Source organism: Nerophis ophidion, linkage group LG01 (genome assembly GCF_033978795.1).
Source record: "Nerophis ophidion isolate RoL-2023_Sa linkage group LG01, RoL_Noph_v1.0, whole genome shotgun sequence".
Lineage (NCBI taxonomy): Eukaryota > Metazoa > Chordata > Actinopteri > Syngnathiformes > Syngnathidae > Nerophis > Nerophis ophidion.
In genome coordinates, this window is record NC_084611.1 from 51,959,769 (window position 1) to 52,020,716 (window position 60,948).

The 60,948-nt window shown below is 40.0% G+C and overlaps 1 protein-coding gene, 1 long non-coding RNA gene and 1 pseudogene across 2 annotated transcripts in view; 2 read left to right on the plus strand and 1 right to left on the minus strand.

The window, feature by feature from the left end:
• ptpn9b (protein tyrosine phosphatase non-receptor type 9b) overlaps positions 1-695 on the plus strand; it is a 35,303-nt gene extending 34,608 nt beyond the window's left edge. Inside the window, exon 14 of the mRNA XM_061906882.1 lies at positions 1-695. This exon is cut by the window's left edge and continues 4,469 nt beyond it. The gene's annotated coding sequence lies outside the window, so the exon portion shown is untranslated.
• A 55,178-nt stretch (positions 696-55,873) lies between these two features.
• LOC133556715 (uncharacterized) lies at positions 55,874-57,407 on the minus strand. Its single transcript, XR_009807578.1, has 2 exons — positions 57,286-57,407; positions 55,874-57,163 (listed from the first exon to the last, which is right to left on the minus strand). It is a non-coding gene; the product is annotated as an uncharacterized LOC133556715 (long non-coding RNA).
• A 3,033-nt stretch (positions 57,408-60,440) lies between these two features.
• LOC133563038 (5S ribosomal RNA) lies at positions 60,441-60,549 on the plus strand (annotated as a pseudogene).
• The last annotated feature ends 399 nt before the right edge of the window (positions 60,550-60,948 follow it).

Below are 60,948 nucleotides of genomic sequence, written 5' to 3' on the forward strand. Positions count from 1 at the left end.
AGGACAAATAGTCCAAATTAATAGGACATATAGTAGAAAGAGGATTAACTTCGTCCTGATTTACCTGACACATGAAACGTCACAAATTGGGGTGATGTATGTCCTATTTAATAGGACATATAGTCCAATTTAATAGGACTTATAGTAGAAAAAAGGGATTAACTTTGTCCTGGTGCACCTGACACATGATTGGGGCGATAGCATTTGACCTTCAGTGCTGCAGCTTAAAAGTAATGGGAGCTACAGTAGGAAGGGGGATTCATTTTGTCCCGGTTTACCTGACACATGAACCGCGACAAATTGGGTACTGCCACGAGGAATAGGACATACATTAGGAAGGGGATTCGTCAGGGTTTACCCGACACATGAAACGTGACAAATTTGGGGAGGTTTGTATCCACCATAGAACTTTGAATACCCTAAAAATGTGTTTTATGGTAAGTGCTACGTGGAGTGGTGCCCTCCCATCATTTTCGGCAGACTAACTCCTTCTCTCTTCCTCTCACGCGAGACCCGTATGAATCCCTTCCCTGCACTCCAGCGAGTGCTTCCTCTTATCATTTGACCTCAGGGTGCAATTTTGTTTTGTTCCTCAACGTTCCTGCACTGTGCATCTCCTAGATCATAAACCATACCTTTATTTTTATTTTTTTGTCCTGCTATATTTATGTCTTGGTAATAAAAAAAGAAAAAGACCCCTGGTATGTCGGTACCAACCCCGTGAGAATCCTGTGACCAGCGGAACAAATGGGATGTATTTAGTGGCCCAGGAAGTATGTTTGTTTTCATGGACCAGAGAGCTTAGAATGTTCTACAAGGGGACTTTTGCTGGCTTCATGTTTGTGACGCCCCCCAGCATGGACCTCACTTCCCTCACAGTCTCAGGAGCAGAAACTAAGGTCACGCCACGTGCGGTCTTTTGATGCGTCACCTTAGCAACAAAACCATGGTCACCATGGATGTTCTGGGGACTGAATGGTGTTGCACCCTGTATTCCTGGCTGCCACTTTAAAGCAACACCCTGTAAGCCTGGCTGCCACATTAAAGCAACACCCTGTATGCCTGGTTGCCACATTAAAGCAACACCCTGTATGCCTGGCTGCCAACATTAAAGCAACACCCTGTATGCCTGGCTGCCACATTAAAGCAACACCCTGTATGCCTGGCTGCCAACATTAAAGCAACACCCTGTATGCCTGGCTGCCAACATTAAAGCAACACTCTGTATGCCTGGCTGGCAACATTATAGCAACACCCTTTATGCCTGGCTGCCACATTAAAGAAACACCGTGTAAGCCTGGCTGCCATGTTAAAGCAACACCATGTATGCCTGGCTGCCACATTAAAGCAACACCCTGTATGCCTGGCTGCCAACATTAAAGCAACACCCTGTATGCCTGGCTGCCACATTAAAGCAACACCCTGTATGCCTGGCTGCCACATTAAAGCAACACCCTGTATGCCTGGCTGCCACATTAAAGCAACACCATGTATGCCTGGCTGCCACTTTAAAGCAACACCCTGTATGCCTGGCTGCCAACATTAAAGCAACACCCTGTATGCCTGGCTGGCAACATTATAGCAACACCCTCTATGCCTGGCTGCCACATTAAAGCAACACCCTGTATGCCTGGCTGCCAACATTAAAGCAACACCCTGTATGCCTGGCTGCCAACATTAAAGCAACACTCTGTATGCCTGGCTGGCAACATTATAGCAACACCCTCTATGCCTGGCTGCCACATTAAAGCAACACCCTGTATGCCTGGCTGCCAACATTAAAGCAACACCCTGTATGCCTGGCTGCCAACATTAAAGCAACACTCTGTATGCCTGGCTGGCAACATTATAGCAACACCCTCTATGCCTGGCTGCCACATTAAAGAAACACCGTGTAAGCCTGGCTGCCACATTAAAGCAACACCATGTATGCCTGGCTGCCACATTAAAGCAACACCCTGTATGCCTGGCTGCCAACATTAAAGCAACACCCTGTATGCCTGGCTGCCAACATTAAAGCAACACCCTGTATGCCTGGCTGCCACATTAAAGCAACACCATGTATGCCTGGCTGCCAACATTAAAGCAACACTCTGTATGCCTGGCTGGCAACATTATAGCAACACCCTCTATGCCTGGCTGCCACTTTAAAGCAACACCCTGTATGCCTGGCTGCCAACATTAAAGCAACACCCTGTATGCCTGGCTGGCAACATTATAGCAACACCCTCTATGCCTGGCTGCCACATTAAAGCAACACCCTGTATGCCTGGCTGCCAACATTAAAGCAACACCCTGTATGCCTGGCTGCCAACATTAAAGCAACACTGTATGCCTGGCTGGCAACATTATAGCAACACCCTCTATGCCTGGCTGCCACATTAAAGCAACACCCTGTATGCCTGGCTGCCAACATTAAAGCAACACCCTGTATGCCTGGCTGCCAACATTAAAGCAACACTCTGTATGCCTGGCTGGCAACATTATAGCAACACCCTCTATGCCTGGCTGCCACATTAAAGAAACACCGTGTAAGCCTGGCTGCCACATTAAAGCAACACCATGTATGCCTGGCTGCCACATTAAAGCAACACCCTGTATGCCTGGCTGCCAACATTAAAGCAACACCCTGTATGCCTGGCTGCCAACATTAAAGCAACACCCTGTATGCCTGGCTGCCACATTAAAGCAACACCATGTATGCCTGGCTGCCACTTTAAAGCAATACTCTGTATGCCTGGCTGCCACATTAAAGCACCGCGTTCACGACATGTCTCCTTTTACCTTTTTCTGGAAGCAGAGGGACAATGATGAAGCGTGTTATTAAGGAAAAACTGTCCCCTCAAACTTCAGCAGATGTTCATCAGTCAATCAATATTTACTTGCATAGCCCTAAATCAGGAATGTCTCAAAGGGCTGCACAAGCCACAAGGACATCCTCGGCTCAGATCCCTCATCAGGGTAAGGGAAAAACTCAACCCAATGGGATTCCAATGAGAAACCTTGGAGTGGACCGCAAACTATATGTAATAATGTCAAAACTATAATATTTATTAACATCAAACTATAATATTTAATACCCTATAAACTATAAGTTAACAACATACAAACTATAATATTTAATAACATAACTATAATAGTTAACGTCAAAACTATAATATTTAATAACATACACAATATAATAGTTAATAACACACAAACTATAATATTTAATAACATAACTATGTTAACATACACACTAATAGTTAATAACATACAAACTATAATAATGAATTACATACACACTATAATAGTTAATAAAATACACACTATAATAGTTAACACACATGATATTTAATAACATACACACTATAATAGTTAATAAAATACAAATAATAATAGTTAACATTAAACTCTAATAGTTAATAACATGCAAACTATAACAGTTAATAACACACAAACTATAAAAGTTAACACACAAACTATAATAGTTTATAACACACAAACTAATATTTAGTAACGTCAAAACTATAACAGTTTATAACACACAAAATATATTTAATAACATACACTATAATAGTTAATAACATATACACTATAATAATTAATAAGATACACACTATAATAGTTAATAACTATCATTGTTGATAAACTAGCTATAATAGTTAATAAAACCAACTATAACAGTTAACATACACTATAATAGTTAATAAAATACACGCTATAATAGTTAACATACAAACTATAATAACTAATAACACACTATAATAGTTAATAGCATACACACTGTAATTCTTAACATACAAACTACAATAGTTAATAACATAACTATAATTGTTAATAAACTGACTATAATAGTTAATAAAACAAACTCTAATAGTTAAAGGCCTACTGAAATGAGATTTTCTTATTCAAATGGGGATAGCAGGTACATTCTATGTGTCATACTTGATCATTTTGCGATATTGCCATATTTTTGCTGAAAGGATCTACTAGAGAACATCGACGATAAAGTTCGCAACTTTTAATAAAAAAGCCTTGCCTTTACCGGAAGTAGCAGACGATGTGCACGTGATGTCACGGGTCGTAGGGCTCCTCACATCCTCACATTGTTTATAGTCATAGCCAGCAGCAGCTAGAGCTATTTGGACCGAGAAAGCGACAATTTCCCCATTAATTTGAGCGAGGATGAAAGATTCATGGATGAGGAAATTTAGAGTGAAGGACTAGAAAAAAAATAAGAAAGGCGATTGCAGTGGGAGCGATTCAAATGTTATTAGACATTTACTAGGATAATTCTGGAAAATCCCTTATCTGCCTATTGTGTTGCTAGTGTTTTAGTGAGATTAAATAGTACCTGAAAGTCGGAGGGGTGTGGCCACTGGTGTGTTGACCGCGAGTGTCTCTGAGCGGAAGCTCCGCCGTTGTCTCCGGTAAGAGCTGACTTATTACCGAAAACTGCGGGTTGACATGTGGTCGGGATCCATGTTCGCTTGACTGCTCTGATCCATAGTAAAGCTTCATCGTCGGGAATTTTAAACAAGGAAACACCGGCTGTGTTTGTGTGGCTAAAGGCTAGAAGCTTCCCACGTCCATCTTTCTACTTTGACTTCTCCATTATTAATTGAAAAAATTGCAAAAGATTCAGCAACACAGATGTCCAGAATACTGTGTCATTATGCGATTAAAGCAGAATACTTTTAGCTTGGATCGGGCTGGAAAATAATGTCCGCTACAACGCGAGACGTCAAACTCACGCGTCATCATACCGCGACGTTTTCAACACGACACTTAGCGGGAAATTTAAAATTGCAATTTAGTAAACTAAACCGGCTGTATTGGCATGTGTTGCAATGTTAATATTTCATCATTGATATATAAACTATCAGACTGCGTGGTCGGTAGTAGTGGGTTTCAGTAGGCCTTTAATAACATACACACTATAATAGTTAATAAAATACACTGTAATAGTTAACATAAAAACTATAATAACTAATAACATACACACTATTATAGTTAATAACATACACAATATAATAGTTAATAACATACACACTGTAATTCTTAACATACAAACTCTAATAGTTAGTAACATACACACTATAATAGTTACTAAAATACAAACTATAATAGTTAAACTATAATAGTTAACATCCATCCATTTTATACCGCTTATTCCCTTTGGGGTTATGGGGGGCGAAGGTGCCTTTCTAAGTTACAATCGGGCGGAATGCGGGGTACACCCCGGACAAGTCGCCACCTCATCGCAGAATAGTTAACACGCAAACTAATATTTAATAACGTCAAAACTGTAATATTTAATAACATACAAACTATAATAGTTAACACACAAACTATAATATTTAATAACATAACTATAATAGTTAATAACATACACACTATAATAGTTAATAACATAAACTATAATTGTTAATAACATAACTAAAATTGTTAATAAAGTAACTATAATAGTTAATAAAATACACACTAATAGTTAATAACATACAAACTATAATATTTAATAACGTCAAAACTATAATATTTCATACCATACAAAGTATAATAGTTAATAACACACAAACTATAATATTTAATAACATAACTATAATAGTTAACAACATACCGGTACACACTAATAGTTAATAACATGCATCTATAATAGTTAACATAACTATAATTGTTAATAAACTAACTATAATAGTTAATAACATACAAATTATAATAGTTAATAAAATACACACTACAACAGTTAATGAAATACACACTATAATAGTTAACATACAAAATATGATAGTTAACATACAAACTATAATAGTTAATAACATACAAACTATAATAGTTAATAACACACAAACTATAATAATAGTTAATAACATGCAAACTATAATAGTTAATACCATAACTACAATTGTTGATAAACTAACTATAATAGTAAATAACACAAACTATAATAGTTAATAACATACAAACTATAATAATTAATTACTCACACACTATAAAAGTTAATAAAATACACACTATAGTAGTAAATAACATACAAACTATAATAGTTAATAACATACAAACTATAATAGTTAATAATACACAAACTATAATATTTAATAACGTCAAAACTATAATATTTAAAGGCCTACTGAAACCCACTACTACCCACCACGCAGTCTGATAGTTTATATATTAATGATGAAATCTTAACATTGCAACACATACCAATACGGCCTTCTTTACTAAATTGCAATTTTAAATTTCCCGGGAGTTTCTTCTTGAAAACGTTGCGTAATGATGACGTATACGCGTGATGTCACGGGCTGTTAGGAAATATGAGCGCTGCGCACACACACAGCTAAAAGTCATCTGCTTTAACAGCATAATTACACAGTATTTTGGACATCTGTGTTGCTGAATCTTTTAGCAATTTGTTCAATTAATATTGGAGAAGTCAAAGTAGAAAGATGGAGTTGGGAAGCTTTAGCCTTTAGCCACACAAACACACGGTGATTCCTTGTTTAAAATTCCCTGAGGTGAAACTTTACTATGGATCACAGCGAACATGGATCCCGACCAAATGTCAACCAGCAGGTTTCGGTGAGAAAAGTGTGGTAAAAAGTCGCTTCTTACCGGAGATCAGCTGAGCTTTTGCCACCCATACAGCTGCCGTCGACTTCCCTGAGACACGGGCGTCAAGACACCCGTGAACACACACTTCCGACTATCAGGTACTGTTAAACTCACTAAAACACTAGCAAATACAATAGAAAGATAAGGGATTTCCCAGAATTATCCTAGTAAATGTTTCTAAAAACATCTGAATCCGTCCCAATGCAATCACTTTTTTTTTTTTTCTAGTGCGTCGCTATCAATATCATCAAACACGAATCTTTCATGCTCGCTCAAATTAATGGGGGAATTGTAATTTTCTCGGTCCGAATTGCTCTTTTTGTTGGAGGCTCACATTAAAAACAATCTGAGGAGCCATCAACATGTTACGTCATCGTCTGGGACTTCCGGTAAACGCAGGGCTTTTCTGTTAGCACCAAAAGTTGAGAACTTTATCATGGATGTTGTCTACTAAATACTTTCAGCAAAAATATGGCAATATCGCGAAATGATCAAGTATGACACATAGAATGGACCTGCTATCCCCGTTTGTATAAGAAAATCTCATTTCAGTAGGCCTTTAATAACATACAAACTATAATAGTTAACAAACAAAACTATAATATTTAATAACTTAACTATAATTGTTAATAACAAACAAACTATAATAGTTAATGACATAACTACAATTGTTAAACTAACTATAATAGTTAATAACACATAAACTATAACAAAAGGGAATGAGCGGTAGAAAGTGAATGGATGGATAGTTAACATGTAAACTATAATAGTTAATAACACACAAACTATAAGTTAATAACATTAAAAAACTATAATAGTTAATAACACATGAACAATAATATTTAATAACATAACTATAATAGTTATAACATAACACTGTAACAGTTTATAACATCCAAACTATAATAGTTAATATCATAACTATAATTGTTAATAAACTAACTATAATAGTTAAACCATAATAGTTAGTAACATACAAACTATAATAATGAATTACATACACACTATAATAGTTCATAAGATACAAACTATAATAGTTATTAACATACACACAATTATTGTTAACATACAAACTATAATAGTTAACATACACACTATAATAGTTAATAAAATACAAACTATAACAGTGAACATATAAACTATCATAGTTTATAACATACAAACTAATAGTTAATAACATACAAACTATAATAACACACAAACTATAATGTTAATAACACAAACTATAATAGTTAATAACAGACAAACTGTAATTGTTAATAACAAACTATAATAGTTAATAACATACAAACTATAATGGTTAATAACATACACAATATCATAGTTGATAACATACAAACTAAACTAATAATATAACTAATAGTTAATAACATAAAAACTATAATAGTTAATAACATAATTCTAATACTTTATAACATAACTGTAATAGTTAATAACAACTAATAATTAATATCATACACACTATAAAAACATGTTTACTATACAAAGTAATGTCAGTGTTATTCCTATATTTGCAACAATAAAGGGGCTAACTGAAACAATTTCATACACACATGCACACTATTGAGATGTCCCCATACAAACTATTGAAACACACTCTTACACACGACTGAAACGCTCTCATACACGACTGAAATGCCTTCATATACACAACTGAAACACTCTCATACACACGACTGAAACACTCATACACACTATTGAAACACTCTCATACACACGACTCAAACGCCTTCATACACGCTATTGAAACGCTCTTATACACACAACTGAAACGTTTTCTTACACAGGACTGAAAAACTCTCAAACACACAACGGAAAGCCCTCATACACACGAATGAAATACTCTCAAACACATGAATGAAACACTTTTAAACACACAACTGAAATTCTCTCATACACACGACTGAAACACTCTCATACACACGACTGAAACACTTTCATACACACAACTGAAACTCTCATACACACAACTGAAACTCTCATACACACAACTGAAACGCTCTCATACACACTATTGGAACACTCATACACACACGACTGAAGCGCTCTCGTAAACACGACTGAAACACTTTCATACACATGACTGAAACACTTTCACACACCCATGCATACTATTAAAACACACTCATACACAGGACTGAAACGCTCTCATACACACGACTGAAACGCTCTCATACACACAACTGAAGCACTCTCATAAGCACGACGGAAACGCTCTCATACACACTATTGAAACACTCTCATACACACTATTGAAACACTCTCAAACACACGACTGAATCACTCTCATATACACAAATGAATAGCTCTTATACACACGACTGAAACACTCTCATACACACTATTGAAACACTCTCATACACACGACTGAAAAGCTCTCAAACACATGACTGAAACACTCTCATACACACAACTGAAAAGCTCTCATACACACGACTGAAACACTCTCATACACACAACTGAAGCGCTCTCATACGCACGACTGAAACACTCTCATACACACAACTAAAAAGCTCTCAAACACACGATTGAAACGCATTCATGCACGCTATTGGAACAGTCTCAAACACACGAGTGAAACACTCAAACACACAACTAAAACGCTCTCATACACACGACTGAAACGCTCTCATACACACAACTGAAGCGCTCTCATACGCACGACTGAAACGCTCTCACACACACTATTGAAACACTCCCATACACACTATTGAAACACTCTCATACACGACTGAAAAGTTCTCAAACACACGACTGAAACACTCTCATACACACAACTGAAAAGCTCTCATACACATTACTGAAACTCCTTCATACACATGACTGGAACACTTTCATCCACACAATTGAAACAATCTCAAACACAAAACTGAACCTCTCATATACACTCTACTGAGATGCTCTCCTACAGTACACACTACTGAAAGTATGAGAGGTCGGGACTTTGCCAAATAGTGTAGCCACAATGATGCAAATGGTGCATGAATGACAAAAAAATCATGAGTTGAATGAGTGGACATCCTACCTTGGCTCCGGGAGTGTTCCAAGGACCACTAACACCTGCTGTTGGCTGGAGGACACAAAAGGTCTGGAGGAGAACCATCTGCCAGGAGCAAACCTGCTGACACCATCCAGCCATAGAGAGACTGAGGGAAGGTGCACGCACGCACGCACGCACGCACGCACGCACGCACGCACGCACGCACGCACGCACACACACACACACACACACACACACACACACAACTTTCCTTCAGAAGGTATTTCCTTTGTCCATGTGATGTTAGATCACAAAAAAAATAAGAGTTGTAGAAATGATTGGAAACTCAAGACAGCCATGACATTATGTTCTTTACAAGTGTACAACTGTTTATAAATTATCCATCATTTCGGAAAATACAGTAATAATAAATACAACAATGCAAAAAAATTGAAAATGAGCAGAAGTATTTTATGTGGAGGAGTAGGAAACTCTTAATATTTGACTGTACAGTATACATTTGACTGTGAAGTATAAATTACTGCTAGCGGCTAAATGAATAAAGTCGCGTTTTTTCTGTGTCGAGTAATTATCTGAGCACTCCCCACAGGACTTCCCGGCAGAGGTGGGTAGTAACGCGCTACATTTACACCGTTACATTTACTTGAGTAACTTTTGGGATAAATTGTACTTCTACGAGTAGTTTTTATGCAACATACTTTTACTTGAGTATATTTATAGAGAAGAAACGCTACTTTTACTCCACTCCATTATTTACATTCAGCTCGCTACTCGCTACTTTTTATTACTTTTATTATTATTAAACCACTACGACATCCTCGGTAGGCCCACATAAGGGCAAGGAAAACTCACACCCAGTGGGACGTCGGTGACAATGATGACTATGAGAACCTTGGAGAGGAGGAAAGCAATGGATGTCGAGCGGGTCCAACATGATACTGTGAAAGTTCAATCCATAGTGGATCCAACACAGTCGCGAGAGTCCAGTCCAAAGCGTATCCAACACAGCAGCGAGAGTCCCGTTCACAGCGGAGCCAGCAGGAAACATATATACATATATATATGTATATATATATATATATATATATATATATATATATATATATATATATAAATACATATATATATATATATATATATATATATATATATATATATATATATATATATATATATATATATATATATATATATATGTATATATGTGTGTGTATAAATGATTTGTGTGTGTATGTATATATGAGGTAGATCACCTCGACTTGCTCATTTATTAAGTAATTGATAAACGTTGAAAAACTTATTGGGGTGTTACCATTTAGTGGTCAATTGTACGGAATATGTACTGTACTGTACAATCTAATAATACAAGTTTTAATCAATCCAATCAATCAATCAATCAAATCAATGAATGCCTACTGAGGCTATGGTGCTGTTAAGTTATTGTGGCTCAATGTGCTATTTTTTTTATTTTATTTTAATGTACTATTATTTAATATATATTATTGTTTTAGTTGCTTAAGAGATATTCCTGGCTCTGAATTTGCTCATTGCTATTTTTATGTTTTTGTGCATTATTTGTTGCCGTAATCAGGTTACTCATCAGTTACTCAGTACTTGAGTAGTTTTTTCACAACATACTTTTTACTTTTACTCAAGTAAATATTTGGGTGACTACTTCTTACTTTTACTTGAGTAATACATCTCTAAAGTAACAGTACTCTTACTTGAATACAATTTCCGGCTACTCTACCCACCTCTGCTTCCCGGGGTACACGGTCGAATGCTTTCTCCAAGTCCACAAAGCACATGTAGACTAGTTGGGCAAACTTTGGTTGGGCACGTCTTCCTATGAAGAAGCAGTGCCTGCGGAATCTGTGGTGGGCTCTCTTATTTCTGGGGCTGAGGTTGCTGAGGTAGCTATAAAGCTCCTCCGTGGCAAGGCCCCGGGGGTGGATGAGATCCGCCCGGAGTTCCTTAAGGCTCTGGATGCTGTGGGGCTGTCTTGGTTGACAACACTCTGCAGCATCGCGTGGACATCGGGGGCGGTACCTCTGGATTGGCAGACAAGGGTGGTGGTTCCTCTCTTTAAAAAGGGGAACCGGAGAGTGTGTTCCCGGTAAGGTCTATTCAGGTGTACTAGAGAGGAGGCTACGCCGGATAGTCAAACCTCGGATTCAGGAGGAACAGTGTGGTTTTCGTCCTGGTCGTGGAACTGTGGACCAGCTATATACTCTCGGCAGGGTCCTTGGGAGAGTTACGGCACAATTTGTGAATGGATCGCGAATGCTTGAGCTAACGTGTCTGCTTGCACCGGTATCTTTACCGAGGAGCTCCACAGCAACAAGACTGACTTTGAAAATGAGGAGAGGGAATCTGGCGTTTTTGATGGAGAGCTTGCCCAGGTGATCATTTCGGACACAGAAAATAAGGACTTTGATGGAATTGTGGATGAAGATTGATCAATAAATAATGTGAGTACATTGATAAATACTTCAATAAAGTGCAACCCAGCTCAGCTTTGCTCCTGCTGAATTTTTTTCTCTTTCTATCCTCTCCTGCTCCGGCCCGGCTGCACAAAAGAATAATATAAATACATTTAATAAAGTCAAAATCAAATAAGGCAACAAGAGAAGTATCCTATACTTCTCTTTTGTAAAGTAAATCTGAACAGCCGTTATGGGCATCTACATCAACTATATGATTTGCCTGAGAAGCTGGACAGGACACAAAAAAACAAAACAAAACAAAAAAACAGCGTCCATATAGCTAGCGTATGTTTTAAGGCAGATAGCGTATGTTTAACCATGCCTGCGCCCAAAAATACGCTGCGCCTTATTTATGCGTCAAATAAAAAATAGCACCCGTAACTGACACGACGCCTTTTAATACGGTGCGTCCTATAATCGCGAAAATACGGTATCGGGGCTTCGATAACGGGAACCGGTTCTCAAAAAGGGATTCCATCCATCAGTTTTCTACCGCTTGTCCCTTTTGGGGTCGCGAGGGGTGCTGGAGCCTATCTCAGCTGCATTCGGCGGAAGGCGGCGTACACCTTGGACAAGTCACCACCTCATCACAGGGCCAACAGTGGCACAAGGGTTAGTGCATGCATGTGCCTCACAATACAAAGGTCCTGAGTAGTCCTGGGTTCAATCCCGGGCTCGGGATCTTTCTGTGTGGAGTTTGCATGTTCTCCCCATGACTGTGTGGGTTCCCTTCGGGTAATCTGGCTTCCTCCAAAAACATGCACCAGGGGATAGGTTGATTGGCAACATTAAATGGGCTCTTGTGTGTGAATGTTGTCTGTCCGTAGGGATTCGAATCAATGGAATCGGTTCTTTTGTTATCGAGGCATCAGGAGAACCGGTTTTCGAACATCATCCTTAAGGCAGACCCACTTCTGGTTTTATTTCACCCAATCCTTCCCTTTAATGAGTGGGCGTTTAGGCCACTTCCTGGTTATAACTCATTGTCAATTCCCTTTTAAACTCCCTAAACAGATGAGGTTGATGACAACTACTGACCTCACCAGTATTTATACATCATCATCTTTGTTGTCTTTAAGATGCAAAAGTGCACTTTAAGTTGTGATGAGGATGCTAATACATCAGATGAAAGATAGTATTTGTTTTTTTTGAGTCAAACATGATGACATGCATCTTTTTCCGCCCTTGTGTTGTGTTATTTACACTGAATGTGCTTTACTGCTGTCAGAGTCAGGTGTGTTATTTACACTGAATGTGCTTTGCTGCTGTCATAGTCAGAGAATCCAACAGAGTCTTCTGTGCCGGTAAGTTGTGTTTTCAGCATCCCTGGGTTTGTATTAGTTGCCATGGGTGCAAATTAGTATCACCCGGGATGCTCACCTGCTGACGAGCACTAATCAGAGCTACTTATTCTCGTTTCTTGCCACGCTTGGCCGGGGTTACTTATTTACTGTAAGCAACACGGATGAAATCTGTTTTCTATGCTTTTGATTCCTGTGCTAAGTCTCGCCTTAGCTTCCCGTGCAATTGGCACACATCTTTGTTTCCTGTATGTTTGTACTTTGTATGATTTATGGACATACAATGAAATTCTGGGCAGCACGGTGGGAGAGGGGTTAGTGCGTCTGCCTCACAATACGAAGGTCCTGAGTAGTCTTGGGTTCAAACCCGGGCTCGGGATCTTTTTGTGTGGAGTTTGCATGTTCTGCATGGGTTCTCTCCGGGTACTGCGGCTTCCTCCCACCTCCAAAGACATGCACCTGGGTTGATTGGCAACACTAAGATTGGCCCTAGTGTGTGAATGTGATTGTGAATGTTGTCTATCTGTGTTGGCCCTGCCATGAAGTGGCGACTTGTCCAGGGTGTACGCCGCCTTCCGCTCAATTGTAGCTGAGATAGGCTCCAGCACCCTCCACGAACCTGAAAGGAATAAGCGGTAGAATATGAATGGGTGGGTAAACAAATTCTTACCTTCATGCTTCGTCCGGAATTCCGTCTGCATCCCGGAGAAGGACCCACACATAAACATGTGACCCGACCGTGACAGAAGGAAGCCAGCTGGAGCATGGCGAAAAATAGGAATAATGAGCTCTCTGATTAGTGCCCGGCAGCAGGTGAGCATCCCGGACACTAATCAGAGGCAGGTGATACTCAATTGCACCCATGGCAACTAAAACAAAGAACGGCGGTAGTGGAACTAAAAGAACAAAGCTAAACAAAACAAGATGCGGGTAAGAGATCATGACAAGAGGCATCAGATCTTCATGAGTTTGTTTTTTTTGTCCTTGAAGTTGTGACGTCATCTTCAGTATTTTTGATGTACCGGACAACAACAACTTGGTAAAGAACGCAAAAGACAAGGTTATTTCTGTTTTATTTTACAGCAAGCTCCTGTACAACAGTCCAATGATGACGTCTGTGCTGTGGTATTTGGTGTCAGTCCTGGCATTTTGCACCACAAGCCTAGTTTGTGCTTTTGGGATCAGCGCCGAAAATACTTCCTATTACGCACTCAAAGGATCAAGCGTCATTCTTGACTGCAAGTACACACGTCCCTCTGGCTTCTTAAACTGCATGAAAGCTTATTGGGAATTTCTGGTTCCCAAAGAAGGCGTCAAGGTATTTTTATTGATGGAAGGCTGCCAAATGTATGTTGAGCACAAACCTTTCAAGGACAGGGTTAAGTTCACTGTCCCCAACCCTTGTGATGGAGATTCTTCCATAAGGATCACCGACCTACGTATGTCAGACACGGGGAAGTACGTGTGCAACCTGAGAGAGAATGATCGATATTTTGGGAAAAACATGACGCTGACAGTCATGGAGGAGCTGAGCACACCGGTATGTGCCGTGCAAGGAGAGCCTGTGGGAGGTAATGTTGTGACGCTCCAATGCACGTCCTCACAAGGCACACCCCCGCTGAAGTACAGCTGGACAAAGACGAGTGGAAACCAGATGTTACCTCCTAACTCCACCGGAGACACCTCAGGAGGGACCTTGTTGGTCAACCGGCTCTCAGAGGACAACTGTGGAAGTTATCTCTGCACGGTGGAAAGTCTGGATGATACCAAATACTGTGAGATTCGACTTGAATGTCCATCCTCACCTCCGACCACAAGCGACGCAACCAAACACAAGGAGGTCCTACCAATGAGTCTATGGTCACCATTAGCGACGAGCAATGGAAATCAAGTTATAGCAGCGGCTGTTACTATCATTCTTTTATCTCTGGCCATTGTCTTCGCTCTCACAGTCATTTGGGTCTTGCGCAAAAGAAATGGTGGTAAGGTTGCTATAAAAACGCCATTTAGTGGCGTCCCCTTTTCCAAGTGGCCTTCCGGTGAGGGACAAGCTGTATGAAACGGAGATTACATTGTTGTGTACTAATTAGTACAATACAACTTTAAAAAACATGGTGTGTGCTGCATTGATGGTATGATAGCACAGCACACACAAAGACAGTAACTGCTCAATGCCTGATGTTTTGTCTTTGTGTTCTTTTAAGGATGAATAAAATACACTATATTGCCAAAAGTATTTGTCCACCTGCCTTACTCACATATGAACTTGAAGTGCCATCCCATTCCTGACCCATAAGGTTCAATATGTTGTTGGTCTACCTTTTGCAGCTTTTACAGCTTCAACTCTTCTGGGAAGGCTGTCCACACGGTTGCGGTTGTTGTGTTTATAGGAATTTTCCACCATTCTTCCAAAAGCGCATTGGTGAGGTCCACACACTGATGCAGAAGGCCTGGCTCTCAGTCTCTGTTATAATTCATCCCAAAGGTGTTCTATCGGGTTCAGGTCAGGACTCTGTGCAGGCCAGTCAAGTTCATCCACACCAGACTCTTGTCATCCATGTCTTTATGGACCTTGCTTTGTGCGCTGGTGCACAGTCATGTCGGAAGAGGAAGGTGCCCGCTCCAAACTGTTCCCACCAGGATGGGTGCATGGAATTGTCCAAAATGTTTTTGTATCCTGGATCATTCAAACTTCCTTTCACTGGAACTAAGGGGCCAAACCCAACTCTTTAAAAACACCTCACACCATAATTCCTCCACCAAATTCCACTCTCAGCACAATGCAGTCCGAAATGTACCGTTCTCCTGGCAACCTCCAAACCCAGACTCATCCATCAGCTTGCCCGGTGGAAAAGCGTGATTCATCACTCCAGAGAAGGCATCTCCATTGCTCTACAGTCCAGTGGTGACGTGCTTTACCACTGCATCACACACTTTGCATTGGACTTGGTGATGTATGACTTAGATGCAGCTGCTCGGCCATGGAAACCCATTCCATGAAGCTCTCTGCGTACTGTATGTGGGCTAAGTGGAAGGTCACATGAAGTTTGGAGCTCTGCAGCAACTGACTGTGCAGAAAGTCTTTGCACTTTGCGCTTCAGCATCTGCTGACCCCCCTCTGTCAGTTTACGTGGCCTACCACTTGGTGGCTGAGTTGCTGTTGTTCCCAAACTTCACTTTTCTTATAATAAAGTTGACTTTGGAATATTTAGTAGCGAGGAAATTTCACGACTGGATTTGATGCACAGGTGGCATCCTATGACAGTTCCACGCTGGAAATCACTGAGCGCGGCCCATTTCACAAATGTTTGTAGGGACAGTCTCCATGTTTGAGTGCTTGCTTCTATACACCTGTGATTAGGACACCTGTTTCTGATCATTTGGATGGGTGGCCAAATACATTTGGCAATATAGCGTAATTGTGTGTACCAGCTTTGAGGTAGACCAGGAGTGTCAAACACATGGCCCGCGAACAGGTTTTATCCAGCCCGCGAGATGAGTGCAAAGTAAAAATCACTACGTATTTAACGCCACTTTTTAGTGATAGTATACGAAATGTGGATTGTTACGTTCATGCCTTTGATTGTCAAAGATGATGCTGGTAATTTCACACGTAATATTTATACTCAAATAAATGCTTTTAAAAATTTCTACATTTCGAGTCGTACTAATAATTTCATGGGGACACATTTTATGGCCGCACATAAATATGATGAATGTGTGATTAATGAAATGGGTCCAAATTCACAAGTTGTGTTAAAAAAGATTTTCCATATGCACGGAGTAAACCACTTGTTAGTGTTGGCCCTTCGATGAAGTGGCGACTTGTACTGAGTGTGACTGGGATAGGCTCCAGCACCCCCACGATCCCGTTCCTGCATCTTGGGGACACGACCACCGCAAACATGCAACCTGTTCCCAACAGAAATGTTCAAATCAAAGCATCAAATCAAAATTCATCTATACTTGTTAAGAGACATATTATTTTATAATGTGTACGTCAAACAACAGTGATGTATTTGTATAATTTTATGTTGGGGTATGTCATTTAATAATGTACACTGACCATACGTCCTTTTTTCCCCAGACATGTTCTCTTTTGCGGGGCTGTCCGGGCGGGGTTTTTTAAATGCCTCAAATGTCTGGCACCCCATTTTTATGACTTGATGGGGTCCATTGGACCCAATTTTAAAAATTCCTAACACTGCTGTCAACAGAGGAGAAAAAAGGCTTTAATTGAATAAATATATTAGTTATAAAGCAAATTCGAGTATCGTTGGCAAATTTTCACCTAGTCCCGGCCTTGGCACGCATATATGTATCCTCTTTTTGGGATTTCAAAATATGATCAGCGTCAATTAATGAGGAGAGGCATTAATGTCTCTAGTTTTCATTCTAGTCAACTAGCGCTAGCCGATCCCGGAGTTGATCAAAGTATACTTATCAATTACGTTTCTTCAGCAATTTAAATTTAAAACAGGAGTTTCACTGCGGTTATCATTAATATCATTTATCGTTGCATCCCTCGGGTTGCCAACCATCCATCCATCTTCTTCCACTTATCCGAGGCCGGGTCGCGGGGCAGCAGCCAGTGACAAGCGGTAGAAAATGGATGGATGTTCGTACTTCAGTTGAGGAAAATTAATAAAATACATTAATACTAGGGCTGCGATGTCCCACAATTCGATTCGATTTCGATTCTTGGTGTCAAGATTCGATGATGTATACATTTTTTTCTATTCAACGCGATTCTCGATTCAAAAACAATGTTTTTCTAATTCAAAAGGATTCTGTATTCATTCAATACATATGATTTCAGCAGGATCTACGCCAGTCTGCTGACATGCTAGCAAAGTAGTATATATTTTTTTAAAGGCTTTTATAGTTGTAAAGGACAATGTTTTATCAACTGATTGCAATAATGTAAATTTGTTTTAACTATTAAACTAACCAATTCTATCTTTGTTAAAACATTGGACACAATGTGTTGTCAAGCTTATGAGATGCGATGCAAGTGTAAGCAACTGTGACATTATTGGGGACGGCGTGGCGCAGTGGAAGAGTGGCCATGCGCAACCCGAGGGTTCCTGGTTCAATCTCCACCTAGTACCAACCTCATCACGTCCGTTGTGTCCTGAGCAAGACACTTCACCCTTGCTCCTGATGCGTGCTAGTTAGCGCCTTGCATGGCAGCTCCCTCCATCAGTGTGTGAATGTGTGTGTGAATGGGTGAATGTGGAAGTAGTGTCAAAGCGCTTTGAGTACCTTGAAGGTAGAAAAGCGCTATACAAGTACAACTCATTTATCATTTATTTATTGTTCTTTTTTTTATTTTTTATAAATGTCTAATGATAATGTAAATGAGGGATTTTTAATCACTGCTATGCTCTAATTATAACTAATATTGATACTGTTGTTGATTATAATCATTTTTGTTTCACTACTTTTGGTTTGTTGTGTGTCGTGTTTGTGTCTCCTCAATTGCTCTGTTTATTGCAGTTTTGAGTGTTCCTGGGTTAGGTTTCGGTTTTGGAATTGGATTGCATTGTTATGGTATTGCTGTGTATTGTTTTGTTGGATTGATATAAAAAAAAAAATCTATTCTAAAAAAATGAGAATCGATTCTGAATCGCACAACGTAGTCGAATTGATTTTTTACCACACCCCTAATTATCACCATCCTGTAATTTGATATTGATATTTCATCTTTACTGCAAGGAGGTGGCGACTTGTCCAGAGTGTACACCGCCTTCCGCTCGATTGTAGCTGAGATAGGCACCAGCGACCCGCGCGACCCCAAAGGGAATAAGCGGTAGAAATGGATGGATGGATATTATTTCATCTTTAGCTAGATTAAGAATTAAAACCAATGGGAGCGTTTTAAAACACTGCCTCAATTCCACTTACTTGACTGATGAACATTATCACATCATTTATTCAGAAAGTATCAGAGCTGTGGACTCGAGTCACATGACTTGGACTTGAGTCAGACTCGAGTCATGAATTTGATGACTTTAGACTCGACTTGACAAAATGTAAGAAGACTTGCTACTCGACTTGGACTTTAACATCAATGACTTGTGATTTGACTTGGACTTGAACCTTTTGACTTGACATGACTTGCTACTTTCCCTGAAACCCAAAGATTAAAAAGTTATTCAGGAGCGCTCCGTATCTTTCATTTTGTACTTGTGTCTGTCTGCGTGTTGTTCCCGTCACCTTGTATGCTCTCAGTACAACAGCCAATCAAATTAGTACTGTTGTTTTGGTCCCACAGCATTCATCCAATCAAATTGCAGGAAAACCAAGGAAGAATAATTCTCAAACAACGCGCCATTGAAAAAAAATATGCCAAAGTTGGTTTCGTTCAGGCATAAAAACTACGACTTGGTCAACAAAAAACGAATTACCGTATGCAAAACATGCAGTTCGAATATGTAGATGCAACAACTCCCAATTTCGTTTGACATTTAAAGATGCACAAAGAAGGGTAAGTTTTGATTGTAAGCTAAAGTTTATTGGCTGAGTAACGTGACTTTTATTTGCTGTGTAGTTAAATGAGTGAAGCTGTAAACTCACTGCTAACGATTGAACCACAGACATCTTATAAGTAGACGCAGCATTGACCGCTACAGCCGTTGACGAGACGAGACGCGCGGCCGCCATCTTGGAGTGGTGATCCGCTCCACTCAGTGCAATTAATTTGGCAGGAGCAATGAACTGTCAGCGCATTTAATTCATTTTACCTCACTAAAAAACACAGATTTTCGTCATACGTGTAACTATGATAAAAAGACACATGTTTTGGTGTGTTTTATTATTCATAGTTTGCTTAACAGTAATAGAATATGTCTATATGCTATAAGTGACCAGACGTCCCTGACCAATACTGGGAATATAATCCCAGAGAAGGGGAAAAAAACGGTCAGCTATTTTTTAATTCAACAAACAATATGATTAGGTTATATATATATGCATATATTCTACATAAACAATGCATGAATACATTAGATATATATGTATCTTAGGGACCTATAGACGGTATCCCTGTTGCTGCAGCAGCAGAGAGTTTATTCTGTCTTGACACTTTGTATTGATACATTGTATTACATTCTTCCCTTAAATTATCATGTTTTCAGTGATTGTTTGATATGTATTTTTTATGTATGTCACTTTGGATAAATGCGTCTGCCAAATACTTAAACATAAACATATATTAACACGCCGAGTCATACCAAAGACTATAAAAATGGGACTCATTACCTCCCTGCTTGGCACTCAGCATCAATGGTTGGAATTGGGGGTTGAATCACCCAAAATGATTCCCGGGCGCTCACTGCTACCCTCACGTCCCAGGGGGTGAACAAGGGGATGGGTCAAATGCAGAAGACAGATTTCACCATACCTAGTGTGTGTGTGACAATCATTGGTACTTTAACTTTAACCTGTAAGTTTTTATATCAGCTAAAACCACCAATCTGTTTGACTGGATTCAGAATAAAACTAAATTCTGTTTTACCCAACAATGTTAGTATTTGAATATTGTTACTTGAAGACTTATTCCTGGTTAGATACATACTGTTAAGAAAGTATTGTCTTATAGTTTGCCTAAAATGAGAATGCATCATAATCATTGGCGACTGGTGAATTTTGTTTTAGGTGGGGCTGAAGGTTTGTAAACCAAATACCTGTAGGGGCGTCATCCTCCCCCAGAAGATTTCTTTGTGATTTTCACATACAAATATTGAAGATCTTTGCTCCTTCACAACTCTGTGGTAATATTCTTTTCACAAAATACAACCATCCATCCATCCATTTTCTACCGCTTATTCCCTTTGGGGTCGTGGGGGGCACTGGTGCCTATCTCAGCTACAATCAGGCGGAAGGCAATAGTACGTTAATGTTAAATCTTACTTGTGAAAAGTAATCCCCCAATTCCTATTTTCAACAGTCCGCTCATTTTAACAGAAAAACGCTGAACACCGCCCGGCATCTTTGTTTTGTACCTGTCAGCTGTCTGTTTAGGCTGCTCGCCGGCTCCTCATCACCACTTCAAGATGGCGGCCAAATTGCTCGCGTCACAGCAGCCAATGCGGCGTCTACTTATAAGATGTCTATGGTTATAACGTCATTGCAAACACGGCAATCTGTTGCATCCACTGCAGTTTGCTACCTTATTCATACTTTTTGTCAAGTGATTTTTTTTTTAAGCAGGGTTGCATGAGGTACCGACACAAAATGATACGTTAGTCAATGAATCACACACAGTAACATAACGTTAGATGGCGATCAGCAGCACCGCGTATTTTAGCCATCTATAAAAAGACAAACATAGTCAAATAAAGGTCAGTTAAAATGTACACTATATTAAGAATATGTGTACATATTGCTATTGCATAGGGCCCTGACATCTAAAAAGTACAACTCTGTTCATTGTTATTTTCATGTATTTGTTTTGTTATTCATGTGTACGCAGACATAAACACACAGTATGAGATGAGATCAACGAGATAAGGTAAGAACAGGATAAAAACTGCTGTGGAACTAGCTACAATGCAATATTCCATGGAAATACAATGTTAACACTTTTGTGCAAATAAGTACAGTTGAATTTGTTTTTCCAAATGTGTTTATTCTGTAAAGGAATGAGTTAAATGTTTAAAATGACTGGTTAATAGTGCTATTAGGAATTGCAATGTGAGCACTATTTTTTTTCCTGCAATTTCAAATGCACTTGGTTTTAATAAATAAATACAGCATTTTAAAAAGATACACAATCTGTGTAAATGTATTAGTCTGTGATTAAAATGACTTGAAAAGACTCGAAACTCAAAATGCAGGACTTGGGACTTGACTTGAGACTTTCTAGTCTTGACTTTGGACTTGACTCGGGACTTGCCTGTCTTGACTCGGGACTTGACTCGAAACTTGAGGGCAAAGACTTGAGACTTACTTGTGACTTGCAAAACAATGACTTGGTCCCACCTCTGGAAAGTATAAATAATAACAAATTATGATAGATTGTTAATGACCGCAACATGTGAGTGCAAAAAAAAATTCTCGCTCTCACACTGCTTGATGCTTAGGGACCGTCAATAATGTCTTCGAAGATGTATATCTTCTACATCAAAACACTGATTGATCTAAAAGGAGGTCAAATAAATAGTCCTATCTTTTTGATATCGTGCACGGCCATTCTTTCCTGATTTTATCATTTAATGAGATAGACTCCAGCGCCCCCCGCGACCCTGAAGGGAATAAGCGGTAGAAATTGATGGATGAATAGAAATCAATTTTTAATGTAAACCATAATTATTTGTTTTAAAAGTCTACATGTCATCATGCAACTTAGTAACCAAATCCCACTTAATAATAGGCGTGCTAAACTTTTATTTTAAAAGAGGATCAAAAACATTTTAATATTAAAAATAAATGTTTCTTTTCAATAGATTCCTGGTCACATAACCTAAAATCCCAAATTCACTTGATATTTGAAGTGTTTTTTTTTTAAATGTCATTCACACCTTTTTGTTTTAAAATTTAAGTTGAATTGGATTTTTATAAATTTGTAATATTGAAAACCATCCATCCATTTTCTACCGCTTATTCCCTTTTAGGGTCGCGGGGTGCGCTGGCGCCTATCTCAGCTACAATCGGGCGGAAGGCGGGGTACACCCTGGATAAATCGCCACCTCATCGCAGGGCCACGTTGAAAACCATGTTTTCAGTTTTAGCTCCTTCAACAACTACGACAATCCAATATAAAACCAACTTAACTCTCATTTTTATTAAAAAAACATACATATATATATATTTTTAATAAAACCCTATTTTAAAATAAAAGAGTGTGCGTTATACTCAAAGGTTGGCAGGACTATTAAGTGGAATTAAGTTACTAAGTTACATGACAGGGAGACATTGGAAAAAAAAATCTTGATATAAATGTTAGAATTATGAAATAATGGACGTGCACAATAAGGAGGTGTGACGAATTATTTACCTTTTAGAGGGGTCAGTTGTTTTGATGTAGAACAGTGGTCCCCAACCTTTTGTATCCGCGGACCGGTCAACGCTTAATATTTTGTCCCGCGGCCCGGGGGGATGAGGGGATCCTTTTTTTTTTTTTTTCTTTGTCATGAAAAAAGGCCGTTTTTGTCATGAAAAAGGGCGGTTTTTGTGGTTGGTGCACTAATTGTAAGAGTATATTGTGTTTTTTATGTTGATTTAATAAAGAAAATAATAAATTTTTATTTTTTTATTATTATTATTTTTTTAATAAAAAATTCTTCTGCGGCCCGGTGGTTGGGGACCACTGCTGTAGAAGATATACATTTTTAAGACAATAGTGATTTGTTCTATTGATAACCTCACTAACAACTTTAACGACGCCCTGCGCGAAACCATTGATAACATAGCACCGCTAAAGTTAAAAAAGGCTCCAAAAAAGTGTACCCCGTGGTTTACAGAAGAAACTAGAGCTCAGAAATTATTATGTAGAAAGCTGGAACGCAAATGGCGCACGACTAAACTTGAGGTGCACCATCAAGCATGGAGTGATGGTTTAATAACTTATAAACGCATGCTTACCTTAGCTAAAGCTAAATATTACTCAAATCTCATCCACCGTAATAAAAACGATCCTAAATTTTTGTTTAGTACGGTAGCATCGCTAACCCAACAAGGGACTCCTTCCAGTAGCTCCACCCACTCGGCAGATGACTTTATGCAATTCTTTAGTAAGAAAATTGAAGTCATTAGAAAGGAGATTAAAGACAATGCGTCCCAGCTACAACGGGGTTCTATTAACACTGACACGATTGTATATACGGCGGATACTACCCTCCAAAATACTTTCTCTCGTTTTGAGGAAATAACATTAGAGGAATTGTTACAACATGTAAATGGAATAAAACAGACAACATGTTTACTTGACCCTCTTCCTGGGAAACTGATCAAGGAGCTCTTTGTATTATTAGGTCCATCAGTGCTAAATATTATAAACTTATCACTTTCCTCGGGCACTGTTCCCCTAGCATTCAAAAAAGCGGTTATTCATCCTCTTCTTAAAAGACCTAACCTCGATCCTGACCTCATGGTAAACTACCGACCGTTGTCTCACCTTCCCTTTATTTCAAAAATCCTTGAAAAAATTGTTGCGGAGCAGTTAAATGAACACTTGGCGTCTAACAATCTATGTGAAACCTTTCAATCCGGTTTCAGGGCAAATCACTCCACGGAGACAGCCCTTGCAAAAATGACTAATGATCTATTGCTAACGATGGATTCTGATGCGTCATCTATGTTGCTGCTCCTCGATCTTAGCGCTGCTTTCGATACCGTCGATCATAATATTTTATTAGAACGTATCAAAACACGAATTGGTATGTCAGACTTAGCCCTGTCTTGGTTTAACTCTTATCTTACTGATAGGATGCAGTGTGTCTCCCATAACAATGTGACCTCGGACTACGTTAAGGTAACGTGTGGAGTTCCCCAGGGTTCGGTCCTTGGCCCTGCACTCTTCAGCATCTACATGCTGCCGCTAGGTGACATCATACGCAAATACGGTGTTAGCTTTCACTGTTATGCTGATGACACCCAACTCTACATGCCCCTAAAGCTGACCAACACGCCGGATTGTAGTCAGTTGGAGGCGTGTCTTAATGAAATTAAACAATGGATGTCCGCTAACTTTTTGCAACTCAACGCCAAAAAAACGGAAATGCTGATTATCGGTCCTGCTAGACACCGAACTCTATTTAATAATACAACTCTAACATTTGACAACCAAACAATTAAACAAGGCGACACGGTAAAGAATCTGGGTATTATCTTCGACCCAACTCTCTCCTTTGAGGCACACATTAAAAGCGTTACTAAAACGGCCTTCTTTCATCTCCGTAATATCGCTAAAATTCGCTCCATTCTGTCCACTAAAGACGCTGAGATCATTATCCATGCGTTTGTTACGTCTCGTCTCGATTACTGTAACGTATTATTTTCGGGTCTCCCCATGTCTAACATTAAAAGATTACAGTTGGTACAAAATGCGGCTGCTAGACTTTTGACAAGAACAAGAAAGTTTGATCACATTACGCCTGTACTGGCTCACCTGCACTGGCTTCCTGTGCACTTAAGATGTGACTTTAAGGTTTTACTACTTACGTATAAAATACTACACGGTCTAGCTCCATCCTATCTTGCCGATTGTATTGTACCATATGTCCCGGCAAGAAATCTGCGTTCAAAGGACTCCGGCTTATTAGTGATTCCCAAAGCCCCAAAAAAGTCTGCGGGCTATAGAGCGTTTTCCGTTCGGGCTCCAGTACTCTGGAATACCCTCCCGGTAACAGTTCGAGATGCCACCTCAGTAGAAGCATTTAAGTCTCACCTTAAAACTCATTTGTATACTCTAGCCTTTAAATAGACTCCCTTTTTAGACCAGTTGATCTGCCGTTTCTTTTCTTTTTCTTCTATGTCCCACTCTCCCTTGTGGAGGGGGTCGGGTCCGATCCGGTGGCCATGTACTGCTTGCCTGTGTATTGGCTGGGGACATCTCTGCGCTGCTGATCCGCCTCCGCTTGGGATGGTTTCCTGCTGGCTCCGCTGTGAACGGGACTCTCGCTGCTGTGTTGGATCCGCTTTGGACTGGACTCTCGCGACAGTGTTGGATCCATTGTGGATTGAACTTTCACAGTATCATGTTAGACCCGCTCGACATCCATTGCTTTCCTCCTCTCTAAGGTTCTCATAGTCATTATTGTCACCGACGTCCCACTGGGTCATTATTGTCACCGATGTCCCACTGGGTGTGAGTTTTCCTTGCCCTTATGTGGGCCTACCGAGGATGTCGTGGTGGTTTGTGCAGCCCTTTGAGACACTAGTGATTTAGGGCTATATAAGTAAACATTGATTGCTTTATGTTTAGGAACCGTCAATCAATCAATCAGTGTTGAGAGCTGCACCTACACAGCCACAACAATCCCATTAGTGTACGCATGCGCACCAGGCTCCAAGATAAATAACAATTGGGTCCCAGCCCGTCTAAGAGTTTCATTTAAAAAGGTTGGTTTAATCTTATCTTTCGGCTTACGGCCATACTACCCTGGACATGCCCGATCTTGGAAGCTCAACAGGATCGGACCTGGTTAGTACTTGGATGGGAGCAAGGGAGTAGGTTTGATTTTGAGATTGGTGGGGACACAAAAGTGCTCCAAGGCAGCACTCTGAAAGTTTACTTTTTTTTTTTTTTACATTAGCAATCATAATTTCACGTGATGCAGATGTTATAGGGTAAAGCAACTAAAATGAAAGCAAAGGAGACAACTTTGAAAATTTTACTCTTTAGTGTAGGGCTGTAGTGCAACTGTGCATCATACTGTCAATTAACATAGCCTACTGTCCATCAACAACATCAGAAATACATTCATGCAATATAACATTGTAAATAAACATAAATGAACTGTAATAATCTTTTCCCCGACTTGTGTTTAAATCACTCACAATTCTTCCCTTCATCTACTTCTTTCTATTGCTGCTTTTGCACTGTAAATATGTTACATGAAACAAAAAAAATTCAAAAAATAAAACGGAAAGGTGAAATCCGGCGATCTGAATGGCTGTTAACCGTGGTTTAAATATTGAGCACGGTTACTATTCTAAAACCTTATCACAGCGTAGGCTATCACACAGCCTCAGGCACGTATGACTGGTATGAATGGAAGTTGTTGTCATGTATCCATGACAACGGAGTGGAGTGTTGCAGTCCGTAGAAAAAGACAGCTGATGTTTTTACGATGTTAAAAAACGGACTAAAGTAGTTGAATTCACATGTTTAAGGTTAACTTTCACCTCCGGGGAGGGTTAACAATGGTAGAAGGGACTGGGCATTGACTTTCACCTGGAAAAAAAGCGGAGGAAAAGACGAGATGAAGAGCTAATTTGGAGCTAACGTCTGGATAGGTGGGACTTTTTCCACAGTGAGGAGTGACAGCGGGGACAGCCAATCACGCGTAAATTATCATGAAAGTTGAAACCAATTAGGGTGCGATATTTAGGTTAGAGGCGGGACTTCTAGCAGAGACCGACTTTTAACCCTTTCTGTGCCATAATCATTCACTAAACATTACGGGCAGCGGTTGTATTGATAGTGACTACACAGTAGCGACTGGATATTGGTAGGGACGTGTCCCTAGCATCCCTACCCAAATCTACGCCCTTGGATGGGAGACCGCTAGGGAATACCAGTTGCGGTAAGCTTTTACACTCACGCCAGAGGGCGCTGTTTCTCACTGCTTGCAAAAAAAGAAATAGTTTTTATTTCACTTTCAGTTCACTTTACTCTAACATGACTAATATTCGTCCATCTTTGGGCAGTTTTTGCCATTTTACAAAAACACATGTCATATTATAAATTCACCAGTCACGGACTTTTGAGAGCTGATGGTCCGTCAATGACATGCACCTGGGGATAGGTTGATTGGCAACACTAAATTGGCCCTAGTGTGTGAATGTGAGTGTGAATGTTGTCTGTCTATCTGTGTTGGCCCTGCGATGAGGTGGCGACTTGTCCAGGGTGTACCCTGCCTTCCGCCCGATTGTAGCTGAGATAGGCGCCAGCGCCCCACGCGACCCCGAAAGGGAATAAGCGGTAGAAAATGGATGGATGGATGGACGGTCCGTCAATGAGCTAGCGGCTGGCTACGGGGTGTTGGCCAATGACTTTGGCTGGGGGGCGGGACTTTCGGAAGACATAGGGAAGTGACGTTATCGACAGGAAGTGAGTGTTCGAGTTTTCCCGGGAAAAGCGTGAGAGACACATGAGAGCTGTTGTGTGGTTGTATTACTTCTTGTGCAATAAAGACCAGACAAAACGGAGAAGTTTTATGAGCCTACATTCCTGGGATTATTACAATTTGTACAACACCGGGGTGATATGAACCAATCAGCGTGCCTTATTCAAACATTTCCAACTTTCTAAGCCAATCAGATCCGCCTCTGTCCAACTTTCTTCAACACATTTAACATTTGGCCAATGACAGAACGCCTGGTTCACTTCCGGCCTCATTAGACTATCTTAACATTCAACCAATCACGGATGAAGATGACATTCCGCTACCTCCCAAGAAGGAAACTTCTTTTCAAAACAAAATTTTATACTTTTTTGACACTACAACGTACAAACAATATTTAATTTTCTGCAGCTGATAAGAAGAGGGGAGAGTATTATTCACCTGTTCACATTTAGTAAGGTGAAGATACACAACTACAAGAAGTGAATGCAGTAACAGTTTGGCTGTACAGACCTTCTAGCAATATAACAATATAACAATGTATCATAATTAATATACAATATGAGAGTGTGTGTTGTATTAATAAATAAATGAATTACTTAATTTAATTATAACACAACATGGCTTCACGGTGGCAGAGGGGTTAGTGGTTAGTGCGTCTGCCTCACAATCCCAGGATCGGGATCTTTCTGTGTGGAGTTTGCATGTTCTCCCCGTGAATGTGTGGGTTCCCTCCAGGTACTCCAGCTTCCTCCTACTTCCAAAGACATGCACCTGGGGATAGGTTGATGAGCAACACTAAAATTGGCCCAAGTGTGTGAATGTGAGTGTGAATGTTGTCTGTCTATCTGTGTTGGCCCTGCGATGAGGTGGAGACTTGTCCAGGATGTACACTGCCTTCCGCCCGATTGTAGCTGAGATAGGCGCCAGCGCCCCCCGCGACCTCAAAAGGGAATAAGCGGTAGAAAATGGACGGATGGATAACACAACATGAGCAAAATCATCACAGTAAATATGCAGGGATTACCTGAACTGATGTACTGTGTTAATTTGGCATTATTAAAGGAGCCAAATGTAATAATTTAACGTCGAGTCATGGCAAAAACTGCCCAAAGATGGATAAATATTAGTCATGTTGGGGTAAAGTGAACTGAAAGTGAAATGAAAATCATTTGTTTTTTTCGAGAAGTGAGAAACAGCGTCCTCTGGCGTGAGTGCAGAAACTTACATCACCTGGTATTCCCAATCGGTCTTCCATCCAAGTACTAAACGGGCCCGACCCAGTTTATCTTCCGAGATTGGACGTGTTCAGGGTAGTATGGCCGTAAGCCAAGAAACTGAGTAAAGCCAATCTTTTTAAATGAATCTTCTACAGAAGAGGTGGGAGGAAATGACTATTTATCTTAGAAACTGGTACGCATGTGTACATTAATGTACGCATGCACTTTATGATCATGCATTTCCATGATCAAAAACGAGCAGATGGAGGAATACTCCATCCATCCATCCATCCATCTTCTTCCGCTTATCCGAGGTCGGGTCGCGGGGGCAGCAGCCTAAGCAGGAAAGCCCAGATTTCCCTCACCCCAGCCACTTTGTCCAGCTCCTCCCGGGGGATCCTGAGGCGTTCCCAGGCCAGCTGGGAGACATAGTCTTTCCAACGTGTCCTGGGTCTTCCCCGTGGCCTCCTACCGGACGGACTAATGGAAGAATACTATTCTTATATTTATCTGACCCCTTTTTAGATGACTTTATCACTGTTCCCTCCACCCACACTTGAACTCCAAAATACTTTTTAATTTTCGTTTAAGCATTTTCACAGTGGCATGTCCAGGCTCTGAGATAAATAATAATTTCCTAAGAGTTCCATTTAAAAAGGTTGGTTTGACCTGGTCTTTCGGTTTACGGCCATACTACCCTGAACACGTCCCATCGCAGAAGCTAAGGAAGGTTGGTCCCGGATGGGAGACCGCCTGGGAATACCAGGTGCCGTAAGCTTTTACACTCACGCCACAGGGCGCTGTTTTTCACCTCTTGCAAAAAAAAAAATAAGTTTTTATTTCACTTTCAGTTCACTTTACCCTAACCTAACTAATATTTATCCATCTTTGGGCAGTTTTGCCATCTTACCCAGGGCCATTTTATGATGACTGGACATGAAATTATTACATATGGCTCCTTTGATGCACCTGCCTCAGATTAGTGGTCGGGAATCTCACCTGCTTCTGATCACTAATCAGGTAGCTATTTATACTGCAGCCTGGCAGTCTTGTTGGCCCCTTATGTTTGTTCCTAGTCTTGCTTGCGATTGAAGTTTTGTGCTACTCTTTAAGTTTGTTCCCCAGCGGCATGACTTCTTGCACAGCTACTAACTCACCAGTGCCTCCATGGAAATGCCCCCCTGTACCTCCAAGAACTACTCACCTCCAAATCCTCCTCACGACACTTCCACTCCAAACAGACTAACCTCCTCCAACCTCCAAAGACCAAAAAGCTACGAACTATGGGAGACCGGGCTTTCTGCTCCGCTGCTCCCAGTCTGTCGAACGCTCTCCCTGACCACCTGAGGGCAGCTCAGACTGTGAATGCTTTTAAAAAAGGCTTACATAACCTTTTAAAAAAAAGCCTTTTTATAGCTATATGCATACTAGTTCTAGTTATTAGGCCGTTCTAATTTCTATATTTTATTTATTTATTTTTAATTATGTTTTTATTATTATTTTTCTTTATTTGTGTTTTTCTATTTTTTTTTAAGACACTGATGCATTTTGAGGTTGTTTGTTCAATGTAAAGTGCTTTTTACAAATACATTATTATTATTATTTTTATTATTATTACAGCCGTTTTGCTTGAAAAAAGTTTAAAAATGTTTCCTACCTTCACACTACTCCCTGCCGTTGCTTCCTGCATCTTGGGGACACGACCACTGCAAACATGCAACCTGTTCCCAACAGAAATGTTCAAATCAAATCATCAAATCAAACTTCATCTATACTTGTTAAGAGTCATATTATTTTAGAATTTGTGTACGTCATACAACAGTGATGTATTTGTATATGTTTATGTTGGGGTATGTCATTTAATAATGTACACTGACCATACGTCGTCTGTTCCCCAGACATGTCCTCTTTTGCAGGGCTGTCCGGGCGGAGTTTCTTGTATTTTCATGTATTTTCAATGTACGTCCAGAGTTAAGAAGGGGTTAAAAACAAAACAAATTGTGATGGTGTGACACTTAACCGCATTCGTGAAGGAGGGACAGAGAGAGCGAGAGAGTTATGATAAACGCGCATGCGTCGCCAGGCTCTGCTTTTTATCGATAGATTTATCATAACATTTTTTATCATCTATAGCAGGTGTGTCAAAAGTGTGCCCCGGAGGCCATTTGTGGCCCACAGCTAATGTTTTAAAGGCCCACGGCACATTCTAAAAATACTATTAAAATACACAAAAACATAACAAAAGTGAAATAAAAAAGCTTAAAGGTGAAATGTAATTTAGAAAACATTGCAATGTTCACTAATAAAACAAAGCTGATTTTTTTTCTTTCAAACTGTCATTGCTCACAACATCATAGTGAATAAAAATTAATGTTATTATGAATTATTGACATATCCAAGGTTCTGAGTACTTCACATCAAATATTCCACTTTAAAAAATATTTTTGGAGGAAGATTGCATATTTTGTGTGTTTGCCGTAAAAAAACATAGTTTTGTTTGACAAAAAAAGGGCGGAAAAAAAACAACATAAAAAAAAACTAAAACATTTTGAAATGAGAGATGAATGTGAAGTTGATGTCGACTCCAAAGATTGAAGCGTAAAATATAAAATATATGTATGCCCTGGCACACCATTATCATCATTTCATGACCCCAGCAAAACACTTTTAACACTTTTATACTGAAATAAATACAACTTATTAAATAAAAACTACCAGCAGCGGTAAAGTTCAGATCCTTGAAGGAACGAAGAAAGTGAATGAATGTTTAGAACTGAATACATTTACATCTGCATACACATTTGTTTTCTTTTTTTAAATTTTTTTTAATGAATGAAGTAACGTTTATGACCATCTTTTTCCAAAACACTATTTAGAATGTGAGATACAACAGGACAATGCATACGTTAATCATTTGTTTTCAAAACGCTTACCAAAAAAAATGGGACCCAAAAATGTACTGTGGCACCCCAATTTTATGACTTGATAGGGTCCATTGGACCCCATTTTGAAAATTCCTAACAACACTGCTGTCAACAGAGGAGAAAAAAAGGCTGTAATTAAATAAATATATTAGTTATAAAGCAAATTCGAGTATCATTGGCAAATTTTCACCTAGTCCCGGCCTTGGCGCGCATATATGTGTCCTCTTTTTGGGATTTCAAAATATGATCAGCCTCAATTAATGAGGGGAGGCATTAATGTCTCTAGTTTTCATTCTAGTCAACTAGCGCTAGCCGATCCCGGAGTTGATCAAAGTATAGTTATCAATTACGTTTCTTCAGCAATTTAAATTTAAAACAGGAGTTTCACTGCGGTTATCATTAATATCATTTATAGTTGCATCCTCGGGTTGCCAACCATCCATCCATCTTCTTCCGCTTATCCGAGGTCGGGTCGCGGGGCAGCAACCTAAGCAGGGAAGCCCAAATTTCCCTCTCCCCAGCCACTTCGCCCAGCTCCTCCCAGCGGATCCCGAGGCGTTCCTAGGCCAGCCGGGAGACATAGTCTTCTCAACGTGTCCTGGGTCTTCCCCGTGGCCTCCTACCGGTCAGACGTGCCCGAAACACCTCCCTCGGGAGGCGTTCGGCTGGCATCCTGACCCAAAGCTCATGATAATAGGTGAGAATGGGAACGTAGATCGACCGGTAAGTTGAGAGCTTTGCCTTCCGGTTCAGTTCCCTCTTCACCACAACGGATCGATACAGCGTCTGCATTACTGAAGACGCCGCACCGATCCGCCTGTCGTTCTCACGATCCACTCTTCCCTCACTCTTGAACAAGACTCCGAGGTACTTGAACTCCTCCACTTGGGGCAAGATCTCCTCCCCTACCCGGAGATGGCACTCCACCCTCTTCCGGGAGAGAACCATGGACTCGGACTTGGAGGTGCTGATTCTCGTCCCAGTCGCTTCACACTCGGATGCGAACCCATCCAGGAGAGCTGAAGATCCTTGCCGGTTGAAGTCATCAGGACCACATCATCTGCAAAAAGCAAAGACCCAATCCTGCATCCACCAAACCGGAACCCCTCAACACCCTGACTGCGCCTAGAAATTCTGTCCTTAAAAGTTATGAACAGAATGGGTGACAAGGGGCAGCCTTGGCGGAATCCAACCCGCACTGGAAACGGGTCCGACTTCCTGCCGGCAATGCGGACCCAGCTCTGACACTGATCGTACAGGGAGCGGACCACCACAATCAGACAGTCCGATACCCCATACTCTCTGAGCACTCCCCACAGGACTTCCCGGGGTACACGGTCGAATGCCTTCTCCAAGTCCACAAAGCACATGTAGACTGGTTGGGCAAACTCTGGTTGGGCACGTCATCCTATGAGGAAGCAGTGCCTGGGAAATCTGTGGTGGGCTCTCCTATTTCTGGGGCTGAGGTCGCTGAGGTAGTCAAAAAGCTCCTCGGTGGCAAGGCCCCGGGGGTGGATGAGATCCGCCCGGAGTTCCTTAAGGCTCTGGATGCTGTGGGGCTGTCTTGGTTGACAAGACTCTGCAGCATCGCGTGGACATTGGGGGCGGTAACTCTGGATTGGCAGACCGGGGTGGTGGTTCCCCTCTTTAAAAAGGGGAACCGGAGAGTGTGTTCCAACTATCGTGGGATCACACTCCTCAGCCTTCCCGGTAAGGTTTATTCAGTTGTACTGGAGAGGAGGCTACGCTGGATAGTCGACCCCCGGATTCAGGAGGAACAGTGTGGTTTTCGTCCCGGTCGTGGAACTGTAGACCAGCTATATACTCTCGGCAGGGTTCTTGAGGGTGCATGGGAGTTTGCCCAACCAGAAACAAAAGTATGCGTTCCAAATTGAACTGTCACAGGACAAAATGTGTCCAGCATTTGTACAACTGTATATTACTCATTGCAGTTCCACTTTTGAATGAGTGAATGAATTGTATTTATAAAGCGCTTTTTCACAATTGTCTTAAAGTGTTTCACAGTGCATCCGGAGAATATTCATTGCGCTTCACTTTTTCCACATTTTGTTCTGTCACAGCCTTGTTTCAAAATGTCACGGATGTATTTTTGTGCTTAAATTCTAAATATCCATGAGGACAATGTGAAAAGGCTTTCTTTTAAAATTTGCAAATTAGTTTAAAACAATAACAACAAGTATTCAGAGCCTCTGCTCAATACTTTGTTGATGCACCTTTGGCAGCAATTACAGCCTAAAGTCTTTTTGAACACGATGCCACAAGCTTGGCACACCTATCTTTGGGCACTTTTCTTTCATTCCTTTGCAGCACCTCTCAAGCTCCATCAGGTTGGGATGGGAAATGTTGCTTTTCACCCAGGAAGTCTGTGTACATCGCTTCTGCTTCTTCCTACTCCTTTTCGGACTCCACTCAAAACCGTGATGATCTGTGAATTTGCTTGCTTGTGTTTGGATGTTGTTGTTTATCCTTTTAATTAAATACTAAGAGTTGAAGCAAACAGCCGATTGGCTTCCTAAAATCAGGTGATTAGCTGCTGGCAGCAACAAAGGACCTGTTGGAGACCTTTGCTCTGTATTCAAATGCAAAGAATGCAAGAGTGATGTGGGCAACTATCACAGTCAGGTGTTTTTACTGGAAAAAGGAGGATGTGCTGAAACATTGTCACAGGTTCAAATGTATTTCACTGACAGATCCGTGGGGTTGGTTTTACTCTCTAAAACATGAATTGCTACAAAAGTACATGTCCTGTGCCAAAGCAAACATTTGAAGTCTGTGATCCACCAGGACAAAAAGAATGGAACTTTATCACATTTACAACATTTCTCTCTGCATGTAACCCATGTACATTTAAATACCTTTTTTAGACCAGTATGTGTGTTTATTGTCAATGTGCTGTCATGACATGTCTTCTAGGCCAGTGGTTCTCAAATGGGGGTACTTGAAGGTATGCCAAGGGGTACGTGAGATTTTAAAAAATATTCTAAAAATAGCAACAATTCAAAAATCCTGTATAAATGTATTTATTGAATAATACGTCAACAAAATATAAATGTAAATTCATAAACTGTGAAAAAAAAATAAAACAATGCAATATTCAGTGTTGACAGCTACATTTTTTTTGGGACATGTTCCATAAATATTGATGTTAAAGATTTCTTCTTTTGTGAAGAAATGTTTAGAATTAAGTTCATGAATCCAGATGGATCTCTATTACAATCCCCAAAGAGGGCACTTTAAGTTGATGATTACTTCTATATGTAGAAATCTTTATTCATGATTGAATCACTTGTTTATTTTTCAACAAGTTTTTAGTTGTTTTTATATCTTTTTTTTCCCAAATAGTTCAAGAAAGACCACTACAAACAAGCAATATTTTACACTGTTATACAATTTAATCAATCAGAAACTGATGACATAGAGCTTTTACTTCTTTATCTCTTTTTTTCAACCAAAAATGCTTTGCTATGATTAGGGGGTACTTGAATTAAAAACATTTTCACAGGGGGTACATCACTGAAAAAAGTTTGAGAACCACTGTTCTAGGCCATGTTTTGTTGTACCATATTTTCCGGATTATAAATCGCTCCGGAGTATACGTTGCACCGGCCGAAAGTGCATAATAAAGAAGGAAAAAAACATATATACGTCGCACTGGAGTATAAGTCGCATTGTTGGGGGAAATTTATTTGATAAAACCCAACACCAAGAATAGACATTTGAAAGGCAATTTAGAATAAGCGGCCCATTCTTCGCAAATGTTTGTAGAAACAGTCTCCATGCCTACAGTTGTGATCAAAATTATTCAACCCCCACGCAATTTTGGTGTTTTAGCAAGTTGGACATTTATTCCATATTTTGTTTGTAGTCATATCAAATAAAGATGTGTCAAATAGACAAATGCAACTTAAATTGTAACACTGTATTTTACAAAATACCAAAAAAGGACATTTTTCTTAATATCTCATTGACAAAATGATTCACCCCCCACTAGTTACATGCATCTTTAGTACTTAGTAGAACACCCTTTGGCAGTAATTACATCCTTCAAACGTGATACGTAACCGGACACAAGCTTCTTGCAACGATCTACAGGTATTTTAGCCCATTCCTCTTGGGCAAAGGTCTCCAGTTCATTCATATTCTTGGGCTTGCGTGCTGCAACTGCCTTCTTCAAGTCCCACCACAGGTTTTCTATAGGATTTAGGTCTGGCAACTGTGAAGGCCACTCCAGAGTCTTCCAGCCCTTCTTCTGCAACCACTCTGATGTTGATTTGGAGGTATGCTTGGGATCGTTGTCCTGATGGAAGGTCCAACGTCTCCCAAGCCTCAGCTTCGTCGCTGACTTCATGACATTTGCAGCTAATATATCCTGGTAGGAAATGGAATTCATAATGCCTTGAACGCGCTGGAGATTCCCGGTACCTGAGGCAGAGAAACAGCCCCAGAGCATGATTGACCCCCCACCATGCTTAACAGTAAGAAAGGTGTTCTTCTCTTTGTAAGCTTCATTTTTTCTCCTCCAGACATAACGTTAAGCCCAAAGAGTTCCAGTTTTGTCTCATCACTCCAAAAAACAGTTTCCCAAAACCTTTGGGGTTTGTCCAGAAGATTTTTGGCATACTGGAGCCAATTTTCTTGTGCCTGGTAGTCAGAAGTGGGGTGCGCCTGGGAGTTCTGGCATGGAGGCCTTCATCTCGTAGTGCGCACCTTATTGTCTGGGACGAAACCTGCGTTCCCCTCTCTGCAATGTCCTGTTGTAGTTCCTCAGCTGTTACCCGGGGGTTTTTTTCAACACTGTACGCTTCAAATACCGAACAACTGTTATTTATGCCTCATATAATGTACACTTATTCAGCCTGTTGTTCACTATTCTTAATTTTTTTAATTGCCTTTCAAATGTCTATTCTTGGTGTTGGATTTTATCAAATAAATTTCCCCCAAAAATGCGACTTATTAAAAAAAAAAAAAAAAAAAAATACCGGACAACAGTTGCACACAGCATCCTCTTTCTACCATGCCCAGGTAGTGTTTCCACTGTGCCTTTAGCTTTAAACTTGCGAATTATGCTCCCAACTGTTTCTTTTGGAATGTGTAATGTCTTTGCTATTTTCTTATATCCATATCATTTCTTATGAAGAGAAATGACCTCCTCTCTTGACTTCTTTGACCACTCCCTGGACTTCACCATGTTGCAAATACACCATTGACCATCTACAAGAAGTTGAGCGTCACAGTCTTTTTCAATCAATTTAATTGTTGCTCGTTATGGTTCTAATCACATCTACAGGTGTTTTCAACACCTGATTGAAAAGACCTTTTTCAAATTCTGTTCTTAAGAGTTATGATCCTCAAGGGGTTGAATAATTTTGTCAATGAGATATTAAGAGAAATGACACTGTTTGGTATGTTACAAAATATAATGTTGTAATTCAAGTTGCATTTGTCTATTTAATGCATCTTTATTTGATATGACTATAAACAAAATTCGGAATAAATGTCCAACTTGCTAAAACACCAAAATTGTGTGGGGGTTGAATAATTTTGATCACAACTGTAAGTGCTAGACTTTATACACTTGTGGCCGGGCCAAGTGATTAGGACACCTGATTCTGATCATTTGGATGGGTGGCCAAATACTTTTGGCAATACAGTGTACATATTACACACATACTTGTACACACAGGCTATCATAACACTTTATACTTTTATACATTTTTCTTCAGTTTTTGCTCCATCTTTCTCTATAATCTACTTTTTAATCTAGTAAGTGTATTTCTCCGTATAAGTTGGCAGTAATGATGATAATAAAGGTAAAATATTATTATTCTTTATCATAATGGTAGGAGACCACGAGGAAGACCCAGGACACGGTGGACAGACTATGTCTCCCAGCTGAACTGGGAACGCCTCGGTGTCATGTCTTTGTGATCATGTTCTGTTTAGTTATGTTCTGTTTTGTTTTTGACTCCATCAGTTTCTGTTTTTGCGCTCCCTGGTTTGTCTTAGTTTCCATGACAACCATTAGTTTCACCTGGCTCATTTGTTTGGACTCACGCAACTGTCAATAATCACAGCACTATTTAAGCCTGTAGTTGCCAGGCAGTCAGCCTGGCAACATCACCCTCTATCATCCTCCACACACCCTTTCTCCATGCTGATGATCCATGCTCTTTTCTCGTTCACCGTAAGTTTTGTTATTCATGCCATAGTTTGCAAGTTTTGTTTTATGTCCATAGTTTATGTTGTAGTAATAGTTTTATTTCATAGCCAAGTTTTTGTACCTCCTCTGTGAGCGCCTTTCGTTTGTTCCTTTTTTTGAGTTAAGATTAAAATATGTCGTTACCTTCACATCGTGTCCGATCCAGTTGCTTTGCACCTCAGGGTAACAAACCACATCATAGTCCAAGTCATGACACTCGGGAAGAACTGGAAGAAGTAGCTGGGGGTAGGGAAGTCTGGGCTTCTCTGCTTGGGCTGCTGCCCCCGCGACCCGACTTCAGAAAAGCGGAGGAAGATGGATGGATGGTATTGTTATTAATACTTTTGAGATGATATTAATGGTGATAATAGAAATACATATATTATTATTTGTTAACATTGTTATTCCTATAGTATTATTGTTCTAATAATACCATATATATTGTATATGTTAAAATATATAAATTATTATGGTGTAATAATGACCAATGTCAGTACTGTATTATTACTGTTTACTTCACTAGTTTTTCAAATATCTACTATGCAGATAAAATAAAATATGAATAATTTCAGTCTTTTTTCTTCTTAACATGTATTCATGTTAAACAAATAATGCGGTCCCGGGTGGCAGGTACCTTGGCGTGATGACGTCAGGGCGAAGGTGGCAACACGTGACACCACCGTGGCACGGGCCGCAGGAGGAGGAGGAGGAGCCCGCAAAAGGTGTGACCTCCATCGCCCGAGTGGCTTCCGAGTCATTCAGAGGACCTGGAAGAAGACGACAGCTTCATTTTGCTTCTGTAAAAAGAGTCTAATATCTTTTAAAGTTGCACCGACATCATGAATTTGTTGTTTTTCGTCCTTCTGGCCATGCAAATGCAGAGCGTGTCTCCCGGTGAGTTGTTTTTATTCACAGCTTGGTCAGCTTCTTTGTAAAATCTTAAGTGGACTGGAGTTGTTCTGCGTTCTTGTTTTACTTTGTGTTCTTTATTCTTCTGTTGTTGTGGTCTTACTTTATCTCATTATTATTGTTGTCAACACTTTTGCTTGATTAAGTTATCTGGCTAACACAAACATTATCAAACATTATTGAGCAGGAAATTATTGAACTTAAGAGATGGTTTGATGTCAATAAATGATCATTAAACGTAAATAAAAACAAAGTTTATGATTTTTTTGTAAAAGGAAAAGGGAGGAAACGATCAAACTGTAAATAGATGGAATTGATATTGAAAGGGTTTTTGAACTTAGATTTTTAGGAGTGATACTGGCATGGACATCTCATATTGCACATGTACGGAAAAAGAGTATTTTGATATTAAATACGGTAAAATATGCGATAGATTATAGGGCAATGCGTATATTGTATTGTGCACTTTATTGCCACATATCAGCTACTGTGTGGAAGTGTGGGAGAACATCCATCCATCCATTTTCTACCGCTTATTCCCTTTTGGGGTAGCGGGGGGCGCTGGCGCCTATCTCAGCTACAATCGGGCGGAAGGCGGGGTACACCCTGGACAAGTCGCCAGCTCATCGCAGGTGTGGGAGAACACATAAGAGTAATTTAAATGCATTGTATCAACTACAGAAAAGAGCTGTAGGGATTATTCATAAAGATGATCTAGAACACATAACATACTATTTATTAATTCGGATTTATTGACACTACAGGAGCTCGTAAAGTTACAGCCATTATGTGTCATGTTTAAGGCTAAAAGTAAAACATTTTCAGCAAATTTACAAAAAATGTTTGTCATCACTTCTGAGAATGGAGAGCATAGAAGAAAAATTCATTTCCAACATCAGTGTTCAAGGACCCCTTGAAAGCAAATGTGTTTATTAGCGGTGGGGGTTCAACTATGGAATTCTCTTTACAATGAGATAAAATACATAGAAATATATTCCAATTGGAAAAAAATATATAAAGACAGAACAATAAGATCCTATGATGTTTACAGTTTGCTTGATATTATTTTTTGTCTGGTTTTGTATATTACTTTTTGTTCAGTTTGTACTTCATGAAGTTTTTGCACTCGTTTTCTTTGTGTGTTTTTTGTTTGTTTTCATTACATTTGGATGTATTTGTTTGGTATTGTATGTTTGTGAATCTGAGATATCCATTTTCTTGTTATGTTGAAGGGGGCAGGAAATATAAGATTTTCTTCATTCTGTTCCTTCTCAAGCATAGCTGTGTAGATATGGGTTTTGTTGTTAGAGTTTAATTGTCTATTGATGAAGAATGCACATCAACGAAGGAGATAAATAAAAAATTAATGAATGAACAATGTCTTTGACTCCCACTCCAGGTTATAAAATGTCACTTTAACACACTTTTTTAATGCCAACATAGTATAAATGAGTGTGTATTCATATTAGCCACATAAATAAAGTACAAACCCGTTTCCGTATGAGTTGGGAAACTGTGTTAGATGTAAATATAAACGGAATACAATGATTTGCAAATCCTTTTCAACCCATATTCAGTTGAATATGCTACAAAGACAACATATTTGATGTTAAAACTAATAAACTTTTTTATTTTTTGCAAATAATCATTAACTTTAAAATTTGATGCCAGCAACACGTGACAAAGAAGTTGGGAAAGGTGGCAATAAATACTGATAAAGTTGAGGAATGCTCATCAAACATTTATTTGGAACATCCCACAGGAGTGCAGGCTAATTGGGAACAGGTGGGTGCCATGATTGGGTATAAAAGCAGCTTCCATGAAATGCTAAGTAATTCACAAACAAGGATGGGGTAAGGGTCCCCACTTTGTAAGCAAATTGTCGAACAGGTTTAGAACATTTCTCAACAAGCTATTGCAAGGAATTTAGGGATTTTACCATCTACGGTCCTTAAAATCATCAAAAGGTTCAGAGAATCTGGAGAAATCACTGCACGTAAGCAATGATATTACGGACCTTTGATCCCTCAGGCGGTACTGCATCAAAAACCGACATCAGTGTGTAAAGGATATCACCATATATGGCTCAGGAACACTTCATAAAACCACTGTCAGTAACTACAGTTGGTCGCTACATATGTAAGTGCAAGTTAAAACTCTACTATGCAACGCGAAAGCCGAGGAACGCCGCCGGCTTCACTGGGCCAGAGGTCATCTAAGATGGACTGATGCAAAGTGGAAAAGTGTTCTGTGGTCTGACGAGTCCACATTTCAAATTATATTTGGAAACTGTGGATGTGGTGTCCTCCGGAACAAAGAGGAAAATAACTATCCGGATTGTTATAGGCGCAAAGTTCAAAAGCCAGCATCTGTGATGGTATGGGGGTGTATTAGTGCCCAAGGCATGGGTAACTTACACATCAGTGAAGGCACCATTAATGCTGAATGGTCCATAAAGGTTTTGGAGCAACATACTTATGTTGTCATCCAAGCAACGTTATCATGGACGCCCCTGCTTATTTCAGCAAAACAATGCCAAGCCATGTGTTACAACAGCATGGCTTTGTAGTAAAAGAGTGCGGATACTTTCCTGGCCCGCCTGCAATCCAGACCGGTCTCCCATCGAAAACGTGTGGCGTATTATGAAGCGTAAAACACGACAGCGGAGACCCCGGACTGTTGAACGACTGAAGCTCTACAATAAAACAAGCATGAGAAAGAATTCCACTTTCAAAGCTTCAACAATTAGTTTCCTCAGTTCCCAAACGTTTATTGAGTGTTGTTAAAAGAAAAGGTGATGTAACACAGTAGTGAACATGCCCTTTCCCAACTACTTTGGCACGTGTTGCAGTCATGAAATTATAAGTTAATTATTATTTGCAAAAAAAAATAAAGTTTATGAGTTCGAACATCAAATATCTTGTCTTTGTAGTGCATTCAATTGAATATGGGTTGAAAAGGATTTGCAAATCATTGTATTCCGTTTATTTTTACATATAACACAATTTCCCAACTCATATGGAAATGGGGTTTGTACAAGTATATAGATAGACATAACAAGCTACATATTTAATTACAGATTTGAATGTGAAAAATACACAAACTAAAAAAAAACCTCACATTTACCCTAAAATTACATATAAAACAGTTAAGATTGTTAGTATGGATGTACACTTTAAAATAACAAGCTACATATTTAATTGAAGATAATTACATCATATTACAGAGAAAAATGTTCAATTGTTGGTATGGGCATAAACCTTTATAGAACAGGCTACATATCTTTTTCAACTTGAATGTAAAATTACAAATAAATATTAAAAAAATAAGATTTACCTTAAAATTACATATAAAACTGTTAAGATTGTTAGTTTGGACATAGACTTTTATATAACAAGCTACATATGAAAGATTATTACTGTAATTTGACATGAATTTGAAAGTAATTTAAGAAAGCAGAAAATGCTATGTATAATTTGGTATTTTTTTGTAAAAAAAAAAATAGAAATAAACAGTTTGTTATTACTGGCATATTACTTCAAATAACAGGCGGATTGTTTATTTACAGATAATGTCTGCAATTCTACAGTTTTATACACTATCTAAAAAAAATAGAAAAATCACAGTACAAATTTAGAGTAATTTACCATAAAAATAGGATTTTTTCTTTTTTTTTTTTACAGTGTAGATAGTACTTTATTGATTCCTTCAGGAGAGTTCCCTCAGGAAAATTAAAATTCCAGCAGCAGTGTACAGAATTGAGATTGAATTTAATAAGTTAAAAGTAAATAATGTGGGTATAAATGGAAATAAAATAGAAAATATAACAAAATAAAAATCAACAAAAAGGATAAATATATAACAGAAAAGATAAGAATAGAGGAGAAACTAGGCAGTAGTGACCATGTTATGAAAATGTATTTCACTGTTTTTAATGGCTTTTTATTATATGTTGATGATATGAAACAGAGCTCAAAAACACTTTGTTGCTGTCGGTGTTTCATCCACCAAAGCACTTGTCTGGTATCTTGTCATAAATCTGCTCTTCACTGTCTTTTGGCGTGTCGTGAATTAAAAAGTATGGATAGAGGGAGTCATAGAAGGGTGGCTAATGATGGTGAGGGAGGTGCTCCAGTTTGGCTGTATAAAGATGCTTATTGTATTAGCCATGGCCCTCACCAGAACCCTTTAACCGGGGTACGTGCCCCAGGATAAATGAGCTGCAGGCCAGTATTGTGGGGGCTGAATGAACACCGCCCCGAGAAAACACAAATTCAAAACCAAATGAAACATTATTGCATGAGTACTGTTGAAGTCACGTAATAATGAAACAGCGACAGTGTGGCACGAATAGGAGATAAGAGGGAGTTCAGGTCTGAAGCCTTTTAAGCTAAATAACAAGTTGTTATCAAGTCTGTTAAAAATGCTCTTATGAATTTACATTTGTGTTTGTTTGTTTTCTTGCTGCTGCAGAGAAGTCAGGGTGCTGGAGGCTGGGGAGTGAGGTGTAGTTGATGAAGCAAAGTGGGAGTACGGAAACTGAAACAAGTCAGGAGTGACGACACCCACACTGTAAAAAAATGACCTTCAGCAAGCAATTGTTAAATAGCAACAGTGAAACACCCTAAATCAGGTGTGTCCAAAGTGCGGCCCGAGGGCCATTTGCGGCCCGCAACTAATTGTTTACCGGCCCGCCACACATTCTGGAAATGCTATCTACCGCCCCCCAGGGCCCTATTCGGACTTTATCAATGAATTCTCAGAGTTCGTTGCTGATCTAGTGACACACGCCGATAATATAATTATAATGGGGGACTTTAATATCCATATGAATACCCCATCGGACCCACCGTGCGTAGCGCTCCAGACTATAATTGATAGCTGTGGTCTCACACAAATAATAAATGAACCCACGCATCGCAACGGTAATACAATAGACCTAGTCCTTGTCAGGGGTATCACCGTTTCCAAAGATACGATACTCCCGTATACTAAAGTATTGTCCGATCATAACCTTATAAAATTCGAGGTACAGACGCATGTTCGGCAAACTAATAATAATAATAACTGCTATAGCAGCCGCAACATTAATACGGCCACAACGACGACTCTTGCTGACCTACTGCCCTCGGTAATGGCACCATTCCCAAAGTATGTGGGCTCGATTGATAACCTCACTAACAACTTTAACAACGCCCTGCACGAAACCATTGATAGTATAGCACCGCTGAAGTTAAAAAAGGCTCCAAAAAGGCGTACCCCGTGGTTTACAGAAGAAACTAGAGCTCAGAAATTATTATGTAGAAAGCTGGAACGCAAATGGCGCACGACTAAACTTGAGGTGCACCATCAAGCATGGAGTGATGGTTTAATAACTTATAAACGCATGCTTACCTTAGCTAAAGCTACATATTACTCAAATCTCATCCACCGTAATAAAAACAATCCTAAATTTTTGTTTAGTACGGTAGCATTGCTAACCCAACAAGGGACTCCTTCCAGTAGCTCCACCCACTCAGCTGATGACTTTATGCAATTCTTTAGTAAGAAAATTGAAGTCATTAGGAAGGACATTAAAGACAATGCGTCCCAGCTACAACTGGGTTCTATTAACACTGACACGATTGTATATACGACGGATACTGCCCTCCAAAATAGTTTCTCTTGTTTTGAGGAAATAACATTAGAGGAATTGTTACAACGTGTAAATGGAATAAAACAAACAACATGTTTACTTGACCCACTTCCTGGGAAACTGATCAAGGATCTCTTTGTATTATTATGTCCATCAGTGCTAAATATTATAAACTTATCACTTTCCTCGGGCACTGTTCCCCTAGCATTCAAAAAAGCGGTTATTCATCCTCTTCTAAAAAGACCTAATCTCGATCCTGACCTCATGGTAAACTACCGACCGGTGTCTCACCTTCCCTTTATTTCAAAAAGCCTCGAAAAAATTGTTGCGGAGCAGTTAAATGAACACTTAGCGTCTAACAATCTATGTGAAACCTTTCAATCCGGTTTCAGGGCAAATCACTCCACGGAGACAGCCCTCGCAAAAATGACAAATGCTCTATTGCTAATGATGGATTCTGATGCGTCATCTATGTTGCTGCTCCTCGATCTTAGCGCTGCTTTCGATACCGTCGATCATAATATTTTATTAGAACGTATCAAAACACGAATTGGTATGCCAGACTTAGCCATGTCTTGGTTTAACTCTTATCTTACTGATAGGATGCAGTGTGTCTCCCATAACAATGTGACCTCGGACTACGTTAAGGTAACGTGTGGAGTTCCCCAGGGTTCGGTCCTTGGACTTGCACTCTTCAGCATCTACATGCTGCCGCTAGGTGACATCATACGCAAACACGGTATTAGCTTTCACTGTTATGCTGATGACACCCAACTCTACATGCCCCTAAAGCTGACCAACACGCCGGATTGTAGTCAGCTGGAGGCGTGTCTTAATGAAATTAAACAATGGATGTGCGCTAACTTTTTGCAACTCAACGCCAAAAAAACGGAAATGCTGATTATCGGTCCTGCTAGACACCGACCTCTATTTAATGATACAACTCTAACATTTGACAACCAAACAATTAAACAAGGCGACACGGTAAAGAATCTGGGTGTTATCTTTGACCCAACTCTCTCCTTTGAGTCACACATTAAAAGCGTTACTAAAACAGCCTTCTTTCATCTCCGTAATATCGCTAAAATTCGCTCCATTCTGTCCACTAAAGACGCTGAGATCATTATCCATGCGTTTGTTACGTCTCGTCTCGACTACTGTAACGTATTATTTTTGGGTCTCCCCATGTCTAGCATTAAAAGATTACAGTTGGTACAAAATGTGGCTGCTAGACTTTTGACAAGAACAAGAAAGTTTGATCACATTACGTCTGTACTGGCTCACCTGCACTGGCTTCCTGTGCACTTAAGATGTGACTTTAAGGTTTTACTACTTACGTATAAAATACTACACGGTCTAGCTCCATCCTATCTTGCCGATTGTATTGTACCATATGTCCCGGCAAGAAATCTGCGTTCAAAAGACTCCGGCTTATTAGTGATTCCCAAAGCCCAAAAAAAGTCTGTGGGCTATAGAGTGTTTTCATTTCGGGCTCCAGTACTCTGGAATGCCCTCCCGGTAAAAGTTCGAGATGCCACCTCAGTAGAAGCATTTAAGTCTCACCTTAAAACTCATTTGTATACTCTAGCCTTTAAATAGACTCCCTTTTTCGACCAGTTGATCTGCCGTTTCTTTTCTTTTTCTTCTATGTCCCACTCTCCCTTGTGGAGGGGGTCCGGTCCGATCCGGTGACCATGTACTGCTCGCCTGTGTATCGGCTGGGACATCTCTGTGCTGCTGATCCGCCTCCGCTTGGGATGTTTTCCTGCTGGCTCCGCTGTGAACTGGACTCTCGCTGCTGTGTTGGATCCATTATGGATTGAACTTTCACAGTATCATGTTAGACCCGCTCGACATCCATTGCTTTCCTCCTCTCCAAGGTTCTCATAGTCATCATTGTTACCGACGTCCCACTGGGTGTGAGTTTTCCTTGCCCTTATGTGGGCCTACCGAGGATGTCGTAGTGGTTTGTGCAGCCCTTTGAGACACTAGTGATTTAGGGATATATAAGTAAACATTGATTGATTGATTGATATTGCAAAAATAAAAAAGAACACGTAAAAAAAGGCAAATGAGGTGAAATCTAACGAGAAAAAGTTGCAATGTTGACACAAAGCTGCCATGCAGACTGTTTTTTTTCTTTTGTCTCTTTATTTTCTTTTTTTAACATTGCTCAAAAAAAGGACAAAAAAAATCTGTTATAATTATTTTCAAGGCTCCAATTACTTCGTATTTCACTTAAAAATGTTTTCTGTTGTAAATATTGCATATATTGTGTGGTTGCCATATAAAAACATAAAAGTTTTCTTTGACAAAAGACCATACAACAAACAAAATAATAGTTCAAAAGTAAAATCGATAGATTTTGATCCTGTAACTTATGTGTTGAAAGAGAAAAACCTAATAAAAATGTACGACTTTATGAGTGGGGCACCCTTTGGATCTCAAATATATTTTTCGGTATTTTATTTATCTTTTCACTGTTATTACTCAAAAAATATGAACTAATTAAAATCAATGGTGTCCTGCATTATTGATCTTTTAGGGCTTTATTACTATATACTGCATATTTCAGTTTTACTATAAAAAAAATAAAAAGACAGAAAAGCAAAAAACCTTTTTTTTGTTACTTTATATCAACTTGAAGTTGATATAGAGATTTATTGTAAGTGTTAAATAAAAATTAAAAAAATAATAATTTGACTTATTTTTAACATTTTAATTCCTGAGACCCTTTATGGTCCCCGGGACCCTTAAAGGTAAAATACATGTAAAAAATCCATATTTTTTTTTTTGGTTTGAAAATAAAAAATATCAAAAAGGCCCCTGCACGCTTTAATTTTTCCACGTGCGGCCCTCGGTGGATAAAAGTTTGGCCAGCCCTGCCCTAAATAATTTATCCCAGCAGTGGATTCCTGCAAACCAAGAAAGAGTAGACAACCTAAATGTCACTGTAAAAAAAAAAAAAAAAGACTGTAAAATACCGGCAGCTGGTTGCCAGGATGTCACCGTGACAAATAGAGTGACAATGTATGGGACATGACGGTATGTTGACGGTGAATCCGATAATCCATTTAATGATGACTTGACATGCAATTCTTACATATGGCTCCTTTAAATGTGTTGAAGTTGTGTGGGCGTGTACACAGTTGCACTTGAAATTATTCAACCCCCATTGTAAAAGAAAAAAAAGATATTTATTTGCAATTTCTACAGATGGCCCATTATAAATACAATAATTGTTATAATTACTAGGGTGTACCCCGCCTTCCGCCCGAATGCAGCTGAGATAGGCTCCAGCACCCTCCGCGCCCCCAAAATGGACAAGCGGTAGAACATGGATGATTACAATAATAAATTAAATCTGCAAGCAGTGATGGACCGACTTCTGCTGGTGTTTCCTGCTTTTACCCATTCAACATATCTTTACCTGCACATTACCTACCTTCCCTGCATCCTGGGGTCACACTGGTGCTTCTTTCTTTCACCCATACATGCTGGTGCTTCCTGCCATCACCCAGACAACATATCTTTAACGGCACATTACCTACCTTCTCTGTATCCTGGAGTCAAACTGGTGCCTCCTTCTTTCACCCAGTTAACATATCTCTACCCGCACAGTACCTACCTTCTCTGCATTGTGTGGTCACGCTGGTGCTTCCTGATTTTAAGCGGCCATCTTGAGACGGCAGCAGCACAACAGCATCAGCACAGCTGTTCTTTGTAGGCTTGTAAAATCAAAACCGGAGCAGTTAGAAAAACTCTTTGGGCAACTTAATCAGAAGGGTTCAGTCTCTTTCCTGTGCGAGTTTGAAGGCGACACAACAAACTCGCTCAGAGGAGATAATGTTTGAAAAAAGGTGACAGGTTTTTACAAAACTTTTGTTTTGAAGGCGTGATTGCCAACTTCCTGTTGATTTTTGCTGAAGGATGTCAAATAGTGAAATATAGGTCTAAGTGAGACCTACATAGAGGTTTTTGTTTCATGTCTTTACGACATTTCTACCAGAAGTTACAATCAGTTTTGTCTGTGTTTTCTTCCTAGGAACAGTTTTTTCTGTTTTATTCCTAGGGGGCGCTAGAGCACAATTTTAAGTTTTGAGGTTTGTTTTTTTTATTAGGTTCCAATTTTTGCCAGTCCTGGTGTGTGTGTCCAGTTTGGTGAGTTTTTAAGCATTTTAAGGGGGTCAAATTACAGCTCAAAGAGGCAAAAATGACACTTTTTAAGAAACTTTTGTTTTGAAGGGGTGATTGCCAACTTCCTGTTGATTTTTGCTGAAGGATGTCATTTTATGAAATGTTAATCTAAGTCAGACCTACATAGAGGTTTTTCTTTCATGTCTCTACTAACGGAAGTTACAAGCCGTTTTGTCAGTGTTTTTTCCCAGGGCGCGCTAGAGCGCAATTTTGAGTTTCTTTATTTTTTTATTAGATGGCAATTTTCGCCAGTCCTTATGTGTGTGTAAAATTTGGTGAGTTTTGAAGCATGTTAAGGGGGTCAAATTACAGCTCAAAGAGGCGGCGGTATAATAACAATAACACCTTAGAAATACAATAGGGTCCTCTGTCCCAAAGGGACATTCGGTCCCTAAAAATATCTATTTTTGGTATTATTACTGTTATCGTCCATAATAATATTTTTTATTCCTGAGAAGTGCACAGATGGCGGCCATCCTTAGAAAAGTGTTGTGCCTCTCAGCTGCAGGATTGATTGATTGCAACTTTTATTAGTAGATTGCACAGTACAGTACATACTCCGTACAATTGACCACTAAAATGTGTACGTTTTTCAACTTGTTTTAAGTCGGGGTCCACGTTAATCAATTGATGGTAGAGGTAGCTGAGACATGACGGAGACGACCCAGTAGAACATCAAAGGACTGGGGAGAATTGCATACAATTATAATAAGAATACAAATGTTTTCAGCAGTTTTCAGCAAATTTGCAAACTTGTTGTTAAAATTTCTGAGTGTTGAAAAGTGTTTTCCGAGCAGCTGTTCATATGACATTAATAACATGAGGATGAAAACATAAAATGTATGAACACAATTTGATTTGCACTTTCTAAAAGATTCTTGTATATGATTTATTTTTTTAAAGTCATCTTGTTTTTTTTCTTTTAGTGATTCACGACCTGTCATATCACGAAGATTTAGGATCCAAAGATTCACAAATAACAAGATACAATGAATGGTGCCATCTGGATGATGATATTATTTGGCATTACAACAGCAGCAACAGGAACGTCCTACCCCAACAGAACTGGATGAAGATCACAGCCGAGGATCCACAGTACTGGCAGAGAGCCACAGAGACCAGTCGTGCTGCCGAGCAGTTCTACACGAACATGTATGAACCTCACATGAAGTACTACCTCAATCCTGAAGGTTTGTTTATGTTGAACTTTTGACAGTAAAATGTGTTTAATGTCCTCTTTAATACTGTGCTTTAAGATATATTTACCTTTAAGATAGCACAGATATCTTGTCTCTTTCCATTCCAGAATTACCTTTAAAAGAATACCAAACCCGTTTCCATATGAGTTGTGAAATTGTGTTAGATATAAATATAAACGGAATACAATGATTTGCAAATCCTTTTCAACCCATGTTCAGTTGAATATGCTACAAAGACAACATATTTGATGTTCAAACTCATACATTTTTTTTGTTGTTGCAAATAATCATTAACTTTAGAACTTGATGCAAGCAACACGTGACAAAGAAGTTGGGAAAGGTGGCAATAAATACTGATATAGTTGAGGAATGCTAATTGGGAACAGGTGGGTGCCAGGATTGAGTATACCAACAGCTTCCCAAAAAATGCTCAGTCTTTCACAGGACAAGATGAGGCGAGGTACACCCCTTTGTCCACAACTGCGTGAGCAAATAGTCAAACTGTTTAAGAACAATGTTTCTCAAAGTGCAATTGCAAAAAATTTAGGGATTTCAACATCTATGGTCCATAATATCAACAAAAGGTTCAGAGAGTCTGGAGAAATCACTCCACGTAAGCGACATGGCCGGAAACCAACATTGAATGACCGTGACCTTCGATCCCTCAGACGGCACTGTATCGAAAGCAGACATCAATCTCTGAAGGATATCACCACATGGGCTTAGGGACACTTCAGAAAACCCCTGTTACTAAAAACAGTTGGTCGCTACATCTGTAAGTGCAAGTTAAAGCTCTACTACGCAAAGCGAAAGCCTTATCAACAACATCCAGCTTCTCTGGGCCCGAGATCATCTAAGATGGACTGGTGCAAAGTGGAAAAGTGTTCTGTGGTCTGACTAGTCCACATTTCAAATTGTTTTTGGAAATATTTGACATTGTGTCGTCCGGACCAAAGGGGAAGCAAACCATCCAAACTGTTATCGCGGCAAAGTTGAAAAGCCAGCATCTGTGATGGTATGGGGGTACATTAGTGCCCAAGGCATGGGTAACTTACACATCTGTGAAGGCACCATTAATGCTGAAAGGTACATTCAGGTTTTGGAACAACATGTGCTGCCATTTAAGCGCCGTCTTTTTCATGAACGCCCCTGCTTATTTCAGCAAGACAATGCCAAGCCACATTCAGCACGTGTTACAACAGCGTGGCTTCATAAAAAAAGAGTGCGGCTACTTTCCTGGCCCGCCTGTAGTCCAGACCTGTTTCCCATCAAAAATGTGTGGCGCATTATGAGGCGTAAAATACGACAGCGGAGACCCCAGACTGTTGAACGACTGAAGCTCTACATAAAACAAGAATGGGAAAGAATTCCACTTTCAAAGCTTCAATAATTAGTTTCCTCAGTTCCCAAACGTTTATTGAGTGTTGTTAAAAGAAAAGGTGATGTAAGTCAGTGGTGAACATGCCCTTTCCCAACTACTTTGGCACGTGTTGCAGCCATGAAATTCTAAGTTAATTATTTTTTGTAAAAAAATAAAAAAATAAAGTGTATGAGTTTGAACATCAAATATCTTGTCTTTGTCGTGCATTCAATTGAATATGGGTTGAAAAGGATTTGCAAATAATTGTATTCCGTTAATATTTACATCTAATACAATTTCCCAACTCATATGGAAACAGGGTTTGTACAAGTATAGTGCATTAGTGTGTGTGAGATGATTTTCACTGAATCTGGACTCCCGGGTACTCGTCTCAGTCAACTCGTTTGCTCACTTTTACCTGCTACCGCTCGCTAAATAAAGAATGTGATCCGAGTAACAAGTTGTGCAAAGCTACAGATCTGGCACTCGCATCTATTTCTTTCCATTCTGCCCGAGATGCATCGTAAGCTCGACAAAACGAACAATTCACTCGCTCATTCGGTAAGTCCCTCTGACTGACAAATCAAAGGACTTTTAAAGGAGTTGTACTGACTCCCGAGTGCTTAAAAAGCACTCAAGTCTTAGGGAGAAACTTGTTTGAGAAGAGTGACTCCAGTACCCTGATATTCTTCACTGAGTGACTCCTAAGAACTGAAGTCAATAAAATGAACCTAGTTTCACATAAGTACTTTGTGTTACTCTTGTAGATACTTACATCGGTGTGTGGGGCTCTGGATGCCAATGGGATGACGAAACTGATGAGATCACAGGTTGGTATTGGGACAGGTATGATGGAGATGACTATGTGGCACATAATCCATGGAGATGGACCGCAGCAAAAGAACCACCTGATCACCCCAAAATAATCTGGGATCATGGCAGAACTCCACCAGAGTATTTCAAGGTCTACGTTGAGAATTGTCCTTCTGACTTGAAGAAGTACTTGGGTGTGCTACTGAGAACAGGTGGAACCATACCTATCACTTTTACGTTTGTAACCATGTTAGCTTGTTCCCTATAAGAACATTACTAGCATTACAAACTATATTTTCATTCTCTCTCTTTATTTCCATCTTTTTTCCTCCCACACTTTCTCTCCATATTGTCCTCTGTTTATATGTGGCCTCACTTCCTGTGCAGAACTTCCAATGGTGTCTCTAAACCAGAAGACACCGTCTTCTCCAGTCAGCTGCAACGCCACAGGTTTCTACCCCGACAAAGCCGTCATATTTTGGAGGAAAGACGGCGAGAAGCTCCTTGAGGGTGTGAAGCAAACATAAATGCTCAAAAACCAGGACGGAACCTTCCAGATGTCGGTGGACCTGAATGTGACGGGCGACATGGAGGGCAAGTACGAATGTGTGTTTCAGCTGACTGGTGTCAAGGAGGACATCGTCACCAAGTTGGAGAGCAGAAGCACTTTGAGCAACTTGAGCGGTGAAGGTGAGATAGACACATTTGGTTAACTTCCACATTGATAAAGATGTTTCCCATTAGAAGTCTGAATCACTATTTTTCACCCATGCTATTTAAGTAGCACACTACTGTTTCAGCTGCTACTGTGTACGACTAATCATTGGTCCAGTCATCAACCCTAACACGGACCAACAAACCCAATTATCAATTTATTGTGTGAATCACCTAACTTTGCACTTGATCATTCTTTCTATCAAGACCTCAATACAATGACATCTGGTGACAGAACCATTGAGAGCCAAACCACGATCCCACCTAGTACTACCAGTAGCACCATGGATGTCACCACTGAGAGCAACAAAGCCACCACCCGACCTAGTACCACCAGTGGCACCTCGGATGTCACCACTGAGAGCAACAAAGCCACCACCACACCAACTCCTGGGCTCAACAAGACCACAGATCTACTGGAAGGTACACAGAGACAATTCGAAGGTTTCAGACTCTAAATATGGGATTTCAACTGAAAACCTAAATATATACTGGGTGGTCATCTAAACATTGAGAGAAGTGATTGGATTAGTGCAAGAAAACGATAATAATCATCTTACTGAACTTGGAAAAAGTAGTATGTGTGAATGTGTTTCTCTATGCTGCACAACAGTGACATTGATCATAACTAAGGATTAAACTTTGATAAAATTTTTTATATTGATTCTATTCTTTGTCATGATGACGATGTTTGATGTTTACAAGCAACCAAGTTGTGCTTTTCCCTCTCAAAAGACAAGGTGTGCGTCGGCTGTGTTGTTGCCACGACGGTGGTCCTTACAACGGTGATCTATCTGGCGGTCATCATCATCATCGTGATGGTCAAGCGTTACAGAGAGACATGGTGAGGGACATATCTTCTCTGTCTTCTTCTCAGTGCAGCATCACTCTATGCACTTCCCAGGAGTAACGTGATCCTTCTGCAAGAGCACACAAGATAAAGTGTCGCATATCTAACTAACGTGTGTTCTTGTGCTAAAGATTGGAAGGATGAGACATGATCCATATATGTTAACCTTATGGTTAGCGACTGGGAAACTCCCGTTATTTTGTCCTACTTTACATTCACACTCACATTTGTAACGCTAGCATGGGCTAGTCGGGTTAAGAATGTAACTTGTGTGACAGAAGATGGTTCATTTAGGAGCCTGTGGTGTAAAAGACAACGACAACTTGTCTTGGTTTTGACTGCATTAAATGTATTGATACAAGAACATAAATACCACAGATAACAATAAAAAATACCCAAAACAGAAATACGAGATACGATCCTGCTTCCTTCTCGGAACCAGTCCACAGTTCAGTTCAAATGCAACGACTTTTGCGTCAGTCCAAAAGTTCAGTTCAAAAAAACAAAAGTAATCCAAAAGGTTCACAGCGGAGGAGAAAAAAAATGCTTGTTCTACCGCATAGTTGTTTAGTTCTCCATTTTGTTGAGTGTAAAAGTGGACAGGGAGCACAGGTTGTTTGGGGCACCGGTATTCCTTCCCGGAAAAAAAACCTGACCTAAAAGTCCAAAAAACAAAGTGAGTAACCTAGTTACCTCTTCACTAGTAAAGTACATTATATATGTACTTGAATGCATAATATAGGCATTCGATTGTCCAGAATGACAAATATTTTGTATTAATAAACAATTGATGACATAATTTATCCATGTTGATTACTATACAATCATGAATCCAATTAAATTGAACATTCATAATACATTTCTAATAATACAATTGATATGAAATAATTTAACCATGTTGATTAATATACAATCATGAGTTCAATAAAATTGAACATTCATAATACATTTCTAATAATACAGTTCATAATTTCTTATCTAAAGTGATAAAACTCAATCATGGATCAATTACAAATTCAATTACAAGTGCACTTATATAACTAGTTTCATAATAATACTCATTAGAAACTCAATGAATCATGATTCAAATTCAAGTACTTGTCCAAACATTCAAAGTTGATAAACAATCAAGCAGAGTTAAATTAAAGTGTTGCGCAACAAACCAAATACACACACATGCGTTCCATTTTGAGCGCGTAGTAAAAAAAAAAAAAAGACAAACTTATAAAAGCATCCACAAAGTGGCTAAAGCTTATTAGCACTGCAAAGCCCTTTGCTGGACTAAATTGTTGCCTGTAAATCGGCTGGATGATCATAAAAAAGTAAAAAGTAATGTAGCCGAGTGTCCTGGGTTCGCATAATTTGGGTACTGATAAAATAAAATAATAAAAGGGAGTCATGAGAGCAGGTCCGGTCTCCACCACTTTATTGTTCCCTTCTTTACACCTATCTCCATACCCATATCTCACCTTCTTCAACAACTCACCTTTATATAGACCTCTTACATCACAGCCTTACGGCAACACTGGAGGGACACCCTGAACTGTTTGTTACATACGTCCCCCCCTCAATCAGAAACGTCCCCGTTTCATCACAAACAAAATAGGTAACAAACAAGGGGAAATAGAACAGAGAAAAGAAAAAAAAATTCAAAATTCACAATAAATCAACAATATATTTTTTTACACCGTATTGCATAGGCTAACACACTGGCCCCTCAAAACATGCAAAAACTCCCAGATGCGAAGGATGTCACTCCAATCGCCCCATTTGTAAGATAGTTCAATTATGTGGAGGAGGTCGCCCCCAGCGAGATGGTCCGATGGTGCGCAGGAGGTTACCCCAGTCACCCCCTGCAAGATAGTCCGATTGTGCGCAGGAGGTCGCCCCAGTGACCCCCTGCAAGATAGTCCGTTTGTGAGATAGTTCGTTTATGACGCTCCATCATGCCATCAGACTTGGGGTTATAGGCAGTGGTGCACGTCCTTTTTTTTCAAGCAACATACAGAGTCTAATTGAAGGGGAAACACCCTGGGGCCCTCACAGCCCCCATGGGAACCTCCGGGCCACATGCAGAACGTCCATGACCACCCTCCGGGTGGGCCGACAAACCTGGGACCCGCCCACGGGGACGTTAAGGGCACCGAGGGGTCCGACACGCTCTGTACTTCTCACGCCACCGTCGGCTGTCTCTCAGCGCGAAGGGCCAGCAGCAAGACCGCGGGAACGCCTCCGCAACCAGCCGGGCCACGCCCGCAGCAAACACCTCCACGCTCTCCCCCGGAGCACGCACACTCGCCGACAGGTTGGCCCCGAACCGGTCCATTAATTGTCTTTGTTTAAAACGTGCCCCCAGTCTCCCACGGGACGAGTTGGGAGGATCCGAAAATCCTCACCAGCTCCTGGTGCAGTCGGCTCCCTCCGTCGGTGAAAGGAGCGGTTAAACAAAAACTCCACTTTCGACATTCATGCCGTGTGAGTGTCCGTCAAACAGCGCCTCCGGGCTTGAAAAGAATCGTGGTCACCACACCACGTGTCCGAAAAATGGCCGGGAAGCTTAGCAGCTAACTCGAAACTCACGTGTCCCGTGTAAAACTTTCTTCTTCTTTTTTTTTTCAACACAGCAGTTAAAATAATCCCACCGCTGCCACCAATGTAGCCGAGTGTCCTGGGTTCGCGTAATTTGGGTACTGATAAAATAAAATAATAAAAGGGAGTCATGAGAGCAGGTCCGGTCTCCACCACTTTATTGTTCCCTTCTTTACACCTATCTCCATACCCATATCTCACCTTCTTCAACAACTCACCTTTATATAGACCTCTTACGTCACAGCCTTACGGCAAAACTGGAGGGACACCCTGAACTGTTTGTTACAGTAATTACCTGAGCAATCGAGGGTAACACACCACACCTGCACAGCCCGATAGTTAATAGAACAGGTTGGCTGTATGGGGAAATAGCAGCGGTTAGCGCCTATGCTAAAACAGACGCAAACGTAATATTGGCGACATGGCACATGATTGTGATTTTGGAATTCCGTTGATTATGCCATGGTAAAAGACTCACCTAATTATGATGTTTGCAAAGTGGGAGAATGTGAAGATTTTGCGAGTTTGTCTCCAGTGCGTCTCACAGCACGCAGCAGCCACAGCAGACATGAGAGACGAGTGAAGTGCGCAGCACTTCCTTAAAAGGAAGCGAGCGCCATTTTGGGGCAGGAAGTAACCCTTCAAAATAAAAGTCTTTGCACTCTATGCATGTGTTTAATGGGAATTTTAAATATGGGTTACACATTCACACACTAGGGCCAATTTAGTGTTGCCAATCAACCTATCCCCAGGTGCATGTCTTTGGAGATGGGAGGAAGCCGGAGTACCCGGAGGGAAGCCACACAGACAAGACGAGGACATGTAAACTCCACACAGAAAGATCCCGAACCTGGGATTGAACCCAGGACTACTCAGGACTGTCGTATTGTGAGGCAGACGCACTAACCCCTCTTCCACCGTGCTGCCCCCCTTTAATAGTGTTTAATAGTAATAGTTTAATAGTTTTCCTAGAATGGAACCTTATTTTTTTTAAATCCTCACTGACAGCACAACAGAATTTCTCCTCATTTTCAGGTGGCAACATGTGTGCACATTTATTTTGCTGACTCATTAAGAATGAATCATAGTCAGGAAAGAATAGCAGCACTATGCTACTTGATGTTTCTGAGTCTCACCATAAAGATCTGATGAGGAACCTTCTGGTTGTACTTCCTTCCCAATGTGTGAGGTGTTTGGTTAGCGTGACTAACTCGGTAACGGTGCGGTGTTTGTCCGACAGCTCCCGATCTGGCCGTCGTTATCTCAATGAGCTCGCTCTCTGAAGACTGAGTGAGACGCGGCAGCAAGTGAGTTAACTCACAAGGATTGTGTGCCCTTCAAATGTTCTTCGGACTTTGGGTGAAGATGATCTACAACTTGGATTCACTTTTGTGGTTAATATGCTGTCATCTTCTTCCTCCAGGACTGCTTGTGCACTGGAACACCGAGATGTCTCCATCATCATGTTACTTGGAGATGAGATGTCCTTTGTTCTTCATGATACATTAGCATTTTAATCATGTTTTACCATGTCACGTTATGACATGTCTCCTTTGGATGCTTACAAAATGCGTTATGATCATATCATGTTTTTGGTGTTTCCTCTTGATTTTAATCTTTAAGTGTGTGCTGAAATGCAAGCTAAGAGTCGTGGTATCACCACTGTTTATAGATGAATATCATGTTGGGTCACATTTATTTCAATTAATCAATTTGTTCATTCTGGCTCTTAAAGGAGGACCAGTCAGAAAGTGATGGTAAGAGAAGAACACATGAAGAGAACAAGAGAAACAATTTTGTTTTTTACAGCACAAACTGAAAGCCAATTAAGATTAAATACCTTAGATGAAAGCATAAAGTATTATATTTTGGTATCACCTTACATTACTAGCAATAAGCTCCATGATATGCCAAAAAATGGATTTGTTAAAATTCAAGTGCAATGGTCTTGTTTTGTTGGTGGACACTTGTTAAAAGCAGTAACATTCCAGTGTGACCACAGCGTTGTCATTTTATTTTTAGTTAAGTCATTTCAGGGTTTTACCTTTGACCAATAACCTTTAACAGTTAATTTTGTTTTGTCCAGAGTGACAATTCAAATGTTAAAAAGCTTGATGGCTGCAATACACAAGTGATATTAATCATGAAAATTAAAATCGTTTTTCTTTTTGCAGTGGCAAGATTTCTTAAGATTATTTTATGACGAATGTTAAAATAACATTATTAATTGTGTTGATAATAAAGATTTTTTGATTGCACTTCCTGTTTCGTTGATTTCTGTGGTTTCCAATGGAAAAGCTGGTTTTGAACCAAACTGTCAATACATTATCTATCTTAACTTCATTTGACCCTAAGGGACACTTGACCTTTATTTGGGACAACAAATGAATACCAAGAGAAAGCAATGCACTATTTTTAATGATAATGACAACATCCATCCATCTTCTTTTACTGTATACCAGATAAAGTACATCCGTGTTCTGCCGGTCTTGACCCCAAAGTTGAAAAAATAATGTGTGAATGACATTAGAAAAAAACACTTTTCAAATATCAAGTGAATTTGAGATTTTAGGTCACATGACCAGGAATATATTGAAAGGAAACATCCATCCATCCATTTCTACCGCTTGTCCCTTTCGGCGTCGCGGGGGATGCTGGAGCCTATCTCAACTGCATTCGGGCAGAAGGCGGGGTACACCGTGGACAAGTCGCCCCCTAATCGCAGGGCCAACACAGATAGACAGACAACATTCACACTCACTGTCAGGCTTGTTTGTGTTTTAGTTTTTCCTCTGTGTGTGTGTAGTATTTTCTGTCTTTAGTTCCTGTCAGCGCTCTTGTTTTGTCTGTTTCCTGTCTTTCTCCCTGAGTGCTGTGTCACCTCAGCTGCGGCTGATTGGCACCTGATCACACCTGGTGTCAATCAGCCCACTCCTATTTAGACATGTCTTCCCTTCCAGTCAGTGCTGGATTATTCTCATGTATTGTCGTGTCATGTCATTGCAGCGTAGCGGTAAACTATATTTCGGTAGCAGTTTGTAGCTTACTGTCTTTTGTTCCCTGCTTTCAGTTTGTCTTTATATAACACGTACGACTTCTGTTTTCCTGCTCACTACCCGCTAGCTTCCACGCTAGGCCCTTTTGTTTTTGCTAGCTTCCAGGCTAAGCTCCTTTTGTTTTCTAGCTCCCATGCTAACTCTTTTAGTTTATTATCCGCCTCGTGCTCGCTTTTTGTTAGTACCCTTTTGTTTGTTCGTGTTCTAGTATTTTAATTAAATCATATTTTCCTGTTCAATGCCTGCCTCCGTCTCTGCATCTTGGGGTTCGTCACCAACAAACTTTCACACACTAGGGAACATTTAGTGTTGCCAATCAACCTATCCCCACCTCTCCTGCAATCTCCCCGCAGCATGAGAGCAGTCAGTGTGGGCACAGTGAGGGGGGGAAGCTCCGGAGGAAAATATCCACCGTGAAAGCAACTTGACCGCCGTAGCAAAGGAAGACAAAAATCACACAGCCAGAAAAAACACATAAGTGTACGCATGCGCGCAAAGCTCTAAGATAAATAGTCATTTTCTCTCAACCCGTCTGTAAGAGTTTCATTTAAAAAGGTTGGTATGGCCTAGTCTCTCAGTTTACGGCCATATTACCCTGAAGACACCCGACCTCGGAAGCTAGGCAGGGTCGGGCCTGGTTAGTACTTGAATGGGAGACCACCTGGGAATACCAGGTGCTGTAAGCGTTTACACTCACGCCAGAGGGCGCTCTTTTTTACTTCTTGCAAAAAAAAAGAAATATTTTTTATTCCACTTTCAGTTCACTTTAACCTAACATGACTAATATTTAGCCATCTTTAGACTGTTTTTGCCATCCACGAAAACACATGTCCAATTATAAATTCACCAGACACGGACTAGTGTTGTCCCGATACCAATATTTTAGTACCAGTACCGGTACCAACATGCATTTCGATACTTTTCAATACTTTTCGGTACTTTTTTAAATGAGGGAGACCACAAAAAAATGGCATTGTTGGCTTTATTATGACAAAAAATCTTAAGTTACATTAAACATATGTTTATTATGGCAATCGAAGAACAATTGTGTCCTTAAATAAAGTAGTGAACATATCAGACAACTT